The sequence below is a fragment of the Macaca thibetana genome, chromosome 6 (assembly GCF_024542745.1).
Source record: "Macaca thibetana thibetana isolate TM-01 chromosome 6, ASM2454274v1, whole genome shotgun sequence".
Classification (NCBI taxonomy): domain Eukaryota; kingdom Metazoa; phylum Chordata; class Mammalia; order Primates; family Cercopithecidae; genus Macaca; species Macaca thibetana.
Window position 1 is genome coordinate 123,563,900 of NC_065583.1, and position 72,089 is coordinate 123,635,988.

Here is a 72,089-nt window from a genome sequence, read left to right on the forward strand (position 1 = left end):
AGATTAAGCAGTGGATCAAAATATAAGTGAAAGACTTGCCCACCAAGTTAAAAAGCAAAAAAGAACCGAACTAAACTAAAAATAGCTCCAACCCAGAGATCAAGAGGACTATTTTGTCCAAGGAAAGAATAGAAGTGGCCTGCTTACACTCCGCCAAGCCACTAGCTTCAAGTGCATCATTGTGCCAATAGCGGAGGGTCTGAAAGGCTTCATTATTAAGAAGTTAATGCTTGACAGCAGCCGACTCCACCACAGCAAAATTGCCAGCCTCCGAAAGACTGCCTCCTATGAGTCTTGGGTTAATTACTCAAATCTCCAAATTATCCTTCAGGGAACAAAATGAAGCATGCAGAATCAAAAGCAGATCTGTAGCTTAGATTATGAAAAGGGAGTGGGTTCCTTTCCATTTTAAAAAATGATTATTTCTATTGTAGGAACCACAGAGGGGAAAGGGAAAAAAAAAACAAAACAATAAAACCTGCCCCTGTACCAAGCAGGCAATAAATGGCTGGCAGCTGTACAGCCCAAGGGGAGAACAAAATCTGCCCATATAAATATTCACATGAAAGTGTTGTCTGACTCTCCGAAACAAGTCACCCCAAATCAAATTGCTTGAGAAGAATGAGGGTGCTGAAATGGAGACAAACACCCCAAGTCTTGCTCCTGAAAAATATATTCACTAGCTGCCATTTTCCAAAATAGCTGAATGTACTCAATCAAGCCACCTACTATCTACTGAAAATACAGTAACTACTTAAACATTATTTCTCCCTCCACGTGCACATATATTTATTTCCTAGCCTTATTTCCCACTTCAGGAAGCAAATCCATTTTTTAAAATGTTTTTTATTTAGAACCACAGCCACCAAAACATTTTATTTTTTTCCTGCTTCCCCCCGCCCCCATCAGCCATGGCTGTCAGAGGCTCCCAAAACTTTCTAAGAGAAGTATTTCTCAAACAGAGATCTCTGGGCATATTTTTGGAAGGGGAGGGGGCTCCATGAACTATAAGAAAATTTAAAATTTTTTTAATTTAGTATTTTTGTGATGACGATAATTTGATTTTTATCACTTAGACAACATTTCTATTCTGCAGTGGTGATTTGCTATCGCATGACTTTCATGGAGGAAGACTTCAATATTTTAAGTCAGTGTTTCTCAAACAAGGGTCTGTGGATTTACTCTCAGGAATAGGAGAAAATTTTACTTCTTTAAAAGGACCCTTATAGTTCACACATTTTAAAAATTGAGCTACAGGGGCATTAATATCTGTTTCACAACCAGCAGACCCTCCATCACCAACACGCATCTGTGAACCCTAAAGCAGGGTAATTGGGCTCATTGGTAAGGACTTCAGGTATTACGTAAGAATTCTTCCTAAAATCAGACCAGTAGATGTCTGCTCAGTCCTGGGTTGAGTAAACTATAGATAAAATGCCTGATACAGACCTTGCCTGGTACAAAGCCTGGTACAGACTTTTCATGTTAATATCATATTTAGTTTTATTATTGTTACTTGGATTGCTTAGATCTCCTTATCCTCCTTCTCCCCTCCAAGGCAGACCTGACTATTTACAGACCTGTATGTTTCTCTCTTGGGCTGAAAGAGGGCTTCCTCAGTCCCTGGCACACACCACTCTGCTTTCTGGCTCTACGAATTTAATTACTCTGTCACGGACTTTTGGAATGATGTTCTGACTCTAACGTAGATCAAGGTGAGTGAAGAAAACTGTATGTCCCCTTTATAAAAAACATTTTTTAAAATCTTCTATGGATGTGTGAGTTGCCAAACCATAGTTCTTGGGTACAGTTCATTGACGCATCTGAAATATTTGCCCACCATTGCCTCCTGAATTATTTTGTTGGGCCATCTGGAAGAACAGATCTGTGAGCAAGACTGCACCACCTCAAAATGACCAACAAAGGCAGGCAAAAGTGGAGCTGCTTTTGCTCAAGCTTGTGGATGAACTATTTGTAATTATTCTGCCCTAGAAGCCCTGGTTATGTCAAGTTGCAATTTGATATGGGTGGGTCAGAGATCCCAGTTGCCCTTTCTTGCTGCCTGAGTTTCTAAGGATTCCTCTTGGCCTATGCAAAGCTGAAAATTGATAAGAATGGCACTACCATGTTCTTTGTTTTGAAAGTGGGTGATTGGACAGAATGCTGTTTGCCAATGAACAGGTAGAGACAATCTGGGATAGCAGCAGGAATGGAATAAATGTCATTTTTGCTTATTCTTTGGCAATGATTATTGAAACTCACCGTCACCCCTCTCTTCCGTTCTATGCTAAATTAATGATTTGATCTTAAGACCAGATGACATAATCTCCCTTCATTGTCAGGATACACTAGATACAAATCAAGAGCTGAAAAGCTCATATAACAATGAATTCACCTGTGTTCCATTATCTCAAGCTGCTGACTACTTGACCTTGTCAGTAGTTGAGCTGGGTGGGGATTGGCTGAAGAATCAGATCTTTTTGGTTTACCTTTGAATTAGACTTTCTTGGGGCCCCAGAATGTACAGAGTTATGCAGTTGCTCCCTGCTTATCAGTCACTCCCCTACTGCTGCTTTTCTCAGGAAACCTCATGGTGGGGATAAGAAACAAGGGAAGAATTGTTGGGCCAAGTGATGTGTCTTTGCATTTGGGGCTATTCCAGAATCCAGTCCTTCTAGCCACATTGTGTTGTCCTGTAAAACTTGGCCAATTTTGGCTGGGCGCAGTGGCTCATGCCTGTAATCCCAGTACTTTGAAAGGCCGAGGCAGGTGGATCACTTGAGGTCAGGAGTTTAAGACCAGCCAGGCCAACATGGTGAAACCCCATCTCTACTAAAACTACAAAAATTAGCCAGGCATGGTGGTGGGCACCTGTAGTCCCAGCTACTCAGGAGGCTGAGGCAGGAGAATCACTTGAACCCGGGAGGCAGAGGTTGCAGTGAGCCAAGATCACGCCACTACACTTCAGCCTAGGTGACCAAGTGAGACTCCGTCTCAGAAAAAAAAAAAAAAAAAAAGAAAAGAAAAGAAAAAAAAACTTGGCCAATTTCTCCTTATACAGAAAAGTCTCTCCATCTGTACCCAGTTACTACCTGTATCCAGACCAGGTGCATGCCTAGGTATGGAAGCTGTCGTGGCTCCCTGTTTACCTATAAAAAGCTTATTTCCCTTAGAATTAAGTTCATCAAGGGCTTATTGCATCCATCTTACTCCTTTTTCCCTGTATCAACGCATATTTTTTATTTTGTTTGTTTTCATTGTTACCAAAGGAGTGATAGTCTTTAGCATGCTTCTACATCCTGACCAGAAGTCTCAGAGGAAGTAGATTGTTAGTAGAACATGTTGCTCTGGACTGGCGCATCACTCTGTGACCTAGATATCTGAGAGGCAGTCATTTGGGAAGACCATTACTCACAGCAGGGGGCTATTTTATGTGTGTACAGACTCAAAGTAATCACCTCAAGCTTTCTCCTGTCTGCTTTGCATCAATTGCCGAAGTTACCTCTGTACCTTTCCATATTTTTCCTATATCTAGTCATTTTATGATAAAAGCAAGGTAAGTATGTAGGTTTAGCTAACTATAAGAGCCCACAAAAAAAAAGTCTGATCTATCAGAAGCAATTATTTATTGATGCGGTGGGAAATGTTGGAGAGTTTGAATGTCTGCTTCTCAGATACTGCACTCTGGTCCTGAAGCAGCTCTTATAGCATCTTACAGAAGCTTGCCAGGCCTCAGCCTCCTGGTTTCTAATGTGAGCACTTGCACTAAATGATCTCTAAATACCTTCCAGTTCTAATTTTAGATAAAGTAGCTCACGACTCTACGAAAGACCAGGTCGATAAAATTGATTTAAAGTAATACATGTCATTGTTCTTTAAGTCACCCCAGTTCTGATCTGGTTCAACCTATGGCTAGAATTGGTCTGGCCTGGTCATAGACTAGTGGCTTCTTCCTCTCTGGCCCTGTGGATACAGAGTAGGCAGTCTTTTAGTCCTATCAAAAAAAGTTCTTGCTACACCAGATGCAAATCAAGAGATATAAATTATTCTATTTTAGTTTGAACCTCTTTGTATCAGAAACATCAACTTAAATACTTTAGCATCCCTTTAAGACTTTAAAAATATTGCTATGGTTTGAATGTGTGTGTCCTCCCAAAATTTATATATTGTAACCTAACACCCAATGTGATAGTATTAAGAGGTGGGACCTTTAGTGGTCTCCACCCACTTGAACAAAATTAGTGTCCTTATAAAAGAGATTAAGGAAGCCTCTTGGCCCCTTCTGACATGCGAGGACACAGCAACAAGGTACCATCTAGGAAGCAGACAACAAGCCTTTACCCAACATCTAATCTACTGATGTCTTCATCTTAGACTTCCTAGTCTCCAGAGCTATGAGAAATACATTTCTGTTGTTTATAAATTATCCAATCTGAGGTATTTTGCTCTAGTAGCCTGAACAGACTAAGACAAATATCATTTATGCTCATATAAGCATAAATAATTCATTTAACATCATAGCATTAACACTATAGTACCCCCAAGATGATCCAAAACGTAGATAAATTTCTTGGTGATAGATTCATAAAAGACTCTTCAAGGAAGACGTGGAATAAGAGTTGCATCTTGAATATTTCAAGGATTTTGTCACTGTGGCCAACTGCTACGCTTTCTCACAGACTCTTCCTTCTCCTGTGAATCCTCAATTCTGCTGTGACTTGATGAAACTCTCAATAATCAAGTAACAGTAATGTTTTATTCATTATTTTATGAGCTTTATTTTCTTAAACTTAGGTTTGGAGGTATGTGTGAAGGTTTGTAACATAAATAAACACGTGCCACAGGAGGTTTGTTATACATATTATTATATCATCCAGGTACTAAGCTCAGTACCCAATACTTACCTTTTCTGCTCCTTTCCCTCCTCCCACCTTTCCCTCTCAAGTAGACCACAGTGTCTGTTGTTCCTTTCTTTGTGTTCATAAGTTCTTATCATTTATCTCCCACTTATAAATGAGAACATGCAGTATTTGGTTTTCTGTTCTTGTATTAGTTTGCTAAAAATGATAGTCTCCAGTTCCATCTATGCTCCCACAAAAGACATGATCTTGTTCTTTTTTATGGCTATGTAGTATTCCAGGGTATATATATACCACATTTTCTTTATCCAGTCTGTCACTGATGGGCATTTAGGTTGATTCCATATCTTTGCTATGGTGAACAGTGCTGCAGTGAACTTTAATGTGCCTGTGTCTTTATGGTAGAATGATTTATATTCCTCTGGGTATATACCCAGTAATGGGATTGCTGGGTCAAATAGCAGTTCTGCTTTTAGCTCTTTAGGAATTGACATACTGCTTTCCGCAATGGTTGAACTAATTTACACTCCCACCAACAGTGTATAAGCATTCCCTTTTCTCTGCAACATCACCAGCAATAGTTATTTTTTGACTTCTTAATAATAGCCATTCTGACTGGTGTGAGATGGTATCTCATTGTGGTTTTGATTTACATTTCTCTAATGATCAGTGATATTGAGCTTTTTTTCATACGCTTGTTGGCTGCATGTACCTCTTCTTTTGAGAAGACGTCTCTTCGTGTCCTTTGCCCACTTTTTAATGGGGTTGTTTGTTTTTCTCTTATAGATGCTGGACACTAGATCTCTGTCAGCTGCGTAGTTTGCAAAAATTTTCTCCCATTCTGTAGGTTGTCTGTTTACTCTGTTGATGGTTTATTTTGTTATGCAGAAGCTCTTAAGTTTAGTTAGATGGCATTTTTCAATGTTTGCTTTTGTTGCAATTGCTTTTGGTGTTTTTGTTGTGAAATATTTTCCCGTGCCTAGATCCAGGATGATATTGCCTAGGTTGTCTTCAAGGTTTCTATAGTTTTGGGTTTCACATTTAAGTCTTTAATCCATCTTGAGTTGATTTTTGTTTTGCCGTAAGGATGGGGTCCAGCTTCCATCTTCTGCATATGGCCAGCCAGTTAGCCTGCCACCATTTATTGAACGGGGAGTCTTTTCCCCATTGCTTGTTTTCATCAGCTTTGTCAAAGATCAGATGGTCATAGATGTGTGGCCTTATTTCTGGGCTCTTTGTTCTGTTCCATTGGTCTTTGTGCCTGTTTTTGTACCAGCGCCATGTTGTTTTGGTCCCTGTAGACTTGTAGTATAGTTTGAAGTCAGGTAACATGATTCTGCCAGCTTTGTTCTTTTTGTTTAGGATTGCCTTGGCTATTTGGGCTATTTTTTCATTCTATATAAATTTTAAAACAATGTTTTTTAGTTATGTGAAGAATTTCATTGGTAGTTTGACAGGAATAGCATTGAATCTGTAAATTGGTTTGGGCAATATAGCCATTTTAATGATATTGATACTTTCTATTCATGAGCATGGGGTGTTTTCCCATTTGTTTGTGTCTTCTCTGATTTCTTTGAGGAGTGTTTTTAAATTCTCATTGTAGAGATCTTTCACCTGGCTGGTTAGCTGTATTCCTAGGCATTTTATTTTGTTTTTGGCAATAGTGAGTGAGATTGCCTGTCTGATTTGGCTCTCAGTTTGGTTGTTGCTGGTATATAGGAATGCTAGTGATTTTTGTACATTGATTTTGTATCCTCAAATTTGCTGAAGTTATTTATCAGCTGGAGGAGCTATAGAGCTGAGACTATGGGGTTTTCTAAATATAGAATCATGCCATCTACAAAGAGAGATAGTATAACTTCCTCTCTTCCTATTTGGATACTCTTTATTTCTTTCTCTTACCTGATTGCTCTGGCTACGACTTCAATACCATGTTGAATAGAAGTGGTGAAAGAGGTCATCCTTGTCTTGTGCCAGTTTTCAAGAGGAATGCTTTAGGCTTTTGTCCATTCAGTATAATGTTGGCTCTGGATTTGTCATAGATGGCTGTTATTACATTGAGGTATGTTTCTTCAATACCTAGTTTAGTGAGAGTTTTTTTTTTTTTAACATGAAGGGATGTTGAATTTTATCAAAAGCCTTTCTGCATCTAATGAGATAATTATGCAGTTTTTTCTTTAGTTCTGTTTGTATGATGAATCATATTTATTGGTTTGCATATGTTGAATGAACCTTGCATCCTGGGGATGAAGCCTTTACTTGATCACGGTGGATTAGCTTTTTGATGTACTGCTGGATTTGGTTTGCAAGTATTTTGTTGAGTATTTTTGCATCAATGTTCATCAAGGATATTGGCCTGAATTTTCTTTTTTTGTTGTGACTTTGCCAGATTTTTGGTATCAAGATGATGCTGGCCTCACAGAATAAGTTGAGAAGTCCTTCCTCCTCAATTTTTTGGAATAGTTTCTGTAGGAATGGTACCAGATCTTCTTTGTACATCTGGTAGAATTCAGCTGTGAATTCATCAGGTCCTGGGCTTTTTTTGGTTGGTAGACTATTTATTACTGATTCAATTTCGGAGCTCATTATTGGTCTGCCCAGGAAATCAATTCCTTCCTCGGTCAATCTTGGGAGGGTGTATGTGTCCAGGAATTTATCTCTCTCTTCTAGGTTTTCTGGTTTGTGTGTGTAGAGGTGTTCATAGTCATTTCTAACAGTTGTTTTTATTTCTGTGGAGTCAGTAGTAACATTCCTTTTGTCACTTCTAATTGTGTTTATTTGCATCTCCCTTTTCCTCCAAATTAGTCTAGCTAGTGGCCTATTTTATTAATTTTTTTTAAAAACCAACTCCTGGATTCATTAATCTTTAGAATTTTTTTGTGTGATTTGATTTCCTTTAGATCAGCTCTGATTTTGTTATTTCTTGTCTTCTGCTAACTTTGGGGTTGATTTGTTCTTGCTTCTCTAATTCTTTCAGTTGTGAAGTTAGGCCGATAATCTGAGATCTTTCTAACATTTTAATGTGGGCATTTAGTGCCATGAATTCCGCTCTTAACACTGCCTTAGCTGTGTCCCAGAGATTCTGGTATGTTGTATCTTTGTTTTTGTTATTTTCAAAGAACTTTTTTATTTCTGCCTCAATTTCATTATTTACCCAAAAGTCATTCAGGAGCCTGTTGTTTAATGCAATCATATGGTTTTGAGTGATTTTTGTTGTATTGACTTCTATCTTTTTGCTCTGTGGTCCAAGCATGTGTTTGGTCCTATTTCCGTTCTTTTACATTTGCTGAGGATTGTTTTATGTCCAATTATGTGGTCAATTTTAGAGTATGTGTCATGTGGTGCTGAGAAGAATGTATATCCTGTTGTTTTGGGGTGGAGACTTCTGTAAAGGTCTATCAGATCCATTTGGTCCAATGCTGAGTTTAGGTCCTGAATATCTTTGTTGATTTTCTGCCTCAATGATCTGTCTAATACCAACAGTAGAGTGTGGAAGTCTTTCACTATTACTGTATGGGAGTCTATGTCTTTTTGTAGGACTCTAAGAACTTTCTTTATGAATCTGGGTGTTCCTGTGTTGGGTGCATATATATTTAGGAGAGCTAAGTCTTGTTGGATTGAACACTTTACCATTATTTAATGCCCTTCCTTGTCTTTTCTGATCTTTCTTGGTTTGAAATCATCTGAAAGTAGGATTACAACCCTTGCTCTCTTCTGTTTTCCATTTGCTTGGTAGATTTTTCTCCATCCCTTTGTTTTGAGCCTGTGAGTGCCATTACATGTAAGACAGGTCTCTTAAAGACAGCATACCATTGGGGCTTGCTTTTTTATCCAGCTTGCTACTCTGTGCCTTTTAAGTGGAGTATTCAGCCATTTACATTTAAGGTTAGTATTTATATGTGTGGATTTGATCCTGTCATTGTGCTGTTAGCGGGTTATCATGTTGGCTTGTTTGTGTGGTTGCTTTACAGTGACACTGGTCTGTGTGCTTAAGTGTATTTTTGTATTAGCTGGTAGCAGTCTTTCATTTCTAAATTTAGTGCTACTTTCAAGATCTCTTTTGTAAGGTATGTCTGGTGGTAATGAAGTCCCTCAACATTTGTTCGTTTGAAAAGGATCTTATTTTCTTCCACTTAGGAAGCTTAGTTTGGCTGGATATGAAATTCTTGGTTGAAGATATTTTTTCTTTAAGAATGTTCAATATAGGCCCCCAGTGTCTTTTGGCTTTTAGTGTTTTAGCTGAGAGGTCCACTGTTAGCCTGATGGGGATCCCTTTGTGGGTGACCCACCATTTCTTTCTAGTTGCCTTTAACATTCTTTCTTTCATTTCAATCTTGGAAAATCTGATGGTTATGTGTCTTGGAGATGATCTTGTGTAGAATCTTTAAGGAGTTCTCTGTATTTCCTGAATTTGACTGTTGACCTCTCTAGCAAAGTTGTGAAAGTTTTCATGGATGGTACCCTGAAATATATTTTCCAGGTTGTTTGCTTTCTCCCCCTCCTTTTCAGGGATAACAATGATTCATAGATTTGGCATTATTTCAGAGAACCAGCCTTCAAGTTCTGAGATTCTTTCCTTAGCTTGTTTTATTCTACTGTTAATACTTGTGATTGCATTGTGAAATTCTTGTATTGTGCTATTCTGCTCTGTCAGACCCATTAGGATCTTTTTTTATACTGGCTACTTCGTCTTTCAGCTCCTGTATCACTTTATTGTGATCCTCATTTTCCTTGGACTGGTTTTTGCCATCATCCTGAATCTCAATGATCTTTGTTCCTATCCATATTCTGAATTCGATGACAGATTCCAGCCTGTTTAGCCTGGTTAAGAACTCTTGTTGGAGAACTGGTATGGTCATTTGGAGGACATATGACACTCTAGACATTTGAGTTACCAGAGTTCTTACATTGGTTCTTTCTCATCCTTGCAGGTGGGTGTTCCTTTAACTGCTGTGTAGATTGAGTACAATCAATACACTTCTTTTCTGGATGTTTTCACTGGGATGTGGCTTTGTGTAGGGTCTTTATTTGAAGCTGACTTCTTGTCTCTGGTTTCAGAGGGGAGTTTGTTAATGAGGTATTTTTGTTGGTGAAGCTTTGGGATGTGATCCAACAGGTGACACTGAGGCGTATTGTTCAGTTGGTAGACACTTGCTTGGTTGTATGGCTCCCCCATGTTTCCTCACAGTTGCAGCCACGTTCCCTCTCAGTTCTCTGAAAGTGTGGGTTCCTTTCCCTCTTAAGTGCTGGCTATAGTTCATGATTTGGTACTCCTGGGCTGCCCATTGCAGCTCTAGGGCAATCTCCGTGTTTATGTTCCTCCCCCAGCTGAAAGGCAGCAAAGGAAGAGATCTTAGTAGTAGTTGTGGCCAAGGATCATTTGCTTGACTCCTGGGGGCTCCACACCAGAGAAATGCAGGTCAGCAATCGTTCAGTGCAGTCAGCCCAAGATGGAGGGTTTGTGCTGTGGGCCCAAGGCAAGCGTTTCCTATCTGGTGATGAGTTGTGTAAGGGTGTGGGACCTATGGGAGACAAACTGGTCTCCTGCCATTGGGTTGACTGCAGCTTGTTGGTGGTTTGAACAGGCACTTAGGGTCTTTCCTCCTTCATCAGTCTGAGGGTGGCCAGGAAACTTTCACTGAAGAGTCAGTGGCAGAGAGGCTTTCAGTTGCCCCTGGAGGTGCTATCAGGGGAGTTGTTGAGTTGGTACTGGCTCAATAGCTCTGGCAGGTGGGTGGCTGCAGGCCCAGACTTGGAGGACCAGCCAGTGAGGAAATATGGGAATGAGCACACACTTAACAGTCTAGCCACTTTTCTGTAAGACTGCTGTGGTGGGCTTGGGGACCACTCCAGTCCTTAGTCACCCTGGATTTTCCAGAACCTGGAGGTGTCACCAGTGAAGACTGAGAAATAGCAAAGATGGCAGCCTGTCCCTCCCTCTGGGAACCTTGTCCCAGGGAGGTATGGACCTGTTGCCAGCCCAAAGGCACCTGAGGGAAGTGGCTGGAGACCCTGGTTGGGAAGTCCCACCCAGTGACGCCAAACAGGATTGGGAACCCACTTAGAGCAGCATCTGGCTACGTTTTGGTAGAGCAGCTGAGCTTTACATTTTAAAATACACATGTGCATACCCTATATCATAGACTGTCTTTTAGTGATAGGATGTTGCAACTGGCTACAGATCTGGCCCAAAATAACATTGCTCATGGAATTCAACCAAGTTAGCAAAGTCATGGCTCTGATTTGTGCTGTAGTGAGTGAATGACTGAGGTAAGCTTTCAACTGAAATTTGACTGTGGTTTAGTTCCTTGTAGAATGTGAGATTTTTAGAGATACTCTGAATAAAGGAAAGTCTTCCAAGGTCAAATATTTTTGGAAAGTGCTCCTCCACTCTTGAAGATTCACAATAGACGTTAGCATATACGTGAATGGCTCTTCAATAAAGAAAGCCGCTTCTCTTTCTGTTTGTTCAGCCCAACAGGTCTTAACATAATTTCATTATATATATATATTTTTCCTCATTTGGAAGCATTAGAATCTTCTGAGGTTAAATTAACCTGATAAACTCTGAGCAGGAAGTTGTGCATGGAAGTGAGACCAAATGTGTTTGGACAAGACTTTATTCCACATGTGAAGGTTCCTTCATTCAAACACAGGGGGAGACTCCATCTCTCTCTTCCTGGTGACATAGCTTAGAGTTATATTTTGTTCAGATGTAGAAATTGATAGAGCCAAAATAAACAAAACTCCAGATGTAAATAAAAAAGCTCTTGAGTTGACTCCTGTTCTGTTCCTAAAGAAAAATTCCTCACTTAATCACTTCTGTAAGTAGCTATTCCTACCTGAGTTTCCCAGGGGAATAGAAAACCATTTTGTTATCTGTTGTAGTCTAAAATCCCAGAGATATAATTTATGAGCTGTTCCAGAGGCCAAGAACAGAATTACTCCCAGCAGAAGATGCAATGTTTTAAGAGCAATGAAATCCATACTCTGAAGAAAAGGGGAAAAGCAGATTTTAAGAGTCTTAGGGCCTATTAACAAAATATATTAAGTGCTAGTGGACCTGAGGTGATGGCTAATGTTACAGTTAGTCTAAGTCTCCTATTGATGTTTCCGTGTTTGGACTAGTTGGGTTTTTTCCCATGTCACTTTCTTGTAGTTAACCTTGACTCTGTTGTTGACCTAACCTGAGCCTTGCATACTTTCTTCTAAGTCATGGAAAGGTTAAGAATTTATAAAGAGAAGACAAACAAGCCTCTAAGATTTGTTACTGAAATGGTTACTTTTCTGTTAGGAATTCTGAATCTCAAACAAAATGAGAAGAGTGGGCTTCTATATGTCAGGAAGTTTGTAGGTCTACAACACATGCAAGGCACAGAGGGAAAATCTGCAGAAATGGGACCAATTCTCAGTTTTTAGGGGGCCAGTCTGATTCTATCAATAGCACAAATATTTCTGGACACATATTCTAAAATGAATTAAACATATAATGACAGGGTATTAAGTTGCTTAGATACAAGCAATTTCGAGAGGAATGGGAAAAGGGAGGCATGGAGAATGTATCCATAAACACAGCTCTAAAAAATACAAAAGATCTCTTTGGTTTCTAAGAGGTAATTACTTAATGGAAATATCCATGAGAACACAGCCCAAGGATTGTTGTAAAAATATAAAACTTACATTAATTATCATAAAGAATCTATTCAGTGTCATGAATGCAGAATGGCTATTTTTATGAACAAAGTCAAAAGCAATTTAATTTTCTCTCTTTGAAAACAGAGATTGGTATTTGAGTACCTGGTTTAGCCTGGGTCCTGAGCAAGCCGCTGAGAGAACTGAAGTGAAATTCATGGGTTCATTAGAGAGTGCTTATTTTAATAATAGGAATCCCCTTGCTTTGTTTGTACTAACTATTCTTAATATGTAAGAAGGCCAAAACATTACTGGATGATCAATTACCAAGCCTCAGAAACAAGTGAAATAGGTGAATTACACAGTCTAATTTTTTAGAAAGTGTTTCCTTTACAAAATTCTATAATTCTTTAATTCTATAATGAGAAATATGCCACCTTGGGTTAATGTGTTGATGTTTATTTAAAAGTAAACAGAATAACAATTACAGTATATTAAGCCTTTTCTGGCAATTGAAATATGACTTAATGTATTACTGCAGTAAACTGTTTCAGTTACTGAAACTCAGGGGGATGAATTTACCAGATCCTTTCCTAAAACCAGGTTTTGACAGGGAAGGGTGGAGTGATCTTGAGGACCATGAAAGGTGAGGAATTCCCAGAAATAGGAGGTGAGAACATCTAAGGCCATCTTTCCTGCTTCACAGTATTTTTCCATCTGTGCTTTTTATAAATATTTTTGTCCCCCCTTTATAAAAGTTGACTCTAAAAATTCTCTAAGATTGCAGAGCAATTGTACATTTTCAGAGCCATCATATTCTCAAATCTTCCCAAGTAGCAGCAGTATTTTCACCCAAGAAACTCTTTAGATCCCCTTAATATCATTCTGTGCCTGGGGTTTTCCTCATTTCTGGACACTGCCATTCATTCAACAAATTCAAGGATGATAAGACGCTGCTGTAGCCCTCCCACCTGGAGTGTGGAAGACAGTGGGCGAGACAAACTCAATAGCAATTCATTGCTATCTTTATAGGCCCAATATCTAGTTATCCCTGAAACTATGGTATGTGGCTCTTTGAATGTTCTATTTTGTCTTATTTTGCTTTGGAAGTGCATTCTTTCAAGTCTAATTAGACTATCTGTGGCTTAAAGAAAAACACAAAGCTTTTCCCAGGATATGTTGAGCTTTCATGTTCACCATCAAATTAGCAAAAAACAAACACACACAATTCTAAGGAATTTATTTTGAAATTTAATTGTATACACACTTGCATACAATTTCAACTTCACAGTGAGTTGTCCCATGGGCATTTTCTGCAGAAAAAATTTGGAAAGACCAAAAGAATGTTTGTGCTTACTGGCTAGATCCAGTTCCCTCTGGGAGGACATTACAGCCCCCAATTCATGTGAGATGCTAGGTAGGCTGGGACTGGGGACACCCAGGAATCCTCTCGCTGAATTTCCTGGTTTGGAGCTCATTTGACAAATGTGGTTTCCATTTATGAAACTGCCTAGCAACCATCCTGGATTTCAAATTCTGCTAATGTCAAAAATCACAAAACTGAGAAAGAGGAGGAAACTTGAGACCTGCTTGATCGATGAAGAAACCAGGGCTCAAGTAATTGCATAACCAAAACCATCCACTGAGCCCAGAGCTAACAAAACTTGCTCATGCAAACCAGCATCAACAAATCCCAGAGCCACATAATTTGCCACCCAGACTTCTGGTTAATGCCCAGCAAAGAGGCCTTGATTCCTGAAAGTTGCAGGCTGATAACTCCAATAAGACCAAGAAACCTTGTGTAAGTACCACTCACCAACTGATTGTAGTGCTGGAGCTCCCAGAAACCATGTAGATAAGGAAAGTCAACTGGCAAATAGCAAACTGCCTCAATGATATTTGAAAATTGATTTAGTGTTGTTATAATTCCCTGAATAACCAAAGATCATCTGGTTAAGGGTAATCGCTACAGAGGGAACATAGGGTGTTTTAAAAATTATGTCACAAGCTATAATTATTTTAACTCTGTTTGTAAAATTAGGTTATATCCCTGATTTTACATATCTTATTCTTCCTTTCTCCATGAGAACAAGATATCTTTAACTGTCCTTAGGACTGGAATGATTTTGGTGTAAACTAAATAGAAAGGTTAGAAGAAGAAGAATAAAGAGAAGGAAGAGAGAGGAGGAATGGGAGATGAGGAAGAGGAGGAAGCAGAAGGAAGGGGAAGGAGAAAGAGAAAAGGGAAGAAGGAGGAAGAAGAGGAGGAGGAAGAGAAGGAAAAGAGAAAGAGAAAGAAAAGAATAACAGCAACAACAACACCCAGGAGAAGAGCACTAAAGGATGGTAGAACCTCCCTGCAATACTAAAACACTGGCCTAGGGTAAGTAGAGTGATTTTTTTTTTTTTAATACGTATGTTTCCATTTTTTCAGTCTTCACATCCTAATGCTGAGACATCAGATGGGTGAGGAATTCAACTGTGGGGTAGTTTCTCTGAAATTAGGGTAATGTATTATTTGTCAGGGGTCTGTGAGAGAGTTAAATAGCAATCTAGATGCTCTAATATTAATTAGAGATGAAGATGATACGGATGGATTTTGAATTTGATTTTTTGGGTCCTTTGGATAAAGACGCAAGAGAATCCCTCAGGCAATTGCTCCTTATGTTCCTCAAGGATTTTCTCACAGGGATTCTAAATCAAAGTTTATCTTAGCAAGGAGTCTCTAAAACCTTGGATAATTAAAAAACGTTCTGTAAGATAATGTTTCCCATAAGTTTCCAGCAGATAAATAAAAGGAATGCTCCAGAAGACAGCTCAGGTAGTATGGAGCCAGCGAAATTTGGCTGTCCAGTCTTTTTTCTCACTTAGACTCATTTCCTGGTTTCAGACAAAATTCTTTCCTCTCTCCACTTAACTAAAGAATCCTGGTCGGGCGCGGTGGCTCAAGCCTGTAATCCCAGCACTTTGGGAGGCCGAGGCGGGCGGATCACAATGTCAGGAGATTGAGACCATCCTGGCTAACACGGTGAAACCCCGTCTCTGCTAAAAATACAAAACATTAGCAGGGCGAGGTGCGGGCTCCTGTAGTCCCAGCTACTCAGGAGGCTGAGGCAGGGGAATGGCCTGAACCCGGGAGGCGGAGCTTGCAGTGAGCCGAGATCGCGCCACTGTACTCCAGCCTGGGCGATGAGCAAGACTCCATCTCAAAAAAAAAAAAAAAATTCCTATCTGAGGTTGCTTGATGCAAAGTTGATAGTATCTTTTCATTATTTTCTTAGTATCTTTTATTTTGTTTTTGCTTTTTCTTTTTCATTTATTTCATCTCTTAAAATTCTTGTTAATCTTGAAATTTTTAGCATTTTAATAGTTGGGTTTTTTTTTTTTTTTCTTTTGTGGTGGTTTTTTGTACAAGCATCATGAGAAATGGCTAGAAATTGAAAGGCTTATCCCTGTCATAGCCTGGTTTTAATCTTATTTACTCCATGTTTTCCCAGTATGAATGCTCTGTTAAAAGAGTATTTACAAGCAAGACAGCACAGTGGCCCACCCAGGAGTGACACAAAGCCAGGGAACCTCCCCCACCTAGGGAAGCGGTGAGTGAATGTGCGACCCCGGGAAACCACGCTTCTGCCACAGATCTTTGCAGTTCTTGGGTCAGGAGATCTCCCTGTGAACCCAACAGGCCCTTCAGTTTTGAGTCGGAGGGACAGAGCTAGGTGGAGTTTCGGCAGAGCTCAGGCGTGCGTGGAGACCCTGAAGTCTTAGATAATTGGGCTTTCCAGCAAAAGTAGCTGCAGCTCCTGCAAAGTGGAAGGTTAGACCCCCACACATATTTCTAGGAAAGAGCCTGAATTCCGGGAGCTGAGCAGCAACAGCCCGCAGATCCTACTTCCACACAAGGTAAGACCAAGGTAAGACCCATTGGCTTGGAATTCCAGCCAACTACCAATAGCGGCATTGCAGCCCCCTAAAAAGAAACTCTGCAGGGGGGTGACATCTTGGCTGTTCCAATGCCTTAGTCATTCCAGCTTTCAGGTTTTGGAGAGTCTGAGCCAATCCAGGGTGGAAGGGATTCCCCAGCACAGCACAGCTGCTCTACCAAAACGTGGCCTGGCTGCTGATTTAAGCAGGTGCCAGATCCCGTTCCTCCTCACTGGGTGGGACCTTCCAACTGGGGCCTTCAGTCACCCCCGCTCAAGCTCTCCAGCGGACAGAGATCTAAATTCCCCCAACATGGTACGCCTAGAGGGAGTGGGGCGGGGCCGGGGGGATGGGGTGCTATCGCTGCTGTTTGGGTGACTTAGCCATTCCAGCCTTTGGGTTTCATAGTATCTGAGGCGATCAGAGGCTGATTCTTTTTAAATTTATCTTCTCTACTGATTTCCTATTTTAAATTTCATCTTCAATTTTATGATTTATTTTCTTCTGCTTATTTTGAATTAATTTGCTCTCCTTTTTCTAGTTTCCTAAGGTGGAAGCTTAGATGATTGATTTTAGAACTTTCTTCTTTTCTAATATATGCATTCAAGACTGTAAATTTCCTTCTAAGCACTGCTTTTACTGCATCCTACAAATTTTGATGACTTGCATTTTTATTCTCATTTAGTTCAAACATATTTTAAACTTTGTCTTGAGATTTCTTTGACTGATGTGTTACTTAGAAGTGTGTTCTTCACATATTTTGAGATTTTCTGGCTTTCTGTTGCTGATATGTAGTTTTAATTCCACTGAGGCCTGAAAGCAACCATTGTATGATTTGTATTATTTTAAGTTTCTTAAGGTTTGTTTGATGGCCCAGAGTGTGGTCAGTCTTGGTGAGTGTTCCATGTGAGCTTCAGAATAATGTGTATTCTACTATTATGAAGCAGTCTATAGATGTCAACTATATGCAATTGATAGATGGTGTTGTTGAATTCAGCTATATGTCCTCAATGATTACCTGCCTGCTGGATCTGGTCATATCTGATAGAGTGATGTTAAAGCCTCCAACTATAATAGTGGATTCATTTATTACTCTTGGCATTTCTATTAGTGTTTTCCTCATATATTTTGAAGCTGTGTTGTTAGATGCATATACATAAAGGATTGTTATCTTGAAGAATTATCTCTTTGTCATTACATAATGTCCCTCTTTATCTCTGATAAGTTCCTTGATCTGAAGTCTGCTGTATCTAAAATTAATACATAGTTACTCCTTCTTTCTTTTGGTTAGTATTTACATGGCAAATCTTTCTCCATCTCTTTACTTTTAATCCATAAACTTCTTTAATGGGTTTCTTATAGATAACATATAGTTAGATCTTTTTTTAAAATCTACTCTGATATCTTTATCTTTTAATTTGTGCATTCAGACCATTGATATTGGGGACTTTTTGTAATGGAGATTTTATTGGTTGTGCTGAGGATCAGTACACAGGCATTTCAATTTGTACACAACTCTTAACATACATACTGAACATCTAAAAAGTCATGTATTGTAATTCTTTTTTTAAGCAGTTATTCCAGTGACCTTACAGCTTAAAATTTAGAGGCAAATAGTCCTTAAGAAAATATCAAGTACCAGTATCTTCGATGTTGATAAGCTGTTACATAAGTCCCACTAATTCACAACTTAGTATCATATACACTAAGTACTCAAATTTTCAATCTGTCCCATTAACAAAGTTTTTACGAAAACAGGACTACCATAACCAAAGATGTTACCGAGGGCACACAATTCTGACAGGGAGAGTCATGATCAAGGAGTGATTTTCTTTAGGAAACAATCTATTAAGAAACAACAGGAGAACAGAAACAATTTAAAATGTTCAGGACATTAAATCAGGGCTGTGACTCCACATTGCCACTTGGCATGCTTTGTATTACAGGATAAAAAAAATCTATGGCATGTTAAGGTGATATTCAAGACAATCAAAGCCTATGTAATTCAAAATCCTATACTATTTTCTGGTGGGATTCTCTCCTTCTTAAAAATGTCCCTACAGCTACTAAAAACTTGCATTTACAAAATAGTTAATAAAAATATTTCTCTGGATTGTACAAGAAGGGAGACAGGGACCACTAGTAAGATGTGGTATATTATGTTAATCAGACTGGGCTTCTTTCTCTACTGCTTCATCAGAGGCTGGATTCTCCTTGGTTTAGTTTCTCCATTTTCTGCAGGTAAATCGTCTTTAGTTTTTAGATTAGCCTGTTTTCTCTTTGCTCCCCTTTGCCCTTTTGTTTGCACTTTATTTTGTCCGAAGGTTTGTCCTTCCCTCTGCCTTTTTTGGCCTTGTTTCCGCTTTTGCAAGAGCAAGTTTAGTTGACAACGCACCAGTCTCCGCTTGGGCTCTTCCTTCACCATCCCTTCAGTTGAGCTCACCTTCCTCTTGGGCATCTTGACATGGAAAACACGTGCCGGGTGCCTGTGGGCTGAGGGATGCCTAGAGCCTTCCTGATGCTGGGCTGCCTGGCTGGTGCCGCTCCTCCTGCCCTAGACTATTGATATTGAGAGTAATTACTGATAGAGCTGGATTAATATTTCCCACATTTATTACTGTTTTCTGTTTGTTGCTTTGTTCTTTTTTCCTATTCTTGACTTATACTCTTTTTCTGCCTTTCCTGGTTTTAATTGAGCATCTTATGTGATTCCATTTTCCTGCCTTTCTCAACCATACTTCTTTCCTTTTTTTAGCGGTTGCCCTAGAATTTGCAATATACATTTATGACTAATCCAAGTCCACTTTCAAATATCACTACACCATTTCATGGGCAGTGTACTTTATAATAACAAAAGTACACTGTGGTGGCTCACGCCTGTAATCCCAGTATTTTGGGAGGCCGAGGCAAGCAGATCACGAGGTCAGGAGATCAAGACCATCCTGGCTAACACAGTGAAACCCTGTCTCTACTAAAAATACAAAAAATCAGCCAGGCGTGGTGGTGGGCGCGTGTAGTCCCAGGTACTCAGGAGGCTGAGGAAGGAGAATGGCGTGAACCCGGGAGGCAGAGGTTGCAGTGAGCCGAGATCGTGCCACTGCACTCCAGCCTGGGCAACAGAGCAAGACTCCATCTCAAAAAAAAAAAAAAAAAAAAAAACCATAATTCCTCTCTCCTATCCCTTGATACACATAATACATACATAAATACATTGTTGCTATTATTATTAATAAGAAAGATAAAAGTTTTTATTTTACCTTCACTTATTCCTTTTCTGATGCTCTTCCTTTATTCATATAGATCTAAGTTTCTGACTTATGTCATTTTTCTTCTCTCTGAATAATTTCTTTTTTTGACAATGTCTCATTCTGTTGCCCAGGCTGGAGTGCAGTGACACGAACACAGGTCACTGCAGCCTCGACCTCCCAGGCTCAGGTGATCCCCCGACCTCAGCCTCCTGAGTAGTACAGCCATGCACCACAATGTCCAGCCAATTTTTTATATTTTTTGTAGAGACAAGGTTTCACCATTTTGCCCAGGCTCATCTTGAACTCCTGAGCCCAAGCAATCCACCCACCTCGGCCCCCTAAAGTGCTGGAACTACAGGTGCGAGACACTGCACCTAGCCTTCTTTCAATATTTATTACAAGGCAATTCCACTGACAACAAATGCTCTCAATTTTTGTCTGACAAAGTCTTCTTTTCTCCTTCACTTTTTAAAAGTTAATGTCACAGTGTACAGAATTCTACATTGCTGGGTTTTTCTCTCAGCACTTTATATATTTCACTCCATTCTATTTTTGCTTGCAAAATTTCTGAAAAGTCAGATATAATTCTTGTATTTGTTCCTCTACCGTCACCAGTAAGACATTTTTCTCCAACGACTTCTTCCAAGATTTTTTTATCTTTTATTTTCTTCAGCTTGAATACAGTAAACATCTAGGTCTAGTTTATTTTGACATTTATCCTGCTTGATATTTTCTGAGCTTTCTGGATTTTTGGTTTGGTGTTTGACATTAGTTTGGATAAATTCTCAGTCATTATTGGTTCAAATATTTCTTCAATTCCTTTCTTCCTTCATTCTCCTTCTGGTATTTCCATTGCATGTATGTTATCCCTTTTGTAGTTGTCCCATAGTAATTGGATATTTTGTTCTGTGGTTTTGTTTTTTCATATCTTTTTCCTTTTGCTTTTCAGTTTGGACATTTAAATTGAGATAACCTTAAGCTCAGAGATTCTTTCCCCAGCCACTTATAGTCTACTAAAGAGCCCATCAAAGACAGTCTTCATTTCTGTCACAGTGTTTTTAATGTCCAGTATTGCTTTTTCATTCTTTTCTAGAATGTCCATCTCTGTGCTTACATTGTCCATCTGTTCTTGTATATTGTCTACTTTACCCATCACTTCTCTTAGTAGAGTAATCATAGTTGTTTTAAATTCAGTCTAATTCTGGCATCCTTCCCACATCCAAGTCTGTATCTGATGCTAGCTCTCTCTCTCTCTTCACACTGTGTTTTTGCTTTTATTATGCCTTGATAACCAGACATGATGTACCGGGTAAGAGGAACTGCTGTAAATAGGTCTTTAGTAAGGTGGTAGTAAGGTGTGAGGAGGGGGTAGTGTTCAACAGTCCTATGATTAGGTCTCAATCGTTTAGTGAGCCTGTGCCTCTGTGAACTTCACAAATAATCCTTAGTGACCCCACCCGGCTCCATCCTCAGGTGGGGCAGGATGGGTAATTGGGTTGATACTGCATATTTTCCTTTTCCCACGTGGAAGACTGGAGGGGGCCGGAATTGAGTATTTCCTTTCCCCCAGGTCAGTTAAACTCTGCAAAAACAAAAACTAAAACAAACAAACAAACAAAAAACCCACAATAGTTTCGGCTCTCATAAAATAGGTTATCCTGAGGGCAGGCCTTATTCAGAAGAACAGAATCCCCTGGCATTTTTCAAAATTGTTACTTCCTCCTTCCCAGGCTGGAAGCATGAGATAATTTTTCACCATTATTCACTGTGAAGACCTGGTTGAGCTCCTGGAGGTAAAACTCACAAAAATACAGGAGATCTCTCTCTAATCCTCAGTCTCCCTAGACTTTTTAACTCTCAGACTTGTCCACCCTGAGCCTCCAACAATTTTTCAATTATAATTTAGGTTTTCCTACCCCGCACTGGTTCCCACAGAGTTTTCTGCTCTAAGGTTTCTGCTCCAGTTAAATTAAGATTCTCAGTATTTACCTGGAGAGAACATTCTGTCCAATTTTGAGGGCAATGATTTTCCCTATGACCTCACTTCTCCGATGGATCTAAGAAGAGTTAAGGGTTCTTGATTTTTTCAATTTGTTCAGTCTTTTACTTGCTGTTAGAATGGAGTGATGACTTCTAGCTCCTTAGAGGACAGAATGGAAGCAAAAAGACTTGAATATGTTCTTTCTTCCAGTTTGGATAGTAAACTCACCTGGTGATGTTTTCAAGATGGCTGCCTAAGGGGACAGTTTGAGGCCATGAAAGAGAGAAACTAAGAGACCCATATAAGCACCAAATTCATGACCCTTGACCTATTGTGGTCTAGCCAAATGAGTTTTCAGGTAAAAACAAAACAAAATCTTTTTATATAATGCCTTTAACTGTGGTTTATCATTAGAGATTCAGTTATTATGGGATCACTAGTTTCATCATCAAATTTAGTCAAAGCACTTGTCATGGCCTTTCTCTCTGGTTCAGCTGTATTGAATTCCATTTTGTTTTTCCTAACTAAAAAAAAAAAAATCTCAACCATGACTAGAAAAGGGGAGAGAGGAAGAAATCAACTGCTGAAACTTTCTAATATCTGGGCAAAATTCAAATAACTTTTCAGATTATGAAATACATGTATATTGCTGGCTTGATTAAAGATGTGTGTACTTTAAAGCTCAAGGACTTGAAGTTGTAGATGACAGAAAAAAAGGGGTGGATGATAAGCCTGTCTCTGCTTGTTCCATATTGAGGTCTGATACCTGGCACTTTCTTTGACTATGACAAATTCTTATGATTCAGGCTTTAACTCAGCTTCAGAGCATTTATGTTTCTTATGTTGGAAATTTGTTTCCCTTTCCTGTCTTCTTTTACTCAGCTTCTGATTCCTACATTGCAGTCTGACAATACAGCAGGAATGATTAAAAAAAGAGTTACACTTTTGAAACTCTGTTGCCTAACTATTCTTTACAGAAACTGGGCTGGTGACATATTCTCTAGACATCACCCATAACACTGGATTGCCTCTCCATGAATGGTCACTTGCAAAGATTGGGCTTTCCTAGAATTAACCAAAATGTGCCTGGAGCTTCTATGTGGCTTATTTATTTTTTAATTGAGATAAAATTCACATAACATAAGATTTACCATTTTAAGTGTTTTACAGTGTACAATTTAGTGGTTTTCAGTACATTCACAAGATTATGCAAACATCACCACTATCTAGTTCCAGAACACTTTTCTTCACTATATAAGGAAGCCCCAGGCTCCTTAAGCAGTCACTCCTCATTGCCCCTATATTCTAGCCCCTGGAAACCACTAATACGCTTTCCATTTCTATAGATTTGCCTATTCTGGACATTTCATAAAACTAGAATCATACAATATATGGCCTTTTGCGTCTTGCTTCTTTCACTTATCATAATGTTTTGAAAGGGCATTCATGTTGTAGCATGTATTGGTACTTTTTTCCTTTTAATGACTGTAATGCTCCCCTGCATAGATATACCACATTTTATTTATCCATTCAGTAGTTGATGAACATTTGGGTTGCTTAGACCTTTTGGATATTGTGAATTGTGCTGCTGTGAACATTCATGCACAAGTTTTTTTTTTTTTGGAGCATCTGTTTTCAATTCTTTCATATATAAAGCCTAGCAATAGAATTTCTGAGTCATATGGTAATTCCATGTTTAACTTTTTGAGGAACCTCCAAACTATATTCCATAGGGGCTGCACTATCTTACATTCCCATCAGCAATGTATGAGAGTTCCAATTTCTCCACATCCTTGTCAATACTTGTTAACTTTTGTTTTCTTGATTATAGACATTCTAATGGCTGTGAAGTAGCACCTTGTTGTGATTTTGATTTGTGTTTTCTTAATGATCAACAATATTAGGCACTATTTTCATGTGCTTACTGGCCATTTGTATATCTTCTTTTAGGAAATGTTCGTTCAAGTCCTTTGCCTATTTTTTAGCCAGGTTTTTGATCTTTTTGTTGTTGAGTTGTAAGAATTTTTCATATATTCTGGATACTAGATCCTTAGCAGATATGATTTTCTCTCATTTTGTGGGTTGTCTTTTCACTTTCTTGATAGTGTCCTTTGAAACTTTGATACGAACAGGAGGCTAGAGGGTGGGGTCCCTGGCGAGGGCTCCCCCCTCAAGTCTGGACCTGCAACCCTAAATGAGAACAGGCATTCTTGTTTTCATGTGCAAATGTTGTATTTTGGCCCACCATGTCCCCCTATCCTGTACCCATGTAAACCTCAAACCCCAGGCTCCATGAGCAGAAGAGCAGGAGAAAGGCAGAGCAGCAGAGTGGCAAGGCAGAGAAGGAGAAAAGAGAGGAAGCATCTGAATGTCGGGAGGAGAATGTCGAGAGAAGTTTAGCTGGGGACAGTCATAGATGAGTTAGATCATGGGACAGCCAAACTCCAGGGAAAGATCATCTTCCCACTCCATCCCCTCTCCAGCTCCCCCATTTCATTGAAAGCCACCTCCATCACTCAGTAAAATCCCTGCATTTATCATCCTGATTGTTCTTGGATGCTGGACAAGAATTCAGGACCCACAGGGTGCAGGAACTCAGAAAGGCTGTCACACTGACTCTTCACTGTTTAACACTTAAGCCATCCCTGGACGACAGGGCTAAAGGAGCATTGCAACACCCCAGCACTGCTGTGGGGCCAGAGCCCAAAAGCACTCACCCCAGCTCACCTGTATGCTCCTCCTTCCTTAAGGGATTTGGGCATGGTGACCAAATAAATGAACAGTATCCCTGTCATACATCCTGCGATGGGGTCAGAGAACTTTTCTGTTTCACTTTGATGTGTTCCTATGTGAAATTTGAATTAGAGTCTTTAGTCTCTTCATCTCTCCATCTTTTATAAAAATGCCTTTGTCCCCTCTCACTTCTCTTCACTCACTTCAGGTTCTTTGATCTCCCTTATACTATATTCTCCAAGGGCCAGAAGAAAATGCTTTAGGATCAGTTCTTTCACACTGGGGTACATTCACAACATGTAAATAACTGATAAGGCCTAATGACTTATTCTCCCATTCAAGGTATCAGAATCTCAGTAGTTGACAAAGAACCAAAGGAATTTTTGAAATCCCAGGCATGGATGAGCATAGTTGGCTGGAGGCATGGATGCCTTGCTGTTGCTTCTGCAATTGCACTAAGTTAACACTTCCAATTCTACTTAAAATAAATATTTTAATCCTCAGTCTAAGGTTTAAAAGTCAATGACGCACTCTGTGAAACTTCCTACTTTGCCTCTGGAGTCCTTGTGGGCAGCCACTGTGCCAAGCACATTAGTAATTAAAACTCCACGTGTTCTGTTCTTAAACAGTCTGTAGTTCTGGTGCTTTTGGAAAATGAATTATCTCCCTGAGACTTACCTGTAGGACTCCTAAGATAACCTCCAAGGTATCATCTGTATGTTAGTCAGATATGCTTTCAGAGCACTATAAACTCCACTGAACATGATTGCTTTTTTCCCCCAATATTTTTGAATCAGGTTGTTCTGGGGTTGAAATGAATCCACTGCCTCTTAGCCTTCTATGTTTGCACAAGCATTCTTTCGGAACTTCTGTGTCACTCTCTAAATATGATTCTTCATTTTAGCATCACTGATGTTGCTGACAGTTCTAGCAATTATGCTTGAAGACAAAAACCTTAATTAACCTAATCGGCCTGCCATGGGGCTGACAGGTATGCTGTGCTGTCACTATGGTTCGTGATGTACAATCTGTCACGAATAGAGCACTTTTTCAGCTGCTCTGGCAGGGCCACCTGCCGTCCGTGCCCCATTTCCTTCCAGGCAGCTCTATGACCTTCAGTAGCCAAAGTCAAGTGATTAGCACAGTGGTCACAGTTGTGCCAGGAGCTCAGTCTCTGTGGGTTTTGTTTGGATGGCAGAGAATCGGAAGGCTCCAGAAAAGAACCACATGGAAGTGTTGTCTTTATACGAGGGTATCAGGGAAGGATTCTGCCTGCACGGAGGTAGTGAAAACAACTCAGGTCCAATCTTTCCTTTCCCAGGCCCAAGCAAGTAGGATTTGGCCAATATGTTTCTAAAAATAAATAAGCACCCTTTAGCTGCTCACCCAGTAGTAATGAGAGAGGATACAGAACTATCTAATAAGACAAATTTAAAAGTTGAAACCCAGACCAGCTTAGCAATGAATATTTGGAAATATAAAATTTTTAAATTACCATTATTAGCATCAAAAATATGAAATGCATAAGGGTAAATCTGATAAAATATGTGGAAGATATATGAAATAAAACTATAAAACGTGGCTGAGAAAAATAAATTTTGAAATAAATGGAGAGATATAGCATATTCATGAGTCAGAAGACTCAATACTGGTAAGACATCAGTTCTTCCTAAAATGACTTATAGATTCAATGCAATCTCAATTAAAGTTCCAGTAGGCTATTTTTGTTGAAATTGATAAGTTGATTTTAAAATTTGTATAAAAGTACAAAGGACCTAGAATAAGCAAAGCAACTTTGAAAAACAAGAACAGCATTGAAGGACTAATGCTTTCTGATTTTAATTTGTAAAGCTACAGTAATCAAAACAGTGTGGCAATGGTGTAAAGACAGGTCAACGGAACAGAATGGGGAGTTCAGAAATAGACTCACACACATATGGACAACCAACTTTCAACAAAATTACAAAGGCAATTCAGTGGAGAAAGAACAGTTTTTTACAACAAAATATGCGGTAATAATTAAATAACCACATGAAAAAATACAAATTTTGATCCACATTCTGCACAACATACCAAAGTTAATTTAAATGGATCATAGGCCTAAAGATGAACCCACAAGTACAAAACTTCCAGAAGGAAACACAGGAAAAATCTTTGCGATCTTGCATTACACAAAGATTTCTTGGATATGGCACCAAATGTATGACTCATTTTTAAAAATTGATCGTTTGAATTTTATAAAACTTAAAACTTCTGATTTTTGAGTGTGTTGTTAAGAGAATGAAAAGACAGGCAACAGACCAGGAGAAAATATTTGAAATCATATCAGATGCCATAAATCTGATAAAGGACTTGAATCAAGACTCTATAAAGAACTCTCAAGCTCAATAGTAAGAAAGTAAACAACCCGATTTCAAAAATGCACAAAAGATTGAATAGATGATAAAGCCCAAAACATTTAAAAAGAGGGTCATTATCATAGTCAGTGTCAAGAAAGAGCACACCCACACTCATCCCTTTAGTACCATTGTCTAGAACAGCTGAAGCAGGAAACTTCACAAGTAGCTCTGACTTTCGGAGTTTTCACCCAAGTCATTGTTTCACCTAAATGTCCTCAGTCTTCCCAGAGAAGATACAAAGATAGCAATAAGCATGTGAAAAAATGCTCAACATCATTAGTCATTAGGGAAGTGCAAATTAAAGTTGCAATGAGATACCACTGCACACTTATTAGAATAGCTAAAGTTAATAAGACTGACCACACCCAAATGATGAGGATATGGAAGAACTGAAACTTTCATACACTGTTGTGTATGAATAAAATTTGGTACATCCACTTTAGGGAAGAGTTTAGCAGTTTCTTAAGAAGTAATTGTATACTAACAGATATTTCCACACCCATGTTTATAGCAACACTATTCACAATAGCCAAGAAGTGAAGCATCCTAAATGTCCACGGATGGGTAGATGGATAAACGAAATGTGATATAAACAGACAATGGAATATTATTCAACTTTATAAGAAAGGAAATTCTGTCACATGTTACGACATGAATGAACCTTGAGAACATTATACTAAGTGAAATAAGCCAGTCACAAAAAGACAGATACTGTGATTCCACTTATATGAGGTATGTAAAGTTGTCAAATTCATAGAAACAGAGTAGAATAGTAGTTACCAGGGGATGGGGAGGAGGAGGAAAAGGAGAGATGCTGCTTAATGGCTATAGAGTACCTGATTTGCAAGATGAGAAATCTGAATATCTATTATATGTCACAACAATGTGAATATACTTAACACTTCTGAACTATACACTTCAAAATGGCTAAAATAGCAAACTTATATATTTTTTGTCACAATAAAAATGCAAAAAAAGGTTAAACATATACTTACTATATGACAAAGCCATTCCACTCCCGTGAGAAATGACAGCATGTTCATATAAAGACTTGTACACAAATGTTCACACAAGTCTTACTTGTAATAGCCAAAAGCTAGAAGCAACCCAAATGTCTATGAACAGATGGATGCATTAACAACTTGTGGTATAATGTATGGGTTTCTTTCTGGACTCTCAATTTTGTTCGTAAGTCTATTCTTATGCCAGTGCCACACTGTCTGGGTGACTACAGCCTTGTAGTAAGTTTTGAAGTCTGGAAGTGTGAGTCCTCCAGCTTTGTTCTTCTTTTTCAAGATTGTTACCTATTCCAGGATTGCATTAAATCTATACATCAATATATCACTAAAGAAAGAAATCCAATAGTATCTCCCAGGAACCTCTCTAAGTATTAAATAAGCTCTTTTACATTGAATCACTCTATTAATATGAGCCATTTTCTTTTTACTTTGTCCCTAAATGGAATTGAAAATGACAAAGCCCCAACTTCCAGATAATCCCCCTCATGGACTTAAAGAACTTTCTTAAATTGACTTTTATCTCTCTGGTTTCGGATGATTTATCTCTATTATTTTCCTATTTCATTAAAAACCTAGTCTTTGACGTTTAGTCATCTTTGGGTTTTCCTTGTGTATTTGTTCTTTCTCACGCTGCTATAAAGAAATACCTGAGACAGAGTAATTTATAAAGAAAAGAGGTTTAATTGGCTCGCTGCTCCACAGGCTGCACAGGAACCATGGCAGAATCTGCTTCCAGGGAGGCCTTGGGGAGTTTTTACTCATGGCAGAAGGCAAAGTGGGAGCAGGCTTCTTACATGGCAGTAGCAGGTCCTAGACAGGGGTGGGGGGTACACACTTTTAAACAACCACATCTCGTGATAACTCACTCATTCACTACCATGAGATCAGCACAGGGAGGATGGTGCTACCTTATTCATGAGAACACTGCCCCCATGATCCAGTCACCTCCCACCAGGCCTCACCTCCAATGATGGGGATTACAACTGAACATGAGATTTGGGTGGGGACACAGATCCAAACCATACCACCTTGGAATTGGTCAGAAAACAACATGTTAATAAAGAACACGTTAAAACAGACCTCTGAAGCCCAACACCAGAGTTTCTTCTTTGTAGCTGTGTTGCCTTGATTTGAAGCCTTTAAAGATAAGGATAATCTGAGAAGAGCTCTAGCAAATCCAGCTCAGATCTTGCAATGTTACTAAAGAACATCCGGAGAATACTAAACTGATGTCTGCCAATCCTGGCCCTGTCCAGGCTTGTTTCATCTTTCTGGAGAAGCCTTTTGACAGCTTTGGGCCATGAAAGTCACTGGGCTGTAAAGGGAGTTGGTGAGACAAGGAGATCAGCACTAATGGGGACATTCTCTTAAAGTTTTTGTTCTTCCTTTATCCACAAAGCTGCAGTGTCCTTACTATCTGTCCTGTGTGAACAGAAACCACAGAACAAAGCAGGCTGCCTAACCAGGAGGCTGGAGTAGCAGAGGGGCAAGCCCAGAGCTGACACACTGAAGGGAGCTGCATGGACAGAAAATAAGCCCTTGTGAAGCAAGAATACCACCCCTGCCTCTGCTATGTGGGATTTCAACTCAAGCCATGAGGCAATTGTGCAGAAATGAGAGGGCTTGTTGTTGGCTAGAAGACACCAAAAATAGAAGATTCAAGAATGCTAATGTGCAAAGCATGATGATGAAGTCCGAAACATTTAAAAAGAGGCCCTTCACATAGTCAGGGTCAAGAAAGAACTCACCCACACTCAGCCTTTCAGTACCATTGTCTAGAACAGCTGCAGCAGGAACATTAACTGCAAGCAGCTCTGACTTTGGGAGCGTTTCCACCTAAGCCATTGTTTCACCTGAAGGTCCTCAACCTCCCCAACCCAGAATTGCACCATCCCTTGCTCAACCTTCATCTTAGCCTTAAGGAGATGAACTGCAGTCTGGGATGTGGCCTGACAGCTTTGCTTGGGAAGATGCACTCAGAGCCCACTGAAACCTGGGATCCCTTCTTTCCCTGCAGGGATTTGCCAGGCTTCCATGGTCCTACCACACTGTAGGCAGACCCTGAGCTAGTCTGAGGTGGCATGTTGCCTCTACTCTGGATCAGCAGGCCCTGAGCAAAACTTGGAAGTTTAATTTCAGTGCCCGTCCTGCTGCCCAGCTACTTCCCCCTTTAAGGCCTCAATTTCCTCAATGAAGACCTTAGCCTAAGTCAGTTGTAAAGTGCTTGGCTCATCATGTGTTCTGTGATATTTGTGAAGTGCCAGGCTTGGCAATTAGTGCCAGGCTATTGCCTGGCTGCCCCAATCAGCTTGATTTACACCCTAAGCTTCTGACCCACTTTCCCTTCAAAACATATTCCTCTTGTGGGCCTTTCTTTCAGAGTCTTACTCAAACTATTCCAGTTACTTATTACCAATGCCTTCTTCATCCTGTCAATGGGTTATCCAGGCAAGAAGTAGATCAGAATATAGGAAATATCACTCTTTTGACAAGTATGTAGCTGAAATCCATGCACCTACATTATGATAACAGTGCTTCACTGAGAGAGTAGGCCTAACCTAAAAATACCTACAAAATCCAGGGAGACTGTCTTCGGTATTTGTCATGGACCTTCAAGACACTGAATCCCAAATTTCAATAATGGCTTCTTAAACAGGGAGAACTGTTCTAAGGTGACCTAGGAATGCCAGCCATACAAATGTGCTCAAGACACAGAAAAGACATTAAAATGGATTTTCCACTACCGAAATTCTGTGTTCTGCAATGTTAGGTGTGCCCTTTTAGTCCAAGAACTAACACTGCAGACTGCAACTAGAATGTGGTCCCTGGTCATGTCACTTCCAAGAAATATCAGATTTAAGAACTAAGCAGTACATGTAAGCTGAGAAGGGATTAAGGGTAAGGGATGACGGAAGGAGAGTATATAAGGCACGTCATCTCCTGTACCTTCGTGCGAGAAAGAACTTGCTGTTCCCCATTTCATTAATCTAATTAACAAATATTTCTAAGAGCCTTCCAAATGCCAGTCTCTGTTCTAAGCACTGAGAATACAACAGCAAAAAAGGAATCAAAAATCCTTTCCCTTATTGATCAAGCATTCTAAAATAAACACAACACATAAATAAATACACAGCATGCTGGAAGTACCATGGAGGATATAAGGCAGAGGTGGGGAGATAACGAATGAGGGGAGCATCACCATTTTAAGTAGGGATGTCAGGGTAGGCCTGATTGGAAGGGGGACAGTGGAGTAAATCCCCAAGGGAAGGAGGGAGTAAGTTGTGTTGTGGGGACATTTGGGAGGAAGAGCTTCAGACAGAGGAATGTGCAAAGGCCCTGAGGCAAGAGCATGACCATATTTTTGGATCAGCAAGGAGGTGGCCAGGATGTGGCACATGTGGTCAAGGGGGAACCTAGTAGTAGATGAAGACAGAGAAATAATGAAGAGTCAGTTTGCAGAGTTTTAAAAGCCTTTGAAGGTGCCTGATTTCTGGTGAGTGAAATGGGGGACCCCTGGGGGTTTAAAGCGGAGGAGTGACCTGTTCTGACTTACATATTAACAAGCTTAAACACCCAAAAGTGGGATACTTGCTATATTCTTGCCTTTGGCTGCAGTGCAATAATTGACTAAAGTGGGCAGGGGCAGAAAACCCAACAGTGAGGCTGTTGCAATACTGCAGGTCTGCCCTGCTAGCAGCTTGGACCAGAACTAGAGCAGTGGAGGTGGCCAGAAGCAGTTAGATGTGGGATATAATTTAAAGGGGAGTAGCTGGGTGAAAGAGATGTTAACAAGAGAAAACCTGGCATTAGAACATTGAGAGCAGCCTCCATGACCACTTTAGCTATTCTCTGAGGGTGGGAGAATTATGCACATGTGTTATGGAACTGAATGTTATGTGTTTAAATCCAAACCCCCAAAGTGATGGTATTAAGATGTCGGGCCTTCAGCAAGTAATTAGGTCATGAGGGTGGAGCCCTCAAGTGTGGAGTTAGTGCCCTTGTAAAAGAGATCCCAGAGAGCTCTCACACCCTCTTTCTGCCATGTGAAAATATAAGAAGTCAGCAGTCTGTAACCCAGGAGAGGTCTCTTACTAGAACTCCATCATGCTAGCACCCTCATCTCAGAGATCTAGCCACCAGAATGATGAGACAGGAATGTTAATAATTTAAGCCATCTAGTCTACGGTAATTTGTTGTGACAGCTCAAATGGACTAAGACACCAAAAGAAGAGCACTTACTGATTTCCCACAAAGCAGAGGAAATTATCTAAAAAAAAAAAAAAAGTGCACCATCAGGCCAGGTGTGATGGCACACGCCTGTAATCCCAGCACTTTGAGAGGCCAAGGTGGGTGGATCACTTGAGGTCAGGAGTTCAAGACCAGCCTGGCTAACATGGTGAAACCCGTCTCTACTAAAAATACAAAATTAGCCGGGTGTGGCGGTGGGTGCGTGTACTCTTAGCTACTTGGGAGACTGAGGCAGGAGAATCACTTGAACCCGGAAGGCAGAGGTTGAGCCAAGATCACACCATTGCATTCCAGCCTGGAATTCCAGGCTCACTCAACAAGAATGAGACTCCATCTCAAAAAAAAAAAAAGAAAGAAAGAAAATGCACCATCAAACAGAGGTGCCACTGCAGTGCTAATGATGGCACGTGTATTAATAGATAACAAAAGAAATAGATTTCTGTTTCCCTGGATAGACACAGATTCATTTTGCTGTTTTTGCACATATATCTACTGTGTTTGAGACTAAATTATTCACACTTTGGGACCCCTCAGAAAGACTGCCAATGACTATGATTCCACCTTTATTTTATGGGTTTTCAGAAACAAAGCTAAGATCCTCTGGGGACAGGATGCTGAAACTATCACACAAAAATGTGTTTATCCTGAACAGTTACCCTCATTGGTAATAAAAGACATTTTAAAATGTCATGTTAGCAAAAAATGCAAGACTTAACTTTCATGTTACTAAAAACTTACACAAAAGAATGGTTTTTATTATACTTTTTTGCATCTTCCAAGGAGCAGGGGCCACATCTCAGTAATCATTTTAACCCTTACAACTCTTGAACAGGGCTTTCTTTGTCCACAGTAAAATTATGTTTGGGGCCCAGGTTGATTGGTGGTCACCACTCCATTCCCTTAGTTCCAAACACTACCTGTCTATCTTCAGCTTTCGTCCTCATCTTCCAATAGCTAATAGTATGGGGGAATTCATGGAACAGGGGATACACACATTTTGTTTCTGAATTAAGGCAACTTTATGGTCTTTCCAGAGGTTATTTTTCCCTACACCATATTTATGTTTTCCTCTTTTGCTGATGATGAAAAAAAAAAAAATGTTGCTTGCCAGGAAATGCTTGTCTTCTCATATGCCTTATGGTAGTTGTAATGAAAATAGAAATTAGAATGACCTTAAATCCCTGTACCATATTGTATCTTTACTTCAACTACATATGCAATCAGGGGCTAGGGCAGACGGAGGGGAAAGTGGTTAGAGTGATGTGAATTTGGGGTAGACTTTCCAATATAAACACCTTTTGGATTTCTTCTACCACTGACATGAATTATTTGAAATAATTACTGTTATAACACATTTTTATTTGACCAGGCTACATAGGAGAGATTTATTTTCAAATTGAGATAGAAATGTGGGGCCATAAACAAACCTTAGAAGTGTTTGGTGCCCTTCAGAACATTGCTGATGCCACCTCTTCGAACTCATATGGCCAAATACAGCAAGTCCTCGGATAACATCATTTTGTTCAATGTCATTTTGTTATAATGTTGATGAGAAAAAAAATCAATTCTCAGACAGGGCCACTGTTTGTGTGGAGTTTGCACGTTCTCTCCATTTCTGGAGCAAGTTTTTTCTGAGTCTTCCAGTTTCCTCCCAATCCCAAAGATGTGCCCGTGAGGTCAACTGGGAGTGAGTGTGGGTGCATGTGAGTGTGCTCTGCGATGAATGGCAGCCTGTCTAGGGCCGGTTCCTTCCTTGCACCCTGAGTTGCCGAGACAGGCTCTGGCCAACCTTGACCCTGAACTGGAATTAGCAGGCAAATAATTAACTTACTTGTTTTTATTAATCCTTCTTAAATGTTTGAATAGCTCACATTTATTTTAATATTTAATATTAGAAATATTTCGGGTCTTTATTTAGAAGTTTAGGGATGTTTTTGTGACCAGAAATGACCAGAACTTAACTCTTGCTTACATCAACGAGGCTATGGTAAAATTGGTTTCATTATACCTAAGTTCTCCTGAAGTCACAATTTCCAAGAACATATTGATAATGTAGTCACAGTTTCCAAGAACATATTGATAATGTTAAGTGAGGACTTACTGTATATATTGAATTCATATAGTTAATATATTTCAGAGAATCTTGCCCTCATATATACCCATATACAAGCATTGACGTCTAATCAGTTGCCTTAAGGCAAGAATGGGATATCTATGGAGCTGCTTTCAATGGAAAATATTTGCAAAATAACTTTGCTTTGGAAGTAGGAGAAAGAGAAGTAATCATTTTCTTTTATTTAGTAAACATTGGGGTACCTATGATGAAACAGATACAATGTTGGGATGAAAAAATAATAAATAAGACATGATTCCTGCCTTGAAGAACTGTTACCTGAGTTGGTCTTGGAAGATAGGTAGGAACTAACAGCAAGCAAGGAAGAAAGAGTATTCCAGATGGAGGAAATATCATTTTCAATGGTACAGGAAATGGTGAGCAATGGGGGAAGGTCTCCTTATTCAACAAATGTTGCTGGGATAACTGGCTAGCCATATGCAGAATGAAACTAGACCCCTTCCTTATACCATATAAAAAAGTCAACTCAAGATGGATTAAAGACTTGAATGTAAAACCCAAAACATAAAAATCCTGGAAGACAACCTAGGCAATACCATCTTGGACATAGGAACAGGCAAAGATTTCATGATGAAGATGCCAAAATCAATCACAACAAAAGCAAAAATTGACAAATGGCATCTAATTAACTTAAGAGCTTCTGCACAGCAAAAGAAACTATCAACAGAGTAAACAGAAAACCCACAGAGCAGAGAAAATTTTTGCAAACTATGTATCAAAGGTCTAATATCCAACATCTATAAGGAACTTAAACAAATTTACAAGAGAAAAACAAACAAAAATTAAAAAGTGGGCAAAGGACATGAACAGACACTTTTCTAGAGAAGACAGGCTGGGCGCGGTGACTCACACCTGTAATCCCAGCACTTTGGGAGGCCAAGGTGGGGAGATTACTTGAGATCAGGAGTTCAAGACCAACCTGGCCAACATGATGAAACCCCATCTCTGCTAAAAATACAAAAATTAGCCAGGTTTGATGGCACTCGCCTATAGTCTCGGCTACTCAGGAGCCTGAGGCACAAGAATCCCTTGAACCCAGGAGACAGAGGTTGCAGCCAGCCGAGATCCCACCATTGCACCCCAGCGTGGGTGACAGAATGACACTCCGTCTCAAAATAAATAAATAAACATGAAGTTAAAAAAATAAAGACATACATGTGGCCAAATATAATGTATATGAAAAAAACTCAATATCACTGATCATTAGAGAAATGCAAATCAAAACCACAATGAGATATCATCTCACACCAGTCAGAATGGCTATTAAAAAGTCAAAAAATGGCTGGGCACAGTGGCTCCACCTGTAATCCCAGCACTTTAGGAGGCCGAGGTGGGCGATCACCTGAGGTCAGCCTGGCCAACATGGTGAAACCCCATCTCTACTAAAAATACAAAAAAAATTAATCAGGCATGGTGGTGGGCACCTGTAATCCCAGCTACTTGGTAGACTGAGGCAGGATAATTGCTTGAACCCGGGAGTTGGAGGTTGCAATGAGCCAAGACTGAGCCAATGCACTCCATCCTGGGAAACAAGAATGAAACTCTGTCTCAAAAACAAATAAATAAATAAACAGTCAAAAAATAAAAGATGCTGGCCAGGTTGTGGAGAAATAAGAACCCTTATACACTTATACCCTTATACCCTTATACACTTTTGAGGGGAGTGTAAATTAGTTCAGTCATTGTGGAAAGCAATGTAGCAATTCCTCAAAAAGCTAAAAACAGAACTACCTTTCAACCCAGCAATCCCATTACTGGGTATATACCCAGAGGAATATAAGTCATTCTACCATAAAGACGCATGCACTTGTATGTTTGTTGCAGCTCTATTCACAATAGTGAAGACATGGAATCAACCTAAATGCTCATGAATGACCGATTGGATTTAAAGACTGTGGTACATATACACCATGGAATATTATGCAATCATAAAAAAAGAGATGTCTTTCATGGGAACCTGGATGAAGCTGGAGGCCATTATCCTTATCAACTAATGCAGGAACAGAAAACCAAATACCACATGTTCTCACTTGTAAGTAGGAGCTGCATAATGAGAACTCATGAACACAAAGAAGGAAACAATAGACACTGGGACCTACTTGAGGGTGGAGGGTGGGAGGAAGGAGAGGGGCAGAAAAAATAACTATTGGGTACTAGCCTTAGTAGCTGGGTGATAATCTGTACAACAAACCCCAGTGACACAAGCTTACTTACATTACAAACCTTCACATGTACCATCAAACCTAAAATAAAAGTTAAATATAAAAGAAAATGTGATATATATACACAACGGAATACCGTTCAGCCAGAAAAAAACAATGAAATTCTGCCAATTGCAGCAACACGGAGGACATGATGTTAAATAAAATAAGAGAAGCACAGAATGATAAATACCACATGTTCTCACTCATGAGGGAGCTAAGAAAAGGTAGAGTACAATCGTGGGTGTTAGAGGCGGGGAAGGGTGGCAGGGCGGGGTGGATGGGGAGATGCTGATTAACAATTGCGGAATCATCGTTGGATAGGAGGAATGAGTTCAGGAGTTCTGCAGCATCGCAGGGCGGATATGCTTAACCAGAATTTAGTGTACATTTTGTAAAAGCTAGAAAAGAGGATTTTTAATTTTCACAACACAAAGAAATGATCCATGTTTGAAGTGATGGATGTGCTAATTCCCCTGAATTCATTATTATATGTGGTATACACATATGGAAATACTACTCTGCATCCCACAAAATATGTACAATCATTATGTGTCAACTAAAAATTAAAGAAAAAAGTGGAAACAACCCAAATGTCTATCAACTGATGAAAGATAAAATGTGTTATATCCACACTATTAATGGGTAATATGAAAAAGTACTGATGCATGCTACTATATGGATGAAATTTGAAAACATTATCCTAAGCAAAAGACAGACCCAAAAGGCCACAGCTATATGATTCTGTCTATATCAAAAGTCCACAATAGGCAAATACATAGAAACAGAAAGTAGATTAGCGGTTGCCCAGGAAGGGCTGAGGGTTGGACAGGCATCAGGAATGACTGCTAATGGAAACGGCTTTTATTCTGGGGGTGATGAAAATGTTCTGGAATTAGATTGTAGTGGTAGTTACACCACAAATATACTAAAAACTATGGAATTATACACTTTAAATTGGTGAGTTTTATGGTATGTGAATTATATCTCAATTAAAATGTTTTTAAAAGTTGAAAATATAAAAGAAACAGCACAGATATCGTTGTGAAAGGCATTCTGAAGCAGTCAAGTGCTAAGCAAATGGTACTCATCACTGCTAGCCAAAGTTTAAAAATTTGTGTATGAAACTGGTGAAATGGTGGGATTTTTCAGATCCCTTCTAATTATTGGTGTAATACAAAAGGTATTCATCCATCTCCACTGGTGTCAGCAGTCACTCCTCACATCACAGGCAAATTCTCAATTTCCCAGATGACAAAACCAAAAATCCCAAGCAGTTTTACAGGAGGACCCTCTGGCTGTTTTATGAAGTACAAGTCCCACTCGTATTCTGATTTCTCTGTTCTTTCTGCTCCTCCTTTAGCCCCAAAGGGAGAAAACTGATGCTAATAACAAACAACCCATTCGTGGCTATTCATGAATCTTGGTTGTTACAATCACGTGAGACTTGAGGTATCCTATATTTTGGAGTTACTTGGAAACATTTTTTAAAAGACAAACAAAAGCAAAGTCTGAACCCTGGGTCCTGTTTTCAGCAGCAGTAAATAATTCCCCGTATTCTCTATACTCTCTTCTGCACCGGGCCCTTTACTCGTATAGTCTAACCACATCTCAAAGGAGGTGCCTAAGCATTGAGTGATTCCTGTAAATCAAGTGAACTTGCTTTAGAAAATGGCATAATCTCTTTCTAGAAACTATTCCTCACAGCCCTTTGGGGAATAATCCATTCATGAAACTGAAATATTGTTGGGCTTATTTTGTATCTGTTGCTCCTCTTGGCTGTATCTGAGAGTTGGCTCTTGCTCTTGCTCTCTCTTTCTCCCTCCTCTCTCTCTCTCTCTCTCTCTCTTTCTTTCTCTCCCCCGCCCCCCCTTTCTCTCCTCTCTATTTTTCTCCCTCCTCTTCCCAACCAAACGATCTTGAGAAGCAAAGATTTATTGCCTGGAACCGAGAGCCACTGCTCACTCAGCCAACAAAATCTGGTCTCCAGTTAAGGCTGAGGGCAACTGGCTGTGAGTGCCTCAACCTGCTGAACCTGCAAAAGTCCCCACCTCCCACACTACAGCCAGCTCATGGAAAATTCCTGGACACAGAAGGGTCAGCCCACGGACAAGGAGTCAGCCAACCATGCTCCCCTGGGCACAAGGACCTTGGCACCTTTCCAACCACTGTCATTAAAAGTGGGGGCTTTTATGTTAGTTTTTCTTAAGTTCACGTTTCGGGCAACTCTTTATTATGATGGTGATTATTTTTTCTCCAAGGCCAGGCCTCCACCCTCACAACTTTGGTGGAATGTGTTAATAATTTGCTCTAGGGAGATGAAAGCCTCTTTGATACAAGGAGAATAAACACATGGAACGCTGCTCAAAGGTCTAATTTTCACAATAGGAGTGTGGTTTTCTGGACTGAGAGTCGAATGGGGAGAGCAGTCTCATTCCTGAGTCACTTTCCACCCTGGTGTCCCTCCTCTGCCTCTGCAGCTCCTCCTCACTTGCCCTGCTGAGGGCAATGCCTGCCTCTCCTCTGGGTCGCTCCAGACAGCTGGTGGCCAAGAAAGGCCGTCACTCACCATCGTGGTGAACACTGAAGTCCTGAAACTGACCCGAAGGGCATTTTCCTTCTGGATGGTGTTGCTTTGTGTGGGCTGAGGATCTTTATAGGTGCCAGGCAAAGACCTGCTTGGTGAAACCAGAACATATTAAAGCAGAGAAGACATCATTGAATCCAACCTCTTCCTTTTATAGATGAGGTTCCAGAAGGTTTTCCAAATCCCAGCGCAGCCTGTTCTCAAGCCCCTGTGCTGCCACATTCTCCTGGTCCCCAAGAATTGAAAGAAGTAAAACTCAGAAATGAAAGAAACCTGTTTTCAGAACTGCTTTAATTTTCTTTCTGCACCTACTCTCATTTTGGGGTGCCTCTCCCTACCAGACTCCATTCTTAGTCCCCTTTGCACTTGAGGCTTGTTCAAGCTTCATTTTAATATTCATTCGTTGATAGATTTGGTTACTTCAGAAGAACTGGTTTGGGGGCAATTCATGGTCTGGTTTGGTAGAAGAGGCCCAGTTAGGGTGTCCAAAGATCAAGGTCCAGCGCCCATCAATTAGACTTGACCCCTGAAGCTGCTTCTCCCTCCCTCTGCGCTACCTGCCCAAACCAAAAAATGGGACTAAAACCTGCTCTACTCAAGTTCTGGAATGGTAGAGACATAAGTAAACAATAGATACTAAAGCCATTACTTTTGTAAGTGGATGAGAAAGAGTCCTACATATTTGAAATGGTATAGTTTTCATCTAATAATCTTATGGATTTGTAAACAATGGATAAATATTCCTACTTACAGTGGCTATTCTATTAACATAGACTCGTACTTACTTACTCCTACTTTAAACTTCTTTCATGCAACATAAATTCAAGGGCTTTGTTTGCATTATCATAATTTTCTCTGTATGCATTTGCAAGATTCTTTTTTGTGAGGTACCCAAATCTTCACTTTCAGGCATGTCATCTAAAGATCATTCCATCATTTATTTTGCAAAACTTGAAATGTGACAGTAGTGTTCTTTTCATCCAAATTGTGTAGCTTTGATCTTCATTATATCAGCATTCAAAATACATAGACTTTTTTCTATCATCAAAGTCATAAAACATGTTTTGGCCCAGACACCTCAAGAGATGGAGATTGGTTCCTAGGTCAGATTCCTCCTTTGCAACAATGTGTCTGAGTAGCCCCAGGCCACATTCCTCAGACACCTCCTCCTCCTCCTCAGCTCCTCTTCTCATCCACCTGCCTCCACTCAGTACGTACAGTCTTTCTAGAACACACAGTTCAAAGATTACTTGAGAAAAGTCCTTCTTATTGGTAAATTGTCTAATTCCTTCAGATTTCATTTCATCTCGAAAATGGCATTATTTGTGTTTCTAAACTGACACTCTTTCCAAAATTGAAATGTCCTTGAGAAAAACTAGCAGTATTTTTAATCCACTGGGAATTAGTGGCATCTTGCCCTTTAATACTTGGCAGTTATGACAGTTGGAAACTTCTCCCGGAAACTTCTTACTGAAATCAGCTCCTTGGTCATTTATGTTCAATGAATTATTAATATTCTTAGATTCTACTGTAAAATCATACTCTGGCTGCATGTCCTTTGGGAGGAAGCTTCCTTCCCCAGTTATCCCCATAGAGAGATGCCCCACAACATGCTCTTCTGGGAAGGCACCATCCGGTCTGCATTTGGATGTCTAAAAAGAACACCCTAAAGACAGACTGGTGACCTCTTCTAGCTGCAGGATCTCCATTCAGGTTCTGGGAAAACCAGTCTTCTTCTTTTTTTTGTGTGTGTGTGTGTGTGTGTGTGTGTGTGTGTGTGTGTGTCATCCCTACCTCTAACTGTCCACTCCAGTTTGATGAGCATCAAACTATGAATTAGCATGTGATTAGTTAGTGCTTTTCCGCAGAAACAGAGAAATCACACTGACCTCAAAGGAGGCTGTGTGAATTTATTCTTGCTTTGTATCTTGCTGAAAAGAATCAAAGCATTCTGTAAAATGTTAACACGGCTCAGCATTTGGGATTTACAACTGTTTACCCAGCACTGTTGCTGCCACTGCTAATATGTCTTGTCACTTGCCCAAGTCTTGTCCTTGTCTTGCTTTCCTCTGACCCCATACAGTATGGGAACATAAATATGATTTCTCTAATAATGGTTCCTTTGTGTTTATATCATTACTTTTCACCCAGAGATACTTAAGTGCACAAACTTGCAAAGCCAGGGGCTCAATTACACCAGTAACTCAGTCCTGCTGGCTTCTGGAACATGGTATCACAGGCTAGTAAATTCACTGATAGCAGAATATATTTTCCACATGTAGCATTGCAAGAGTTAAGTGATTGGTCTGAGACCAGGAAGGTAGTAAAATGTGGCAGAATTCAACCTGTTTCACAACAGGCTCTGTCTGTGAAGTTACCTCTGGATGTCATCCCCTGTTAAGCACCAGATGAAATAGTTGTTGATACTATTAATTGATAACTGACTGGGACTTTCCACTTCAAGGAAATGGCAAAACAATAAGCATTCCAATGAGCTGTGTGAGCTGTATTTTCTCCTGAGTCAAATCAACTCTAGGGTTATCCCTTTGAGACAAAGTGCCTTCACCTGTTCAATATGCATTTATTAAATATCCGCTATTTGTCATTCTGCAGGGACTTATATGTAGCAAAACAAAATTACCTCCATGTAAGAAACTGGTTTTGTCACTGGAAAGAGAAGATATACATATATGTAAATAATAAATAATAGTTCAGGCAGTATACAATTAAATGCCAAAAGTAATGATTCACATAATGAGTGTTGTAGGGTTCCCAAGAAAGGGAAATGAGTGGGAGCTGAAAAGGTCTGGAAGATTCATGGAAGAGGGAACTAGGATCTGGGATTTAAAGAATGATTAAGGCCTGCACAGTGAGCTGGGGAACAAGATGGGCATGCTAGCCAGGAAGCGCTACCGTACATGGCATGTCTTTAAAATAGGTTAACAAATTTGGAAAACTTAAGCTGACGAAGGCAAAAGAAACCTGTAAAACTGAGAATCAAAAGCAAAACCCTTTGCCTTGGTAATAGGAAAAGCTAAAGCTGTCAGTGTTTGTCTGGAAACACCGGGGTTCTGAGAGTTCAGACATTTTTCTAAATGTATTTTAGTGTATTTCTACTTCATCCCAGGTGAGTGATTTGGCCAAACCAAGTGAAGAGCATTAGTGGTTTTGCTGTCTCTTTGCTGGATTGCATATATTTTGAATTGATTATCCAATTTGAAATTTGTAAAACATTCCCAGAGAGATGCCTTATTAAAGTACTGGAAAACCTTTGGTAAAGAGCAGGTAGTGTCTAATGACACTTTTCTTTATCAAAAACTTTATACCTATAGATGGATAAAAATAAGACAGGCAGTAGAGAGAAGTGCTTCAGGATATTAGATAAGAAAATTGACACTTAACCAACTGATATAAAGATAACTATACCAGAAAATATTAAAATATACCGTCATGGATCTTGAAGCAGAGAGGAAGGAGGGGAGACGCTGGCTTGCAGTAGGCCCTGAGAAGATGAGGTGATGAAGGTTTCTCCCGTATCCTCCACCAGTGGCTCTGAGCCACAAGAACATAGAACCTAGAGAACAGAAAGCCCAAACACTGAACTTCAGAGATACCAGAAAGTTCTCTAAAAGTGTCATCTTCAAAAGAAGCTTGAAGATAGCATGGTGGAATGGAAAAAGAAAAAAAAAACACATGCATAGGCTTTGGAACTATTAATACATGGCCTTGAATCATGGCTTAAATACTTACTTCTTCAGTGAGCCTCAGTTCCCTCATCTTTAAAATGGGGATAATATTAGTATGGTTGTTGCAAAGAATGAATATGATCGTGTAAAGCATTTAGTAGAGAATATTGAGTACTTAATGTAAGTAAGCTTAGCAGATGCTTGCTGCGAGTAATGATGGGGATGGTGATGGTGGTGGAGAGTGTGCCTGACCGTCCTTTTGCAAATCACATTTTGGGAGGTGGGTGGCTGCGTTCAGAAAGCATGGGTTAAGGTCCTCTAGTTTAAGTCTGTCATGAGGAACCAGTGAGAAGTGAGATATTTAATGCTAAGATGTCTGATATCATTGCCAAATACATTTATACTTTGGGATGTTTCCTGCAATTTCATTTTAGTGGGACTCATGTGTGACTGGGTATGTTCCCAATGAAACTATATTTTATTCCTTTCCCCACCAGTTGTACCACATCTCATACACACACACACACACACACACACACACACACACACACACACACACACTTTGCCCTGCATGAAACAAGAAGCAGATGATGCAAAATCCACTCATGCTACAGTCCATAAGCACAGCTAGATAGAATGTTAAGATGTGGCTTCTTTTCCTATAACTAATCTGACAAGATAACTCATTTCTGTTGCACACCTTAAAAAATTTAACATTTAGCCCTATCTGATTTCAGACCTAGCCTTAACTTGTCATTTAAACTATGCCTTTTAGTAACAGTTATTCCTGGGCACAAATTCTCAGCCTTCCAGAAGGCTTCCTCTTTCCTTTCCTGTTCCCACCACTCTCCCTCCCCATCTGTTTTTCCCCCTAAGGTGGTGAATGGAAAAGAGGGAGAGGAGAAGGTGGTTGTGGCTTAAGGTTTCCATGACCTCCTGGGGGTGCAGGGGGAGTCCTCTGGCTGCTGGAATCTATGGCACAGGGATCCTTGCCCAACTGGGGAACTGTGGTGCTAGTGAACTGGTGATCTGGTCTCTCCCTCAGGCTGACCAGGGCCTGGTGGAGACCCAGAGATGCATGAGTACTACTCTACTCTAGATAGGGTGAAGCCTATTACCTACCTTTCCACATAGCCTTACTGTCCTGAGAAGCATGAGGCTTCTCTACTGTATGGGGAGAACCAATATGGTCTTCAGTCTTGGCCTTTGGTTTCTTTTTTTTTTTAACTTTTTTTTGAAACGGAGTCTAGGTCTGTCGCCCAGGCTGGAGTGCAGTGGTGCAATCTCAGCTCACTGCAAGCTCCGCCTCCCAGGTTCACGCCATTCTCCTGCCTCAGCCTCCCAAGTAGCTGGGACTACAGGAGCCCGCCCCCACGCCCGGCCAATTTTTTTTTTTTTTTTTTTTTTTGTATTTTTAGTAGAGACGGAGTTTCACCGTGTTAGCCAGGATGGTCTCGATCTCCTGACCTCGTGATCCGCCCACCTTGGCCTCCCAAAGTGCTGGGATTACAGGCATGAGCCACCGCACCCGGCTGGCCTTTGGTTTCTTGAAGGAGAGATTTAAATTTGCTCTTGAAAATCCTCTCTCAGAACAATAGCCTAATAAATAGGCCCAATATTGAACACCAGAAGCTGAATGTTATCTGGGCTTTTACAATTGACAAATTCCAATTTTTTTTTGTCCAACCCCTCCCATCTCCCCACTCCCCAAGCTCCACCCACATACGGACATGCATACTTACACCACTTGAGCCTGCCTATGTCCAAAGGGAGAAGGTAACAAAGTCTGAAAGCAAGAAAATAGCACGTTCATATTTTCCAGTTTTAAATTACACATGAAAGAAAAGTTAACAAGCCTCCTTCAATTAACCAATTCAGCCCCAGTGATATTTCTGAGATGATGTGAAAACTTGCTCTACATAGTCATCCAAAATACCTATGTGTTTTCTCTAACATGAAAGCAATATAGGAAATTATGCAAACCACTTGGAAAGAAAGAATGTTCCTTCTGCAGAATAGTCCCTTTCCTTTCCAGATCTAGCTTTTACTTGTAGGCCCCTGTTTATGTTTTAAAATGCCCTCACTATTAGCAGCACAATAGCCACCAAGACTTATTTTTAGAAAGAACACCACCACCCTGTATTCCAAGACTCTGCTTTACCAAGGGAGCCTTATCTGTCACATTTCATCTGTTCATGTTCTACAATAAACACCTGATTCATAGCCCTTTGGCAATTACTGTTCTAAAGATGACCACATGGAAAATTTGAATGATTAGTAAATGATTTTCTGAGATAAATAGGCCCCAGCATAAAAACCAATCCAGCCTCAGCCGATTTCTATATACTGAACTGTGTACCCCCAAAATTCATAAACTGAAGCCCTACATCCCAGTGTGACTGTATTCAGAGATAGGGCTTTTAGAAAGTGATTAAGACTGACTGAAGTTGTAAGAGTAGGTTCTAATCTGATAGGACTGGTGGCCTTATAAGAAGAGGAAGAGAGAGAAAGATCTCTACATACATGTATTAAGGAAAGGCCACGTGAGGACATAATGAGAAGGTGGTTGTCTGCAAGCCATGAACGGAGCCCTCTACAGAAACCAAATTGGCCAGCACCCTGATCTTAGGCTTTTTAGCCTCCAGAGCTGTGAGAAACCCAGTCTATTGTATATAGTTATGGTAGCCTGCACTGTCTCACACACCAACCAAGATGAATAGCAACACTACTGGGTAAGACAGCTTTGCTCAACGCCACCTTCAAAGGCAGTTTGAACATCTGAGTAGCATTGTGTGTGTGTGCATGCGTGCGTGTTTGCGTGATGTGTGTGTAGAGAAGAGATTATATTTTACTCTGAAGTATGCCCCTAGATTTGTGAACATGTTCACTGAAAGTAAGCTTTCAGTGGTTTCCACATGTTTATTTTAGTTGATTGAAAGAATAGAGCAGTTTCTTGAATAAAGTGGAGGAATATGTCCTAGCCTAGTATCAGATGTTGCTCACAGCTGTCTCACAAATAATCTCTATGAATTTTGAAAACTTTGTGTTAAAAAATAAAGAATACCGTGAATTACTTGTGCATAAGATGTTAATAGCAGAGAGAATCACTTACTTATTTTAAAAAATCGATGGCAGCCGGATACCGTGGCTCACACCTGTAATCCCAGAACTTTGGTAAGCTGAGGCGGGCAGATCACGAGACCAGGAACTCAAGACTAGCATGGTGAAACCCTGTCTCTGCTAAAAATACAAAAAATTAGCTGGGCACGGTGGTGCACACTTGTAGTCCCAGCTACTCTGGAGGCTGAGGCAGGAGAATTGCTTGAACCTGGCAGGCAGAGGCTGCAGCGAGCCAAGATCACGCTACTGCACTCCAGGCTGGGCAACAGAGCGATACTCTATCTCAAAAAAAAAAAAAAAAAGGAGATACCAATTGAGACAGTTAGAAATGGAATTCCCCCTTTCTTGTCTTTAGTTTGAAAAAACATAAGCATATATACTGTTGTACATTTACAGGGAACTAATCTCTTTAGCTGCTTTACCTTGAGTAAGCCTCATAACAATCTGAGGAGGCAAATATTTTGCTGCCTCTGCCCCTTTCTAATCGTGTGACCTTGAGCAAGTCCCTTCAGCTCTCAGTCACTCAGCTTCCACACCTATAAAATGGGGACAATAGTACTACCCATATCTTGGTTTGTTGGAAAGGTAAAATGAGATAATATATGTAAAATCTACAGATCAATGTCTGGTACAAAGTAGAAGCTCAATCAATGCTAGACATGTTGGCATTATCATTGCTGCTTTTTTTTGTTATTGTTATTTTATAGACCTGAAAGCTAAGTCTCAGAGCACTCAAGGATCTTGCTGAAAGTTGCACAGCTAATAAGTGACAGATCTATAATTCCACTCCAGATCCATCTGATACCAAAGTTGATGCTTTTAAATCACCCACCCCTGTATCTTGTCTCCCAGCCATCTATACACGGGCACCATGTGCTTACAAACACAGCCCTCAAAGGAAGAGTCCTTTCTTATTAGTGAAGAGCTGGACCATTTACCCTTTCTGTATGTGAGGGAGTGATCTCCCCCGAGATCACTCCCTTGGGGGAGAAATGACTGAGTGATCCTAACCTTTTTTTGTCTCACAGCCTTCCTTCTCCTCACTCCACCTCCTGAATGTTGATAAATCAAAGAAATGTCAACAAAATGAAAAGACTAAATAAACATTTTCTGTAAGGATCATATGAAAGGGGAATTTTCTTTTTCATCAAATATTTGATAACATCTTGGGCTTTTTGATGTTCCTTTCTCATACTTGGGACTGAATGAAAGTGTATGAGTCATAGACATGACCAAGGGAGGAAAAGCAAATGAGTCACTTGCCTGTTTGGACCTTCCGGCCTGGATGCTCCCTGGGATCAGCATCCCCAGAGGGCTGGTCTGGCCATCCCACCTGCTGCAGCTGCCGACTGAATGGGAAAGGGATTTCTTCAGGAGACGCTGGGGCTCCTAGAAAACAAGTGAGTCAGGGAAAGTGAAAAACATCGGAGCCTCAAGGAGTTGCCCTGTAACTCTTCCAAAAACCATTTTCTGCTATCAGTTTAGAGGTTTCTTGTCCATATTTCATCACTTTCCACTCCTGGTTGTACTCCTGCTACAAGCTAATCACTCGTTAAATGCAGACACACACTTCAAAGACTTGCCATCCATCGTCCTCTCCTCCCCATTAATGCGAGTTACAAGTGCTTAGACTCATGCATCCTTCGACAGATAAATCTCTGTTTTCTTTACTGTTTTTATTGCTCTATTGGAATCTGTCCAGCCTGTATCCTTCTGGTACCAAAGTGCCCCTGGTTGAAGCCCATGCTGCTGGACTTAGTCTCTGGGAGTTGGAGGGAGAAGAGTTGCAGTGTCCCTCAGCCCACTGTGCTACAGACCTTTTAAAACTTCCTCTCAGTCAGCTAGTCAGTGAATCACATTTAAAACCCAAGCTCACTGTCCACTGCCCTTCAGTGGGTCTCTCTCTCAGAGTGCCATTTCTCTATGTTCACTCTGTTTTTCTCAGTGAGGACTTTGGTGCCTGGAAGCCATGAGTTTGAATTGCTACATCCTCTATTATTTTGCTTATAGACTTTGCCAAATTTATCGATCCATCTGAGACTCAGTTTCCCCATCTTGGCAAGGAGATAATAATTCCCATTTCCGGGTGTTCAGTGAGGATTTGGGGTTGGGTAAGTCAGCCAGGAGCATTCAGGTACTCTTCAGTCGGCCTCTCTCAGCCCATATGATCCAATGACTTATTTTTCCCCAGGGGCAATCCCCTTACCCCCCACCACCAAAAGTGATTTTGTGACGATTTTCCATTCATTTTTTTCTCACAGGAGATCTCTCTATATTTTTTCCTCCATCTTTGCCTGGATTATAATTCTGCTGATAGCCAATTCTGAATCATCAGCAAATTATGTCAGCAGTTTATTCCCCTCACCCAAACACACAATACGAATGTAAAACAAAAGTTCTTCTGTAGCTTGTCTCACAAATGTGCTTAAAACTTCTCTCCACAGAATTTATGTCACTTGTATATGTAGTTATGCACTGCATAATGACATTTTGGTCACTGACAGACCGATTATATGATGGTGATCCCATAAGATATTAACACTGTATTTTTACCTTTTCTATGTTTAGGTATGTCCAGATACACAAATGCCATTTGTGTACTATTGTGTTTCAATTACCAACAGTTTTCAGTACAGTAAAATGCTGTGCAGTTTTGTAGTCTAGGAGCAATATGCAATACCATATAGCTTTGGTATTGATATATAGTAGGCTATACTATCTAGGTTTGTGTTGCACTCTATGAGATTCACATAACAACAAAATTGCCTAATGATGCATTTCTCAGAACGTATGCCCGTAGTTAAGCAAGACATGACTATAAATCCAAACATGTAAACTGAAAAGTGCTAGAAAGGCTGCCATCATGAGCACCAGTAGTTTTACCAAAAACATTAAAATACCCTCAGGTGATTTTAAAAAATAACACTTCACGCTCTGCTCGTCTTTTTAAAAAAGCAAATGAAAAAGATAAAGCTGTCAATACAATATACTTTCATTTTATAAGTGTTAATTGCCCTTAGGTGTGTTCACATTTATTTTCTTTGCCTTTCTAGGGTGTTAAGAGGTATTTTCTTTGCAAATAGTTTGTTCACTGTAAGTTTGATCATCTATTTCCTTCTTTTTAGAATAGCATACAAACTTCTAACACCAAACTCTTAGACATTTATAGACAGTGTTCTCCAACAAAACAAAACGATTAAATCTGCCATTTAAATTCAGCCAACCATTCCTCCCTCCACCTTCAGTATAACCTGATTTTCCAAATTTCAGTTGTGGAACAGTTTCAAATCCAACTAAAAGAACCACAAGGGAACTATATTGGGATGTATTTTTTATTTAAGTTGATTATTTTAATAGCCATGCGAAATCCACCTGACCCCATTCCCCAAATAGCCAATGGTCAACAACAATGAAGTAGAGTACGTCTCCATTAACTGTTCTGCTGTCAACCTAAGGATCATTCTGTTTGCTTAAGTTCTTTGTCCATAAAAAGGATCTTAAAATTACAAGCCCAGCAAACATTATTAATCCTAAGAAGAAAAAAGAAAAATTTTCACATTCAACAGTATTTCTGATAGATTATCATTTTAGTTCAGCATATAAATTATGACTAAGCAAACAATTAGACTAGAAGTAAAACATCTCAATTCATTCATTGGACATTAGCCATTACTTCTACAGAAAAAGAGAGTTTCAGGGTTGGCAAGCAGTTTCCACTATGATCTAAAACATAATCTAAGAATTACAAACTGAATCAACCCATAGCAGTCAATTGTTGGTATTGACATATTATTGACAAGATCTAAAATATAAAAAAGAAAAACGCCTGTAATCCCAGCACTTTGGGAGGCCGAGGGGGGCAGATCACAAGGTCAGGAGATAGAGACGATCCTGGCTAACACGGAGAAACCCCGTCTCTACTAAAAATACCAAAAATTAGCCAGGTGTGGTGGCAGGCACCTGTAGTCCCAGCTACTCAGGAGACTGAGGCAGGAGAATTGCTTGAACCCGGTAGGCAGAGGTTGCAGTGAGCAGAGATCACGCCACTACACTTCAGTCTGTTAGAGCAAGACTCTGTCCAAAAAAAAAAAAAAAAAAAAAGAATAAATCATCATGCAGACCAGAGAATGCAAGTGTAAGCACCTCCAAAGGCCAGGCAGATGAGTTACTGAAACGGGCTTCAGGGTGTAGGGGCCAGGTGAAGCTTCCCTTCTACCCTCTGAAGGTTTGCTGAAAATGAACCAACAATAAACAGATTAATAAGAGAAAAGGCATACTGCTTATTTAACATGCATAGCACATGGAAATTGCAGAATGATTGCTCAATAACCCAGTGAGGTCTAGATGCTTATTTGCCCTTCTTCCTAGGGGAAAAGAGATGGGGCGTAGCAATTTTAAGGCATAGTAAATGGTTTTTTGAGGGGGAGTATTAATGTACCTGGGAGACAGAAATTAACTTGTAAGTGATTCTCTTTGTAATTTGAATGAGCCAGAGGGGCAGACATTATCTTGTGAAAAAGTCTCTCCAAGTGTGATTGCATTTCTCATTCTTCTTTTCTGGATTTTAGGGAGGGGATGGAAGGCAACTGTGTTTCCTTTGGCAAGTCTGGTCTTAAAGTAGATAAGGGAATATCAGAGTAAAGCCTCATCCTGTGCTTTGGGAGAGACAGAAGGCTGAGAGACAGGGCAGGGTTGAGGGAGAGGGAAGAGGATCATAGAGACCTTGAGGCTACGCCTTTTGAAACCGCCTTTGCAAAGATTATGACAGTGAGAGAAGTCCAGCATGGCTGGCCCAATCTAGCCTCCCAGGCTGGCTGTCCTCACTCATTCCTGGGCGTAGGCCAAGCTAACCATGGGAGAAATTTAGTTGATAGTTTAACTTTGAAGCAAGGATGATAATACTCCCTCTCTTAAACTATGTCTTTGTTTGGGGGCTGAAACCGCCTTTGTAAAACTAATGAAAGGCTACAAGATTAGGATTATGGGAGAGGCCCAAATTCTGCTAAAATGTATGCACAGTTTCTATAATCTCTTACTATTCAGGAGTCATATGGCTAGAGGTCACAAGATCTGTGGCTTTCCCAGTTGCTCCTATAGAACACTAATATAGAACCTAAGATTGGTCTTTTGAGATGTTTTATAGACTGTTGCATTCTGGCAATTGAAAGGACCCTACCCAGACTCGTGACTCATCATTCAACTGGTCCCATAACCCCTGCACCCACCCAGAGGCAGATTCAATGCACAGGATCATTTTCCACACGCTTATGATTGCATCCTCAGTCAGTAGCACCCATTCCCTAGTCCCCTGCCCACCAAATTGACCATAAAAACCCTACCCTCTGAGCCTTTGGGGAGATTGATTCGAGTGATAACTCTAGTTCTCCTGCATGGCCAGCCTTGCATTAATTAAACTGTTTCTTTACTGCAATACCATGGTCTCAGTGCATTGGTTTCGCCTGTGCAGCAGACAGGAAGAACCCATCAAGTGATTACACTTTAGTTCAGCATATCAGAGCACCATATTTCAGGGTATCATTTTCTGAGCCCCTACAAGGGTGAACTGGAGAGTGTAGACCTAAGCTAAGGGGCAGCTGCTACTTGATTTCAGTCATTTCATGACAAATGAAAATGCAGGCCCACAAGATTTTCTGATTTGTTGAGAGGAACAAAAAATACTAGATTTTCTTTTCTTTTTTAAGTGTGAAATCTTCCCATATTAAAGTTTTTGAACTAAATTGACTTTTTAAACCACTTGATGCAGACCAAAAGGAAAAACATCTGGGGACAACATTTAGCTCGCCTGCTGCTAATATGTGACCTTTAATTTAGATTATATGACAGAGACTAGATGAATACTCATCAAACCTGTATCCTGTTGTTTCTGAGCACAGAGATAAATTATATTTCCCAGTCTCCCTTGCAGTTAGACCAGAAGAATATGGGTAGGAACAATGGACACTGCTGCCAAGCCTGATCCTCCACTCCCTCCCTCTCCCCTCCTCTCTGCTAGCCAGATACAGGGGAAGTAGGAGGACTCCAGGGTACTGGAAGGTGACAAAACCTCAAGGTGTAAGAAGCCTGAATGACTATAGAGGAGAACTGCCCTGCCCACCCACCACAGCAGAGACCTGCACTGCACTGTGATGAGAGAAAGAAACTTTTTCTAAAGCCCCAAGATTTGGAGGTTATTTGCTACAACTGCTAGCAGAAACTGATTAATACAGGTTGTTAGGAATTTCTGCTTTTTATGTGTCAATGATTATGTTGTTCAGCCCTTTTGATTCTGAAACAGTGAAACCTCAAAAATAACATTTTTTTTTCATGCCGAAGCACTAGGAAAATAATACTAATAGTATGTTTTATGTCCACTTTGTTTTTTGAGATCACAAATGGGCGTACATTTCCATATCAAAACTGCTTTCATTAAGAAGCTTTACTGCTGGAGAAAGGAAGCCTTCCCTGGTAGAAAGCACTCTAACAGCAAAGACAGGGTTAGGTAAAGAGATGTCTGCATCCCACTACCACACCTTGGGTCCTTTCCCCCATCAGTCTACCTTTCATATTTATGGGTCATCTAAAACCCTATTACTTCTTGAATAGCCTGAATGGTCATGCGTTGAGTAGAATCACAGTGCTTCCTTCCTCTCCCTCTTACACTTCAGTTTTTCTGTCTATACCTTCACTTTTAGATCCTTGAAACTCCTGTTTTTAACATTCATTCACCCCTAACAGAAATATGACTACATTAGAATATTTTAACCATTTTATTTAAAATCATTTACTCTTTTGGAAACTTGAATAATTTCTAAATCAGGAAGATGTGCAGGAATAGAAAATAGAAAAAATACTGCAGAAGACAATTTTTTATGACCCTCTGTGGTTCATCATCAGAGTGGAGAATTCTGTTTTCAACCACAGATAATCTATTGGAACACAACACCTTTTTTTTGAAATAGCAAAACAGCCTTTGTAATCATGATAGATATTTTTCAAAAGAATTAATATACAAATACTTGAATATCAGAAAATAAGGTAGAAAACTCAGGAGTGATGTAGACTTACAGTTAGACTGGGCACCAAATGGGATGCTAAGGAGGCTTCGTGAGACATAACAGCCTTTTTATCATGGTCACTGTGAGACCCTGGGGAGTGCATCCCATCCAGCTGTAGTCCACAGCATGGAAGAAAATGCAGTACTTAGAGAGAGTTTAAAGGAGTATCAGAAATTTGATAAAAGGGGATGATAACCAGATCTCCTTAGAGAAAGAAAATCTGTAAAGTACCTAAGACACAGGGTCCAAGTAGATAAAGGGCTTTGCTTCCTCTTCTTGGAGAGGGAAAAAGATACAACAACACAACAAAGAAAAGTTGACTCAGTTTCCATTCTTTGGAGACTTGATTAGACAGTGAGCCAGAGAGTGCAGGGGGAGCGTTTCCGCAGCATTACTACCATATCTGAAGAAGATACCTGTAGTGATGTGACCAAACTGCTCTCTGCTCATCATGCTGCCCACTTCCTATTCAGATTATTCTCTACTTCTTCTAGGGATGTGCCCCTCTCTTTACACAGCTGAGTATTATCAGAAGTAACCTGCCTCCTTACCTATTCACTGTTAACTCCAAAGTGGGCAGAACTGATAAACTCGGCTTGGAAAGAATTAATGATTTTTTTAAGTGGCAAATAAGTCCTGATTCCTAATTCTAGTTTGTTTATCTTCCCAATGGATACTCATCATGACTTTGCAAGGTAGGATTTTACAAGATAGGCACTACTACTATTATCCTCATTTTACTAATGAGGAGACTGAGGCAAGGAGAGGTTAAGTAACTCACCCAAAGTTGTAGAGCTAGCAAAGGTGGAGCTAGGACTTGAACCCAGGGTGACTGGCTTCAGAACCATTTCACCATAGCTACTGTATCATACTGACAAAGCTAGGTAATGACTGGGAATGGAAGGTGTCAACCACCACTATGCTTTAAGTCATTTATGCACTAGGCTTGTTGCTCCAAACGGACATTAAAGTAAGGGCAGACCCTACGATATCTGGGAGTTTGGGTCATGAAAGAGTTTAGTTTTTACAGCATTGAGTGCCAGTCCTTGGATGGGGCAAAATACTGAGAAATGTCAGGAAGAGCTACATCAGTTTCCAAGTATTAGGAAACCACCTGGAGATGACTCAGATCAGAGAAAAAATACAGGTCAAACAGAAATTGAATATCTTGTTAATAATTTTGGCAAAATCAGATCAAAAAGCTGGGTTTTATAAATCAGGCAATCAGGGTTTTATATTCTCCTTGATTATGCTGGCTTTTGTATTCCATTGCTTTCAGAAGAGGCCCTTTTGCCTCTTCTGAAATACGAAGTAAGAAAGTTCATCAATTAACTACTTGGTTTTGAGGCCAGAGGACTTAACTGGGTAGAGGATCTTGGGTGATACAGGAGGTAATAGGAACAAGGAAAAGAAGGGGGGTTTGATTTTGCCCACACTTGAGCCCTAGAGGGAAAGCGGAAGCAACGGGGTCATAAATGGTTGTAGCAGAGGAGGTCAAAGTGGAGGAACCTCAATGGGAAAGGGACACTCTAGTCAGGGACCTGCCTGACCCACAAATCATCCTACAAAAGGCTTTGCCCAGAGCATTCATCTGTACCAAGCTTCCTTAGAGGGCACCAAGTTTTAGTGAGGCAAGTTGCTCTCTTTCACCTTCACCTGCCTGCAGCCCTTCATCAGAACTGAATTATATCGCAGGAACTGTGCAGTGATGATCTGTCTCCTCACCTTGTACAAACTGAGGAAGGAAATGAGTCTTCTGAACTGGGACTTTCTCAAAGATTAGGAACATGAAGGAGGAGAAACAAAGCTTAGAAAAACACCACTGGATGACAGGACCCTAAGCAGCCCAGCTTAACTTTAAAAATGGCGGTATTAGTTCTCTAAGATTGTTCTTTTTCAAGACTGTCAACTATTCTAGGTTCTTTGCATTTCTGTGCAAATTTAGAATTGACTTGTCAGTTTCTACACACAAAAAAAGTCATGATAATTTTGACTGAGACTATGTTAATGCATAGATTTGAAATTCACGAACTTTTTCATTTGAGTCAGATCGTAAATATTTTAGATTTTGAGAGCACAAGCAGCCATAGGTAATATGTAAGTTAAGGGAAGGAAATACATTTTAAATAGCTTTCACTCCACAGAAAAAGCAGTGAACAAGATCATGGTTTAGGATATGGCTGTGTTCCAATAAAACTTTATTTAGAAAAGCAGGCAGTGGGCTGTATTTGGTCCATGGGCCATAGGTTTTTGACCTCTGTTATGGACTAATTGGCATATTTACAATATTGAATCTTCTAATCCATAAATATAATATATCCCTCTTTTGATTTAGGTCTTTTTTATTTTGACTCAACAATATTTTATCGTTTTCAGTATACAAGTATTGTACACTTTTGTTAAATACATACTTTTTTATGTTTTGGTAAATGGGCTCAAATTGACTTTTTATCAGTGATACCTATTTCAGGCAGTATAGGGCTTATAATGTTTTCTCTGTTATCAAGGATACAACTAATATTTTGTTACTAAATGATGTTCAAAAATAGAACTAGAATAAAATTTAAATCAATCTGGACAATCTACCTTTAAAAGCACATTGACTTTTTCCCCTTAAATTTAGTGCTTCCAAATGAAGACTTTTCTAAAAAGCAACTCTGAGGAACAGAAACTGTAGAATTAAAATTACAAAGAATCAGCTCTCCACAAGTTACCTGTAGGTAGGGCAAGAATGTCTCGTTTTTTAAGAATGGCTTACTAAAAAAAAAAAAAAACAGATTTACCATCATAATTATACTTTGCTTAGAACAACCTTAAATCAGTTTTTGGACACTTATTTGCTTCTGGGTGGCCAAGAAATTAGGTCTGGGGTTAAAAATGCTACCATTAAAAGTTCTCAAAAAGTTCTCAAAGTACAAAGCAATCAACAATGAAAAGTGCCTGGTGCTGAGTGTGAATGTAAGCACAGAGGTGAAGAACATGGGCTTTGGTACTCACCTTGCCTCTTCTGCACTCTGAGACCTTGGGCAAGTCATGCAGGCATTCTATATCTCAGCTTCCTTGTGTGCAAAATGAAAACAATGTCACCCATTCTTGATATAGAAGCTGAAGAAAGAAAGAAGAAAGAAAGAAAAAAAAGAAAGAAAGAAGAAAGAAAGAAAGAAAGAAAAAAGAAAGAAAGAAAGAAAGAAAGAAAGAAAGAAAGAAAGAAAGAAAGAAAGAAAGAAAGAAGGAAGGAAAGAAGGAAAGAAGGGGAAGGGAAAGGGAAGGGAAGGGGAAGGGAAAGGGAAGGGAAAGGAAGGGAAAAGAAAGGAAGGGAAAGTAAGGGAAAAGAAAGGAAAGGAAAGAAAGAAAATAAGGAAGGAGGGAGGGAGAGAGGGAGGGAGGGAGGGAAGGTGGGAAGGAGGGAAGGAAGGAAGGAGAAAAGGAAGGAAGGTAGTTACCTATTTCACAAAGTTGTGGTGAGTATTAAATGAGATGTATAAAATTCTTCTGACAGCACTGGGACACAGCAAATGTTCAATGAGAGAGACTATTAGAATGTTTCCATTTTTATGAAGATGAAATTGGTGATGATTATGAGGTTTGTTATAAAGCTTATGTATGTAGCAAGTATGTTCTAACTTCCTCCACTCTCAATATAAGCAAAAAAAACACAAAAAAACAAAAAAACCCAACCTAATAAATGGCTCAGGTTCCAGTAGTCAGCTGGAGAAGGGGGAGTAGAAATGGGAGAAATTGGTGGTGTGGAAACAAATAATAATTCCTCCTCACCAGTCATCAATCTAAGAAAGGAAGGCCCAGAAAAGAACACTAAGGTCCAGCTCTGTGACTCTTTCTATTCCATTACCATAGAAACAGAATCTCCCTTAAGGGTCTCTGCTTTTGGTCTTTCAGATCCCAAATACACTATTCTCTGTTTCGTGCCAAGGCCCAAAATGAAGACTCCGAGATTTTTCCTTAAAAAATACAGCACAGTGAGCTTCCCAGGAGGTAGGATCTCCCCAGGGGGAAGTGGTTTACCTTCCAGTAAGACCAACAATCAGCTGATCAGTAACATCCAGTGTCCAACAAAGACAAGAGGTGAAGTCTGAAAGAGTTAAGGGAAGAAAATACATTTTAAATGGCTTTTACTCCACAGAAAAAGCAGTGAACAAGATCATGTTTTATGTGGATAAATGTGGCCCCTTTTAACATGAAAAATGGCCCTCCATGCAGTATAAATGCTCTTTTGTACCATTACTTTTAAAAATACCCCATTTATCTTTCATTATATTTTATTATTGCTACATTTTATTATAAACATTATGAAGAGAGTCATTCACAGAGGAACAGAGTCAAGAAAGCAACACTTACTCGTGACAGACAGTGATGAAATGCTGATACCAACTGTGTGTGTGTGCATGTACATTTTCACATTTTTCTTTTTCTGCTTTCTCATGTTCTAGGTTCGATTTCTTTATGTTAAATTTCTATTGAGAAGCTTATTGTTTCTTTAGGACTCTTAGAGTTCTTTCCTCTCTAAGTCAAGTAATGTGCTAAGCATGGTGCCTGACACATTTATTTAAATTTTCTTCATCCGTTTGGCTTTCCATCATTCCATCTCATATGCACTCAGGTTCAAGTCAATAAAAATTTTGACAATGGCTACAAAGCACTAGCTCTTCCCACCTGCCACCTAACTTCCAGAGAACCTCAAAAAAAGTGATGGTCATCTCTGAGCTCCCTATAGTCCTGCAGGATTCAAAGATGGCACTCCTGAGTGTGCCATGTCCACATGGTCTATGAGTAGTTCCAACTTCTGCTGTTCTCTCAAGCCCAGGGGTGTTTCTTCTGACTCACAGGCTGCTTCACACCTTCCAGACGTCTCTTATTCTGCTCCAGAAATGTAGGGCTTTCCCAGGAGAATCCTGAGAATTGGCTCCTAATCTGTTCCCTACAAACCCCCACCATCACCATTGGTAGTTATTTACTGAATGCCTACTATGTTGTAGACATTGTGCTAAGCACCAAGAACATCATAAGACCTATTTCAGGCTCTCAAGGATATCACAGAACAGTGGGGGCACTTGTGAAATCAACAATTGTATGACAAGATTTGTTATGTAGGAGTATGCATCTAAATATGGGTGGGAAGGAGGTTAAAAGAATGGTTCCCAGAGAAGGTGACATTGAAGAGACAATGTATTGAGAGATTATATAGATGATATAGGAATTAGTCAACTAGAAGAGGAAGAAACAAGGAGGATGCTACAGGCAGCGAGATCAGTATGTGCAAAAGCATGGAGTAACCAAACAGTGGGGTTGGTTTGAGGAAATGTAAGAAACTCAGTATGACTGAATGAAGAGGACTTTAAGGAGTGGAGGGAGATGAGGATAACATGTAACAGGTTGATTGCATGACTTAAGGGAAGTAATCATAGACAACTTTATTTTTCCCTACAAATGACCCTTCCGAATTTATTTAGTGTGGTACTTTTCTCCCGCTCATGAAACACGTAAATCTGAAATCATGATTTCATTGCCTACTCATTTCTAGTCAAAGGACGATCTTAAAGCCCTCTAAGTTTCCAATCATAATCCCTATTAGGAAATTAAAAAGTCTAGTCCAAGCTACTTTCAAAGACTTTAAAATTCATTGAAAGGTGGAACTTCTCTGCGCTTATCATGCTAAGGCCTGGTTAATAGCTGCCTGCCTCTGGCAACATGGGTGTGATTGACTTCAACTTTCTCTGCATCCCTCCTTCTCCCCCATTTATTAGTTACTGTTTCTGGACCAACCAGGATGTAAAAAGATATGGGAGAGAGAAATAAAAGGATAAACCATTTCTAACATTGCCAGGTAGCATTATACATTTGCTTTTCAGCATATAGTTAAAGCTGACTCTGTCTTATGGGGCATTTTCATGGGTTCTCTGGATGTTTATGTTCCTGGGGATTCCTCACTATGTTTTCTTAATTCAGACAGATGTAAGTCTATTCTTATCATCATTTACAAATCCTTCATCAGTCCTCAGAAATTCAGTGTTTACCTTGAGCTACTTGCCAGGGTCCCTCCAGCCATGTAGGTGATCTTATTGGACAGAACCTGAGCCAGAGCCCACTGGCTAGTCCATGGTACATATACATACAACCTTTGTTCCTACTCTGTGAGTGCAGGTCCAACCTGTCGTCACTACCACTGCCCTAACAGCACTAGTTAGTTTTCTCTGGGTGTGAGGGAGGCATCACCCCTGGGATATAGAGTATCTGAGAGAGCTCATGAAAAACATCCTATTGTCAGTTGAATCATGTCCCCCCAAAAGATATGCTAAAGTCCTAATCACAGTACCTCAGAATGTGACCTTATTTAGAAGTAGGATTATTGCAGATGCAATTACTTAAGATTATGTCATAGTAAAGTATGGTGGGCTGTTTTTCCAATGAGTGTGGAGGAAGAAGGAGAAGGAGAAGAAGATGATGATGAAGAAGAACAGAAGAAGCAGCAGAAAAAGAAGAAGAAAAGGAGGAGGAGGAGGAGGAAGAAGAAGAAAAGAAGGAGAAGGAGAAGAAGAGGAAGAGAAGCAGAAGAAGGAGGAGGAGAAGAAGAAAAAAGGAAGAAGAAGAAGGAGGAGGAGGAGGAGGAGAGAGAGAGAGAAAAAGAAGAAGAAGAAGAAGAAAGAAGAAGAAGAAGAAGAAGAAGAAGAAGAAGAAGAAGAAGAAGAAGAAGAAGAAGAAGAAGAAGAAGGAGGAGGAGGAGGAGGAGGAGGAGGAGGAGGAGGAGAGAGGGAGGGAGGATGGGGAGGGGGAGGAGGAGAAGGAGAAGGAGGAGAAGAAGAGGAAAAAGAAGGAGAGGAAGAGGAAGAGGAAGGAAGAGGAGAAGGAGAGAAACAAAGACAAAGGAAGGAAATTGGAATGATTCTTCTCCAAGCCAAGGAATACCAAGGACTGCCATCCATCACCAGAAGCTGGGAAACAGACATGGAACAGATTCTTCTTCAGAGCTCTCAGAAGGAACTAACCCTGCTAGCACTTTCATTTCAGATTTGTAGAATCCAGAAATGTGAGAGAATAAATCTCTGTTGTTTTAAGGCTTCCAACTTGGAGTATCTAGTTACGACAGCCCTAGGAAACTAATACATATTCTCATACCCTTGAGTTGAGAAAAATTGCACACAAGCTCTCTGTCTCTCTCTCTCCTCTCCTCTCCCTTATTGGGCAAGTGGAGCTTAGAGCATAGAAAAAGCTCTCTCCAAGTTGCTCTCTTCACAAAATCCAATCTCTACTTTCTAGCCTTTTTTGATACCTTTGATCAAATTGAAAGGGTATAAGAATTACAGATCCAGTGGGCTTGAGCAGATAAGAATTCAAGGGCAGGTTGATTTGGGAGAAGACATCAGTGGGAAAAGGAGAAGTAAGATGAAAGAGAAGACAATAAAGGGTGCGTTATCAGGCCAGCTCCTATGTGGGGTGACTGGAGCTTAATCTCTTAGGGAAGCTCTGGGAAACAGTGTAAAATATACATCAGAGTTATCGCAACCCACCTGAGGGTCAGGGAACTGGGGTATTTATATATCAACTCCTTCTGTCATTGATTGAGAGCTGCTACCTTGGGGAGTGGGATAGAACCATTGGTGTGCTGGTAAATGTTTAACAACCATAACAGGGCACTTTTCATGAGGCCTCTAAGATAATCTGTACCTGAGGGGCACCCTTTGGCACTTTTGTCCTGGGAGCAGAGTAGCCTTCTGCAAGGATATGTAGAAAATGGTGAGGGCTAGAACCAGTGATGTGCTGGTAAATATTTAACAAACAGCTTTCTGGCGGGAGGTGAGGGAAGACTATCAATATATTTTTAAATATTAAAAGTATTTACACAAAAGCATATTATATGCTCTGATATAAAGGTTATGTATCACATAATTTATAAATAATAATAAGATACATAAAGCTCTTTATTATAAATTGGATAAAGCCAAATGATGTTCACAGAATACTTTCATTGCTTTTTTTGCTGAATTTTTGCTTCTGTAGCCAACCAATGATGAATGAGTATAGTTCTGATAAGAATGGTGGTTGATATTTTTATTATGTCAACTAAGTGAAACTGTGAAGATGTGTTGTAGGCATTTCTTAGGGAATGATGTCTTTACTGAATTAGATAATAGTTATGGAATACTGGAAGAATTTTACTCAAAGTTTTTGTGCTATGCACAATGTAATAACTACAGACATACTTTGATTTTAATCTGCCTTACTAAACAATGATAAGGTTCAGGGCTGTAAACCTGTAAATTTTCCAAAAATTAACCTGTAAATTCAATGCAATTCTGATGAAAGAAGCAAGATAATATATAATAAAACTAAACAATTCTAAAATTCATTTGGAAGTTTAAAGATTCAAGAATAGACAAAGCAACATTCAAAAAAGAGAACACTAAGAAGGAGACTAGTCCTGACATATAAATCTAAATCACTGAGACAGTCTGGCATTGACACAGGCATATGGATCAGTAGATTGCAAAACTAAATAGAGATGCACAAGGCACAAGTTGTGTGATTTGTATGTGATCCAGGTGGCATTACAAACCAGTGTGAAAACGGTACAAGTGACTGTCATATAGAAAAAAGATGAAGTTATGTTCCTACTTCATAATATTCTAAAAAATAAGTTTTATATGGTTTGGATTCGGTCCCTGTGCAAATCTCATCTCAAATTGTAATCCCTAATCTTGAAGGAGGGGCCAGGTATGAGGTGACTGGGTCATGGGATGGATTTCCCTCTTGCCGTTCTCCTGATAGTGAGTGAGTTCTCATGAGATCTGGTTGTTTAAAAGTGTGTAGCACCTTTCTCTCCTCTTCCTCCTGTTCCAGCCATGTAAGATGTGCCTGCTTCCCCTTCACCTTCTGCCATGATTGCAAGTTTCCTGAGGCCTCCCCAGCTATACTTCCTGTACAGCCTGCAGAACCATGAGCCAACGAAACCTCTTTTCTTTATAAATTACCCAGTCTGAGGTGCTTCTTTATAGCAATGCAAGAACAAACAAATACAGAAAATTGGTACCTAGGAGTGGGGCATTGCTATAAAGATACCTGAAAATGTGGAAGCAGCTTTGGAACTGGGTAACATGCAGAAAGGTTAGAACAGTCTAGGGGGCTCAGAAGAAGACAGGGAGATGAAGGAAAGTTTGGAACTTCCTGGAGACTTGCTAAATGGTTTTTACCAAAATGCTGATGGACAGAGATGGCCAGGCTGAGAAAGTCTCAGATGGAGATGAGGAAGAAATGGAGCAAAGGTCACTTTTGTTATGTGTTAGCAAAGAACCTGGCAGCATTGTGCCACTGCTTTAGAGTTCTGTGGGAAAGCCTGGATGTTCAGGCAGACATCTGCTACAGAGGTGGGGCCCTCAAGGAGAACCTCTGCTAGGCCAGTACAGAGGGAAAATGTGGGGTTGGAACCCACACACAGAGTCCCTGCTGGGGCACTGCCCACTGGAGCTGTGAGAAGAGGGCCACTGTTCTCCAGACTCTAGAATGGTAGATCCACTGATAGCTTGTGCTGTACATCTGGAAAAGCCACAGGCACTCAACATCAACCTTTGAGAGCAGCTGTGGGGGCTGAGCCCTGCAGAGCCACAGAGGCAGAGCTGCCCAAGGCTTTGGGAGCCCACCCCTTGCATCAGCATGGCCTGGATTTGAGACATAGAGTCAAAGGAGATTGATCTGGGGCTTTAAGATTTAATGACTGCCCTGCTGGGTTTCAGCCCCTTTCTTTCGGCCAATTTCTCCCTTTTGGGATGGAAGGGTTTACCTTATTCCTATACCCCTATTGCATCTTGGAAGTAACTAGCTTGTTTTTTATTTTACAGGCTCATAGGCAGAAGGGACTTGCCTTGTCTCAGATGAGACTTTGTTTTATGAGGCTTTGTTTTCATTTTTGCTTTTTCGGTTTTCTTTTGAGAAGGAGTCTCACTCTGTCGCCTAGGCTGGAGTGCAGTGGCATGATAGCTCACTGCAACCTCCACCTCCTGGGTTCAAGCAATTCTTCCTGCCTCAGTCTCCTGAGTAGCTGGAATTACAGGTGCCTGCCATCACGCCTGACTAATTTTTGTATTTTTAGTAGAGATGAGGCTTTGCCATGTTGGCCAGGGTGGTCTCGAACTCCTGACCTTAGGTGATCCATCCACATCAGCCTCCCAAAGTGCTGGGATTACAGGCATTAGCCACCATGGCCAACCTCAGATGGACTTCTGAGTTAATGCTGAAATGAGTTAAGACCTGGGGGACTGTTGAGAAGGGATTATTGTATTTTGCAATGTGAGAAGGACATGAGATTTGGGAGGGGCCAGGGTAGAATAATATGGTTTGGATTTTTGGCCCCATCCAAATCCCATGTCAAATTGTAATCCCCAGTCTTGGGGAGGGGCCTGCTGGGAGGTAATTGGATTTTGGTGGCAGATTTCCTCCTTACTGTTCTCATGATAGTGAGTTCTCATGATACCTGGTTGTTTAAAAGTGTGTAACACTACCCCTTTGTCTTCTCTTTCTCCTGCTCCAGCCATGTAAGATGTGCCTCCTTCCCCTTTGCCTTCTGCCATAACTGTGAGTTTTCTGAGGCCTCCTCAGCCATGTTTCCTGTACAGCCTGCAGAACCATGCCCCAATTAAACCTCTTTTCTTTATGAATTATCCAGTCTCAGATAGTTCTTTATAGCTATCCAAGAACAGACTAATACAAAGTTCTGAATAAATTAAAGATCAAATGTGAAAAATAGGACTTTAAGACAGTGTATACATTTAATAGGAAAATCTTCATGAATTGAAGGTAGGGAATGATTTCTTAGACAAGACAAAAAAAGTATGACTTATGAAGAACAAGTTTGGTAAATCTTTAAAATTTTGATAAAACTTTAATTGAAATTTTTGATAAAAATTTAATTAAAATGTAAAGTTTCTCTACCTCAAATGATGTCATTGTTAAAAGACAACCTACAGACTTACAGAAAATATTTGAACCATAAGTGACAGACTGAGGATTAGTATTTGCAAATGTAAAGGACCACCGAAGTAATAAGAAAAACATAAACAAAACAAAACAAAACAAAAAAATGAGTGGAGACTATGAACAGGAAACTCACTGAAGTGGAAATCTACATGACCAAGAATCATACAAAAATATTATCAGCTTCACGTGTAATCAGGGAAATGCAAGTAAAATAATAATGAAATACTACTTTACACACTTTGGATTGGCAAAGACTTTAAAGTCCAACAGTATCAACAATTGGCCAAGATGTGGGAAATGGAAAGGAGCACACTCTGCTTTGGTGAGTGTAAATTAACACACTCGTGGCTGGGAGTGGTGACTCACATCTTTAATCCCAACACTTGGAGAGGCTGAAGTGAGATGATTGCTTGAATTCAGGAGTTTGAGACCAGCCTGGGCAATGTGGTAAGACCCCCATCTCTACAAAAAATACAAAAATTAGCCAGGTGTGGTTGTGTGCACCTGTGGTCCCAGCCACTCGGGACGCTGAGGTGGGAGGATCATTGAGCTCAGTAGGTCAAGTTTGCAGGAACCCATGATCATGCCACTGCACTCCAGCCTGGGTGACAGAGTGAGACCATGTCTTGAAAAATAAAATAAAATATTAGCACGCTTGCTAAATATCTTTTTAAAATTTATTTTGCACTCTTTTTAGCTCATTTTATTTTTTAAATTTATTTTTTATTTCAATGTGTTTTTAGGAAGCAGGTCATGTTTAGTTACATAAGTAAGTTCTTCAACTGTGATTTCTGAGATTTTTGTGCACCCATCGCCCGAGCAGTGTACACTGTCCCCAATGTGTAGTCTTTTATCTCTCATCCCCCTCCCACTCTTTCCCTCAAGTCCCTAAAGTCCAATGTATCATTCCTATGCCTTAGAATTTTCATAACTTAGCTCCCACTTATGAGTGAGAACATTTGATGTTTGGTTTTCCATTCCTGAGTTACTTCACCTAGAATAGTAGTCTCCAATTCCATCCAGGTTGCTGTGAATGCCATTATTTTGTTCCTCTTTATGGCTGAGTGGTATTCCACGGTATATATCTACCACATTTTCTTTATCCACTTGTTAATTGATGGGCATTTAGGCTGGTTCCATAGTTTTGCAATTGCAAATAGCACACTCACTAAATATCTAAATAAAGTGGAAATTGCACGTGCCCTGTGACTCGTAAGTTTAAATCCATGGAAAATTACTGTACAATGTAATACAGGACTGTATTAGCTCCTGTGGCTGCCATAACAAATTACCACAAGTTTGTTTGACTTAAAACAATATTCTCTCACAGCTCGGGAGGCCAGATGCCTGAAATGCAGGTGAAGCAGGGTTGAGCTCCCTCCAAAGGCCCTGTGGGAGAATGCATTCCTTGTCTCTTCCACTTCTGGTGTCTATCGGCTTTCCTTGGCTTATGGCTGCATCTCTGCTCCATGTTCACACTGCCTTCTCCTCTGCATGTGTGATATTGAACCTCCCTCTTCCTCTCTTTCTCACATGTGATTGTATTTAGAACCCACCCAGATAATTCAGAATAAGCTCCTCATCTTAAGATGTTTAACTTAATAACATATTTTGCCATATAAGGTGATATTCAGAGATTTTAGGCATTAGGACATGAACATATCTTTGAGGACATCATTCAGCTCACTACAAGGACATACACAAGGATATTTATTTCTAAAATTCTATTAACAGCAAAAAACTAGAAACAGCATAAATGCCCCACCCACAAGATAATGCATAACGTATAATGTAGTAAGAGAATATTATATAGCAGTATAGAGTCAGTTTCATCTTCATCGATATCAGCACACATAGTTATCAACACTTGTCATAAAGCAAGTTGCAGAATGACATATACAATATTATACCACTTATTTAATTTTTAAACAGGAATACATATATTTAGTAAAAGTACACAACTTGAGCTGAATAGATATATACAAATACATGACAGTATTGGAAACTGAGGAGCACCTGTGGCGTAGAAGATGGGAAGTAGAGCAAAGATGGTTCCATTAAAAGAGAAGTTCCTTTTATAATAATATACAAAAGAGAAATTCCAAAATGTGAACAGTTCTTAATCCTGGGTTATAGGCACTGAGGTGTTTGTAATTCTATGCACATTTTAAATGATTTTTAAAATATTTTATAATTTTTTTATATTTAAAGATGGAAAACATTTTATGGTTATTCTTAAAACAGAATGAAGGATAAATTAGAATAGGTAGGAAATAGAGGGAAGGGAACCAGTTAGAGACTACTACGAATAACAAATAGAGAAGCTGTATAAAGATTTGACCTAAGAAAGTGACCATGACAATAGTGAGAAAAGGGTGATTACCAACAAAATTTAAAAGGTAGACTCTTTAGGGCTTGTCCACTGAGTCATGGGGGCCGGGAGTGAGAGCAAGAAGGACGATTCAAGGTGATGCCCAGTTACTGACCTAAGAAACAGGTTGAATGGTGGTAGTGCAGTCACAGACAATTACTAATCTGCTTTCTGTCACAGTGGAATAGTTTCCATTTTCTAAAATTGTATATAAATGAAAGGCAGTAGGTGCTTTTTTTTTTTCTTGGTCTGGCTTCTTTCTCTCACCACATTTATCTTAATATCCATCCCTGTTGTGTGTATGGCAACAGCTCATTCCTTTTTATTGCTGATTAGAATGGCAAGTTCCACTGACTGTCAGTCACCCTGGAGTGTCGTTCCTGGATGAGCCTCTCCCTGGCACGTGGACACCCAAGATTCATTCCCCCATCACCTGCCCACCTCCCTCCCACATCTGAATCTGCAGCTGTTTGCCTTCCCCAAATCCTCTTGTCACTGTTTGATGAGCAGTTACTGTTAGAGTGATTTCCTGGTGGATGGCAAAATGTTACAGTGTAACCAAGTATTAAATGAGCAATACTCTCAGGAATTGGAGGAGGTTATCTTCAAAGCTGAATCTCAAAACGTCTGATTTTTCTACGTTTCTGCTTAGTCCATCCTTCTACAAAGACACCATCATTTCTAATATGGACTCACTAAAGACATAAAGATGGCCAGTGCAAGCAAGCTGAGACTACTGAATGAACACTCCAATTACCTCGTTTGAGGCTGGTCCCAAATTTATCTTTAGGTTGGCCTGCACAGATAATAAATAAATAAGCAAACAACAAAAGAATAAATATCAGTGCCCTAAGTTCCACATCATTAGCATTTTGTGTTCCCAGAGCTACCATGTGGATCAGATTCAACTGGTATCCTGAGGACTCGAGTGCCGCCTTAGAAAAATGATTAGTCTGGTGTACCAACCTCTGGGAAGTCTGCTAAAGCCAGATTCCAGGAAATAGGCACTTTGACAGAGTCTTCAGCATGAATGCCCAAGGGAAGGAGAAGCTCTGAAAGAAAGTTGTTTTAAATAGCTGCCTAATGATTGAGCGCCATGAAATGCTTTCACTTGGCAGGACAAAATTGCACTACCTAGAAATGTCTGGGTGGCATTTAGAGCTGACAGGAAGTAATGAGGGCTGGTTAAAAAAAAAAAAAAAGAGGTATTTTAGTGCTCTAGTAATTGCTAGACCTTCAGAAACACATCTCCCTTTCATATTTACACCTGTACTTTAAAAGAAAAAAGAACAGAGAAGGAAAGAAAAAAAGGAAGGAAGGAGAAAAGGAAGAAATGTATCTGTCCTTTTACCTATTTCTAAAGACTCTTACATCAGTTTAAAAGCTAACCATAATTGATCTTTTACTATGAACAAGGCTTTGTGCTAAGTGCTTTATAAATATTAGCTAATTTCATCTTCACAACTGTTTGAAGCATATAACATTATTTCTCCCTTCTTACAGATAAAGAAACTGAAGTTTGCCTAAGGTAATCATCTAATTGACAAGTCAGGTTCAAGCCTAGATGAGTCCAGCTTCAGAATTTGGGTTTCAATCACTGCATGGCATTGCTTCTCTTTCCTAACTTGGACTCAGTGATTGTGCAAACAGTGATGCCAACCATCTCAGCTTGCCTGTGTAGGGATGAAGAGAATTTCTTTCCCTCTTGCTTCTGAAGTTTCAATAATTTGAGTCTACAAAACAAACAATAGGCAGATTAACAGGAAGAAAAAAGTATACAAATTTTATTGATGTGCATATGGACACAGAAGCCACACACAAAGTATGAGACTCAATGGAGAGCCAGATGGCTGAAGGTTATAGGCCATACAGCAAGGAATAGAGGTTTGGGGGCATGGCAAGCCAAGTTATTGGAGGAAGAGGGAGAAAAGGCATGGTAAGCAAAGGCTATCTCGTTAGGCAGATAGAGCCCCGTGGGTAGCAGCCCTCAGAAACAACAGACAGTATCCTGTTCTTATGTGGTAAAGCTTTATCTGTCAGACCATTTAAAGTGTCAGAATTTTAGTCCTTCTGTCCTGTGATTTAATCTTTCCTAGATCTGGATAAGGGAGGCCTCAGAAAACCCTGTTTGCATCTGCTGTTAACTTCATTTCACTAATGTAGATTTCCTCTACAGATGCAAATCTCTCCCCGCCCCCCCATCCCCAAAAGCTTTTCAAAGCTTTTCCTGTGGTTTGCAGTTCCGGTGAACAGTCATATCAAAATATGCCAAAGAAGTATATTTTGGAGCGGCATAGTTTTGTTTCCTTTACCTGAGACCCACAAGACCTAAAGTGCTGAAACCTGGAAAGTCCCAGGCTAACAAACATGAGTTAGTCATCCTCCAAGAATGCAAAGATCTGAAAGAAACCTTTCTCTACTCAGTGACAAAGCTTCTCCAACTTAAGTGAAAGGACATTATAGTGTGCAAAGAGACCAGGCTCTACAAGAACTGGATCCTTGTCTCAATCTGCTAATAGCCAGCTCCAAGAGACCTTGACCAAGTCAGGTGACCTCTCGGGGCCTCAGCTCCTTCCTTCTTAAAATGATGGAGCTAGGTTAGATAAACAGCTCTCCACTCGGCTGTACATGAGAACCACCTGAGGAACTTTCAATAGCGCGAGTGCTCAGACCCCACCCCACCCCTGACCAGTCAAATCCCAGAATATCTGCGGTTGGGGCACTGAATTTACCGCAGAGAACAAAGCATACATGTCGCACTTCTTAGAGCTAACAATTTAGTGGAGGAGTAAAAAGGCAAACCATGATTCATGTACATATATACATATAGGAATCTATAAATGTCCATATATACATATATATATGATCCTCCCTTCTATATTTACACCTGTATTGAAAGAAAAGAGAAAAGAACAAAGCAAAGAGAAGGAAAAAAGAAAAGGAAGGAAGTAAAAAAGGAAGAAAAGTGTTTCTAACCTGTTTGCCTATTTCTAAAGACTCTTACATCAGTTTAAAAGCTAATAGTAGTTGATCTTTTAATATGAATATATACATATACACATGAATCATACACACACATATAATTTGTAGTAAGAGCTATTAAGGTGAAAATCATGTTATGAGAATTATGAAAAATTAGTAAAGGGAACATAATTAAAGGGAGAGAGTCTGAGAAGGCCTCTGTGTGTGTCAGAAGCACAAAAAATTGCACTTAGGCATACACATTTTAGGGGAAAGAGCTTTCTGGTCAAAGGGATATCTAACTTGGTTATCTGCTTCCATATATGTCTACATACATACATACTTACATTGTATTTACATGAATGAATGACTTATTTGAAGACTCGGAGCCAGAACAGACGGTGGAAAGGAGGGTGGAGAGTGATGCGGAGAGTGGCACCCAGAGCGCCTGGGGAGGTAGGCAACAGCCAGAGCACGTGGCAGGCCATGCTAGGAACTTGAGGTGTTATCTTAAGTACAACAGCAATTGCAAGCCAGTGGAAGGTTTAGGCAGGGGAGTTACACTTTCAGATTTGTCTTTTTAAAAAATCACTTGTGCTTAAGTGTAGAGGATGGTTTGGATGGGACATAAGGAAAAGAGAAGTTACAAAGTTATTGCAATAACCTGAGTGAAGGTTTTGCTCCTTGATGATGCCAAATTTTAGCAGAATTCTGGGTATCTGTGGAGACTCCCTGGAGTAAAGGAACAGGAAACAAATTTGATAGAATGCAAGTGGCATAACTCATGAAAAATCAGGAAATCGCTTTATACTGAATGTAGATGAGTGAGTGCCCTTGGCTTAATGCGTGCTATTCTCGTCTGCCTGCGTGTATTCTGTCCCTTATAAAAGTACACCGAGTTGCCCTCCCCCTATTCCTCTTCTCTCTCCCACTGTGTCTCTTCTTCCTTGTCATTGTTTATGTCTCTATTCCAAGGCTTAGTGTGGCATTCAACCTTGGAGCTCCCATTTTCTATCCTTGCAAGGGTTCTCTTTGTGCACTAAAGCATGGTTGGAGGAGCACACTAATTGTGTAGAGTTTGGCCACGCATTGATTTTTTAGCTTTTTGTCCCCCGGTTGAGTGGCTGGTCCCTTGGCCTCAGTCCATTTCCTAATGGATAGGTGTCAGCTTCACAAAACCATCACCTCGATTAGTACTAATTACCACCTTTCAGAGCCATCATCACCCAAAGGCTCTGGATTGAAAGGTCAGCAGGAAAATGAACTTCTACTCACACCTTCATGGGTGGTCCCTGGCTTCTGGTCATGCAGAGAACAAGGGCTAATAGGGAACAGACCTTTCCGCCTTTCTGCTCTTAGACCAAATGTTTCTTGAGAAGTCAGCCTTGGGACACCAAGCCTCAGCTCATAAGATGACTGAACCCATGGCCAAGCACAGTCTTGTTAAACTTCCCTCCCTGTCCTGCCTCCCAGTGGCCTTGGGCTCTCCACGCCCAGCCCTCACCCTCAGCCTTGCACCATGCTGGTGAAGGAGGTGGCAGAAGCAGGCCCACACTCCCTCCAGGTGTGTTTATGGTGCCCATATCCTCTTCCAGGCAGTGAGGGAGCTATCACCCAAGGATAGGTGAAAAGAGCTCAGCATCAAATACAACTTGTCAGTATAGCAAGTCCATGAGCATGTCTTCCCATTGAACCTTCACAGTACTTTGGTGGGGGACACAGTGCAAGCATCATTACCTGCCTCATTTTACAGATGAAAAGATAGAGGCCAGAGAGGTTGATGACTTGCACAGAGTCCCACAGCCATTTCATGGTGGATCTGGGTCCCCAGACTAAACCATAGGGGGTAGAAATGAAGCCAGGTATGCATGCCAAAGCATTTTAGAAACCAAAAAATACTCTACCAATATATAGTATCTGTGTTAGTTTCCTGAGGCTGAAGTGTAAATTACCACAAACTAGGTGGCTTAAAATAACAAATATTTTCTCTCACAGTCCTGGAGGCCAGAAGTTTGAAACACAGCAGGGCCATTCAGCCTCTGGGAGGTTTTGAGGGGCACCCTTTGCCTCCTCCAGCTCCTGGTGGCTGTCACCATTTCTTTACTTATGGCCTTATCACTTCCTTCTCTGCTTCCAGGGCCACATTGCCACTTCCTCTTCTCCGTGTTCTTCTCTTCTTTCTGCCTCAAATATCCCTCCGCCCTTCTTTTAGAAAGATACTTCTCATTGGATTTCAGGTCTACCTGTCTAATCCAGGATGGTCTCCTCATCTCAAGGTCCTTAATTTAATTATATCTGTAAAGATTCGTTTTCCAGATAAGGAAGGTCACATCCATAGGCCCCAGAGTTTAGAGCATGGGCATATCTTTTGGAGGGCCATGGTTCAACCCACAACAGTATTTAAGGCTGCTGCTGGTGATAGTGGTGACAGTGATGCTGCCATGGGGGTGGCAGGGGCCTGGCTCTATCCGCTAGTCCATGCTACCCCATCCTTCTAGTTCTAGTGATCAATGTGAGGCAAAATAGTGCAGTAGATAAGAACACAGACTGTGGAGCAGTCTGCCTACAATTCAAATCCTAGTTCGGCCACCTGAGAACTGCGTGACATTGAACAAGTTTCTTAACCTCCCTGGATCTTAATTTCTTCCCCTGTAACATGAAGGTAACAAAACAAAACCCCCTCTCATAAGGCTGTTGCAAGGATCAAATGATTTAATTATGTGTAAAGTGCTTAGATCAGCGTCTACACTACAGAAATGCTAACTGTAATTATCCCTTGGCTGGCACCCGGACTAATGCTAAGTTCTCTCCCCTCATCTGTTTATCATTAAATAATGATTTGGATAAACAAAGAATGAACTCCGTTCTCTAGAAGAGCACTCCTGAATCATTCATTAATTCCCAGGTATGTTTTCTGAAAGCAACGCTTTAAATTCTATGTAAAAGGG

At 40.2% G+C, this 72,089-nt stretch overlaps 2 long non-coding RNA genes across 2 annotated transcripts; both read right to left on the reverse strand.

Moving 5' to 3' along the window:
* Positions 1 to 28,485: 28,485 nt before the first annotated feature.
* Positions 28,486 to 45,883, reverse strand: LOC126957157 (uncharacterized). The gene is made up of 5 exons (XR_007726673.1): positions 45,764 to 45,883; positions 44,394 to 44,437; positions 42,412 to 42,539; positions 38,948 to 41,632; positions 28,486 to 28,605 (listed from the first exon to the last, which is right to left on the reverse strand). It is a non-coding gene; the product is annotated as an uncharacterized LOC126957157 (long non-coding RNA).
* A 1,157-nt stretch (positions 45,884 to 47,040) lies between these two features.
* LOC126957160 (uncharacterized) lies at positions 47,041 to 56,608 on the reverse strand. Its single transcript, XR_007726676.1, has 3 exons — positions 56,270 to 56,608; positions 55,824 to 55,885; positions 47,041 to 47,160 (listed from the first exon to the last, which is right to left on the reverse strand). It is a non-coding gene; the product is annotated as an uncharacterized LOC126957160 (long non-coding RNA).
* Positions 56,609 to 72,089: the final 15,481 nt, after the last annotated feature.